We start from the raw sequence: 72,089 nt of genomic DNA, 5'->3' as shown, positions 1-72,089 counted from the left end.
TCAAAAGAAGATTAGTTAAGTCAGGTTATATTTGTTCAAGGGACGCGTTTAGTTGTTTAGCGGTCATATGTACATACACACAATAGGTTATCATACCAACCAATCAAGCAATAGCATAATCATAGCATAACCAAGCAATTTGGTAATTATATTTAATGAGAGCATAGAAAGTAAGCACGTGGCGTTATAATTATAGTACACCCATATAGATCAATAACGTGCTTAACGAAGACATAGCGTCTGAGCTTTCGCTGGTCATTGGCCACAAAGTATTGTCGCCTGTTTTATGATAATTGGGCTCTCATTATTCTCCGACCACAATTGTAGTGTTTTTCAAAATGCATCACATCAAGGGGGAAACAGGGTCACCCTACCCTTGCCCAACAAGTATATAGTGTATCAAAATCACGTAGTCTGAAGTGGTCTTTAAAAGTCTCCACAATCCCGGCTTATCATTAGTGTCTTTACCCAAATGTAATGCAATCCGCAAAATCCAGAAATCAATTATATTGGTGACTGAGGTGGAGTGGGAAAGAAAAGTAAATCGTTAACATGCGTGAACTCCTCCTCGAGCTTGTATATACGTTGAAGTAATTAACCGATCTGCCGCTCGACAGTAAAGAAACGAGCCTTAATAACCAACAAGGTGTAATAGCAGCAGGTGAGTGTGCCAAAGGAGACAGTGATGAATGTGGAGGATCAAAGTATACTGGCATAGACAGGGTGGAGGACGTGGTGTCAGCTCAAGCTCCAACGTTCTGCGACTCATATCCTCAACCTGTAGCTGTGTAGTCTCCATAGTGTGAGGGTCTAAAATTAGCATAGTGTATTATAGGGACCATCGAAATGGCTCTTCCAGCGCTGTAGGGTTGAAAGTAGCAACAGCGCGGCCTGTGAGGTCATAGAAAATGTTGTAGCAGCAATAGGGATCGTTAGGCGGGTGCCGTCCTGGAGTACCTTTCTGTGGTGTGGGTAAGTCCTAAGAGGAAGCGATAGGCATGCTGATGCAATGGACGTCGGTCTCCATAGGAGAGAAGGAGCAATCATCATCGGTTGTGGGTGCAAAAACAAACGTCTCAACCAATAAGGGGATCGTCAGGTGCAGGTACTGGGTTAGATATAAGAGGTGCAATGTCTGGTAAACCAAAAGGAAACAGGGTTATGATCAATCAAGAGTGCAGGATCAGCCGGTGCAACATCAAGTTGTCCCACAAAGGTGCAGAAGCTAGCTCAGGGGCAGTCTCTGGGTCATGTAACGGTGTGGCGCCTCGAGCAAGTGATAGTGCAGCAGTCATGATGGCGTCGTCGTCTATGTCAGTAGTAGAAGGTTGCAATCCGGCCATCTATAAGGCTGTAAATGTCACAGACTCAGAGGAGTCTGAAATCGTGTGTATTCCAGGCGCAGAGGATAGCCTGATAACAGAGGTCTCAAATGTGAAATTTGTAATAACGTTCTCGTCTAACTTTCCATCACCATGGATGTCGTCAGGAGGACCATCAATAGTCATGTCGACGTCATCGGCTATTCTTCGAGTAGCCTACCTTCGGAAGGAATGTCCACAGGGGGCGTATTGTTGAGGTTCGAAACCATGGTGTATTCACCATCGGGGTGACCAGTGATGAAGTGGTCATGGACTGAAACAAGAGTAGTAGGAGGATTTTTGTCGGAGAAGCCTTCGACAAGGATAAATCATCCCAAAATCTGGTAGCGCGGACTGTTGTAAGTCGTCCTTGCCCTTGGTTAGCATATCAGGATCACTCTCAGTGTCTGACGTAAATATCTCTGGCGCAAGTGCAGTCTCATCATTTGTGGTGGTGGCCATAGGGTCATCAATGCTTGACAACCCGCTTTTTGATCAAGGCGACATGTGTATCGGTACATGGTAGTCATAGTATGTATTTCCATAGTAATTACTATCAGTTAGCGTATGCAAACAGTTTCCAGATATGCACGTTTATCAATAATCGGCAATTAAGCATGTATGTGATAACAATGTAAGCAAGTAATCATCCTAGTCTTCCCTAGACTATCCCACCCAGTCTCTTAGACTGAACTCCCTAGTCTCTAAGACCAACTCCCTTGTCTCTAAGACCAACTCCCTGGTCTCTAAGACCAACTCCCTGGTCTCTAAGACCAACTTCCCCGGTCTCTAGGACTAAATCCCTGGTCTCTAAGACCAAACCTCCCAGTCTCTAAGACTAAATCCCTGGTCTCTAAGACCAAACCTCCCAGTCTCTAAGACTAAGTCCCTGGTCTCTAAGACCAAACCTCCCAGTCTCTAAGACTAAATCCCTGGTCTCTAAGACCAAACCTCCAAGTCTCTAAGACTAAACCTCCCCAGCCTCTAAGGCTGAACCTCCCTCAATCTCTCAGATTGAATCCCTCAGTCTCTAAGACTGAACCTCCCCAGCCTCTAAGGCTGGACCTCCCTTAATCTCTCAGATTGAATCCCTCATTCTCTAAGACTGAACCTCCCTCAGCCTCTAAGGCTGAATTATAAACATATATTTTGGAATGTGTATTTGTGCCTTTTGTTTGTAAAAATGTTTGTTCCCTGGATCTGGGCGTTTTGTGTATGCAATGAAAAACATGTTTGTAAAAGCGTTTTCGTTAGAGCCCTATTGATCGTAGTCTAGACTCGAGAGTGAATCCTAGTTCGCTACGATCGAAGCTCTGATACCAAGCTGTCACACCCTGACTTTTGCGAAAGCGTGGGTTATTGGTGTGACTTCTTAATACCATTACATACGATCATAACAACACTATATGATAAAATCAGTAGATGTACATCCATTAATTTAAGTTTAAAAGTAGTACAACATAATTGTCTGAAATGACGAGACCAAATTCAAGTTACAAACCATAACATGTTTTAAGGAGTTCAAAAAGACTCAACAAAAGATTTTAAAGCAACCCCGAGTTTAGGACCACGTATCTCGTCCAGGATTAAGATACGCCTCCTAAGCCCTAATGACTTGGATGACATCTTTATTCACAACGCAGCTTAAAAACTCCAACGCCCGCCAGATCCATTTACTAATTCCCTGAAATACATGTAGTTTGAAAAATTAACAATAGTTGAGCGAGTTCATGTGTAAGTGAGTAGGTATAAACCTTTGTAAAAATGTCTGTATGTATGAAAATCCCTGGTATGTAGCAATTAAGGAAAAAGAGACCACCATTGGGTTGCAAAGCCAATGATAAGTGTGAAGTGATGCAGGAAGACTCAAACCTAGCGGATTTGTGCGTCGGGCACTTAGTCATCTCATGGTCCACTCAGCGGACTCTGGAGTGGGGCTCGCTACACCCAAATAGATCTATCACTAATGTCCCTCGGTCCTACAACGAGGATTAATGGCCTTAAGTGTCATGCCCACCACTCACATGTTCGCGTAATAAAAACCCTCCTTAAGCTAACCATACCATGTAAATAAATGTCTGTAACGTCTGTAAATGTCTGTTAATATCTGTAAATGTCTGTAAATGTCTGTAACATGTATTTCACCCCCGAGGTGTAAAACTGAAATTAGTTAAGAGAAAAGGGGGATATGAACTCACAATATTGCGTCTTCGGTACTCGTAACCCAAATCTCCTCAGCGAACACGACTACCTACAATGGTCTAACGTCTATTAGACGAACGGGTCGTGCCTTGTCTTAGTATTGATTAGTTCCTTTGAGTTACGTTTTAAAGTGTCTTTAATATTTTAGTAATAATACTTCTCATGCTTGTGTATTCGTATTTCCTTCCCAAGGATGGGATATTTTACATGTGTCTGTTCATATTGGGATTATATTTTTGAGTCCCATTTTAGAGAATACATATATTTAACCATGTTCGTGTATGAAACCAACCCCCAATATTTTGTTATAAAAATTATGGCGAGTTTTATGCTTGAAAAACTTAGTCTAGAATATACTAGTAACGCTTGTCCCGAAAATATTTACTAAGTGTTAGGATTTTCGGAAAATTTCGCCATAGTCTCCTTTGTAAATAGGGGTGTCCATGCTTAAATAGCATATCATTTTCTTTTACATATATTCAATAGTTCATTTTTCAATAACCAAACCGACATATCGACAAACGAAACGTTACATACTTTATTTCAGCTTCATTACTCAAAACCGGACTGTTTTCGAGGATTTTTATAGAATAGTTAACCTTTTCTAAAAATTACCAAATTTTTACAGAATGTCACATATGTTCCAAATTTTATTGTGTGAAAATATCAAAGTCCAATTCGTTACCCATATTTTATAGAAAATTATTTTCTCGACTGCAATCAGATTTGTTACCTTCTGATTGTAGTTTACGGAAATATTCACTAAAAATTAACCGTAAGTCCGTTTGACGAAATTCCAGTTGGAGGGTCGTCCTGACAATGGTGTCTATCTAATGTAAAAATTTCATGATTTGATTTTACTCAGATTTCAAGTTATGACTCCGAAAATAACACACTTTTTCTGCAGTAAAAATGCAGCTTGAGCTGCTGTCCAAAAATAATCTTTTAAAAATAGTAAACTGTCTCGAAAAATTTATGATTCCAGTGCCATTTGTTTAGTTATTCTAAAATACTCATTTTAGCCTTCAGAGAACCCGTTTTTCGATTTAAAATGATCCCGTTACAGCCTGTTGAAGTTGGCTGGAAATCCAACTCAGCAAGCTGTTTACATTGTACAAGTGACTAAAAGTGCATAAACGAAGATCCTAACCATGGTTTATTGATAAACAAATGTTAAATCTTCAATCATGCTTTAACCCACCCTAAACCATTCAGATTTCAACCTCACACAACCTTTTTATATATGGTTTAGGCAGAAATTTAGGTTCATATTTTAGTGTTTAAGCTTTTGTGTGTGATGAACATTCAACAATTCATAACAAGAATCAAGGTGGAACAAGAGTGTGAAGAGACTTACTACTAGCGCAAGGCTAGGGTAGTAATCTTAGGATGAGATGATGGTGAAATGTTGGTGACAACACTTGAATCAAGCTTCCTTGAACACCTTCAATCTTCCACTTCTAGGGATGAATCCTCAATCTTTGAATGAGAGCTTTTGGAGAAGAAAATGGAGATGGTGAAGTGTGGTGGTGGTGAATTCGGTTATGGAGAGAGAGGGGGGGGTGTATATGAGCCGAAATTTTAGAGAGAGGAAGGAGGAGATTGGTTGAAATTCTTGTAATGATGCACATCTCTTTGGAAACATGCAAATCTAGACTTAGGGTAATCATACCCAATCTCTTGGCCAATAGAACAAGGATTTTCTTTTTACATAATCTAAACAAAATATTCTACTAATCATGGCAGAAAAATCGGTTGGGGGGGGGGGGTAAAGTTTATATTTTTGGTAATTAGTAGGTAATTATTAGAAGGTTAAGGGTATTTACATAGTGGGTGTATGTCATGTTTACATGGTGCATGGGGATTTTTGTGACCATAATTAATTTAAAATGATAAAATAATATTTCTAACAATATTTTCATGTCTCGGGTAATGTCTGGTTGTTCAGTTTCGCATCGTTTCGTTAAAGCGTTTAGTTGTCACGTAAAGCGTCTTTTGTGCATCTTTTTGTAATGAAATTTATTCCAACACTTAGGAAAGTGTCCAGGACCATTTAGTCAATACTCCGTATAATATGAGTGTGTCAAGAGCTGAATTGTTACTAAAAATGCGGAATTCTGTAATTAAATTGCGTTTTAGGCACTTTCCGGCACTCAAACTATCACCTAGTGACATAGTCTTATGGTCCTCGCTTCCCTACACTCCATACTGGTGTAGTGTTTTATCCTTGGCCCATACTGGCCTAAAAATAGTATCTGTCTAAGTGCTGGCATTGTCAGCATGTATCTGAGTTATTCGCTCACTGTACTAACTGTGCTTTGTGCATCAGGTTTGTTACTAAGAGTCTGTATGAAATGAATGGAGTGACTGCATGTAAAGTGACGCACATGTATGTATGTAACATAAATTAGTATGCAGTTTAAAATGTCAGTTGTAATCAAGCACATTCATTAAGCACATAATTAGAGTTAATTAATTTGTACAGTACCTGTAATTGTGAGGGTTGTCACACATCCATTCATTTTCGCTTCTGAAGAATATCCGTTGAAGGAAATGAATATGCGTTTGATTATCCTTTTCATTTCCGATTCTGAGGAAGCATCTGTTGAAAATGACTCCGTTTGTTCATTTTCGTTTCTGAAGAATATCCGTTGAAGGAAATGAATATCCGTTTTATTATCCTTTTCGTTTCCGATTCTGAGGAAGCATCTGTTGAAAATGACTCCGTTTGTTCATTTTCGTTTCTAAAGAATATCCGTTGAAGGAAATGAATATCCGTTTGATTATCCTTTTCATTTCCGTTTATGAGGAAGCATCTATTGAAAATGACTCCGTCCATTCATTTTCGTTTCTAAAGAATGTATGTTAAGGAAATGATAGGATTATGCTTTGCATATCTCTAGGGGTTATTTTACACAAAGTCACAGACAGACTCCTACGAATAAATTTCGGGACGAAATTTCCTAAAGTAGGGGAGACTGTGACACCTGTGTCACTGTGACCGTCAAACAAATGCCAAACCAATGAAATTTTGTGTTCCATACTTGGGATTTGTGAAAATATGTGTATCATTTGCACATATCAATTCTTGTTCGATTTCGGGCTTTAAATCGCTTTCTGTAAGGTTATACGCGATCTTATGCGTAAATATAGCCAGTTTAATGCAACGAACACTCCGGAACAGTGACATAAGCTTAACATACCTTAAATAACCTTTACATAACTTAGAAATAAGTTTTGGATGGTTTGGTATGCCGAAATCAAGTTTATTCGCTTACAGGGACTAAATTCGACAAACTAAGAAAGTATGCCAATTTTACTGTAACGAACAATCCAGAACTTGACCATATGTTAAACACACCTTAAATATCCTTTCCATAGCTTAGAAATAGGCTTTGAGGGGTTCGGTGTGCTAAAATAAACTTTATGCTCATTCAGGGACTAAAAGCGTCAAAAAATGCACAAGTTTGCATTTTCGCGCATATCTTACGTTCTGAATATATCCGGACACCCAAAAATTTATGTTACCATTAAAATATTATATTTTAGTGATTGGCATGATAAAATTCCATTCGTCGCTCAATTTGGATCGTTTTTGCGTTCGTTACGACTTCCGTCGTAATTAACCAAACAACGCAACCGTACGACCAAACGAACCGACATCCGAGATATTTTTGAGCATGTTTTGAGTTCCCAATATTTTAACTTCATTTTAGAGCCTTGAAATGAGGTTAACGGGGCTTAAACGTGTCATAAATGGACCAAAATGCAAGTTTCTAAGCTGCAGGGACAGAAATTATCAATCTGCCAAAGTTGGCCAGGCGGCCCGCATAAACCCAAGCCTTATTCTTACGCGGGGCGCGTGAGCCTATCAGACAGAAACATTGAATCTGGTCATTCAGTTCGATTTTGATGGTTTTGATCAATGGTTTTTCATGCTATGGGCTGGTTTGTGTGGGGAACAAGTCCCCCAATCAGTCCTTAACACTTGTATGGCTTGGATCATGCCCTCTTCTCCAAGAAATGATCCTAACGGTTTTACGAAAACTATATAAAGCCATGTCCTCATTCCATTTTCTGCACATTTGGTCTGAGATTTCTCTAAGTGGTTGTGATATTTCACTTCCTACCTGAGAATACTTGGAACCAAATCTTTTGGGACCCTTTGTAAGTCCTCTTTCGTTCTTTTATTGCTTTCCTAGCTCGAAAGTCAAACTTTGTTTGACTTTCAGCTTTGACCACGAGATGGTCAACGAGAAGTTAGTTTGAACTTCGCAACGTGAGCGTAATCACGATGGTTATAGTCCCTTGTGACTATACCTACTGATTACCACGTTGACTAGGTGTAGTGACGAGTCGTAGTTTCGGTCAAAATGCGCATTTAAGCGTATTTTGCAACCAAACTACGCTTGGTATCAAAACACTTTGTTTTGATATCAAAACCCGTTTTCTAACTTAGTTAAGCATGTTTCAACATGCTTGCTCGTCACTTTTAGTTTAGTGCTTGTATAGAGTCGTAAGTCAAGCGGTCTAAACCACCGCTTAAACTTTCGAACTCGACCCGTTTGGTCGATCATTAGGATCCGACCAAGCATGTTTAGTGACCATAGTTGTATAGGGAATAACCTTCCGAGGTTATACCTTATGGTCACCTAGTTTAAGTAGTTGTATGATAGGTAGATTATATGCCTTAGGTAAATGACCAAAATGCCCTTTTCATGCATAATTGGATTTTAAGCATATGTAACCTAAACATTTGTCACCTAAGTGATTATGCAACATAATTAAACATGTTTAGGCATATAATACTTGTCATAGGACTAGTTAGACGTCTCGAACGCGTTTTACGCGAACGACGCGATAAAGTAGCGTAAGCTACCTAAACGGGCCGTAACGGGTCGAAAGCACTTAGGTTTGGTTTATTTTTAGGATGTAGACTTTGTTACACCATATCACATGAGTTCCAACACACATTTGGTTTACAAGACCTCATTCTATCCGATCTCCCGATTTAGGTCCGGTTATTTACATAGTTACCTATATAGGGTACCGTTTGATTCCGTGATCCCTCTAGCCTTGCTTGGTTGTTGTCCAAGACTTCTAAGCACCCTCAAGTGAGTACATAGTCCCCTGTTTTACTGTTTTCAAACTGTTTTGGGGTGGAACACATGTGCCTACTTGATACTTTCATGTTTCCCATGTTTTTATATCATATACTTTCTATGTTCAATAGTACACTATTAGTACATGATTTCATTATGTTTTGCTATGTATGTTCACTTAACATGCTAGCATATTGAATTCCGTATATTACATTTTGTCGCATATGCTCATCCAGCATATGGACACATTATTTTACATTTTGAACCGTTGTAACCGTTTGATCCTGTGAACCGTTGTAACCGTTTGATCCTGTGAACCGCTTGTGATCTCTTGACTATGTGAATCGTTTGTAACCGTTTGATTATGTGAACCGTTTGTGATCTCTTGACTATGTGAACCATTTGTAACCATTTGATTATGTGAACCGTTTGTGACTACTTGACTATGTCAACCGTTTGTAACCGCTGATTGACATGAACCGTTTGAAATCTGTTTGAACCGTTGGGTTAGGGAAGTGATTAGGTAACGGGGTAGGTGTAATGTGTTAAAAGCATGGTGGATACGCCGCTGGTACTTCCTATATATAAGTGCTTTTAATACATTATATGTTGTTGCGTTAACTAGATCACCTGGGCAAGGTTATTGAAACAAAGATATATTACAAGGTTTTTTCCCAATGATATATATATACTATTCAAAATTTTATTCCAAAAACGATTTACAATCTGGATTTAATTAAACAAATGTTTTGGAGTTAAGATTCATGGCTACGAGATTTTATAAACTGTAACCAATTTGATTTGAGTTGGTTAATTATGTCGCAATACTATACTTTTCAAAACAAGGTTTTTAAATAAGTATTGCAACATGCAAACTAGCCATGAATCTGAAACTCATACAAAACCTATGTACTCGCCGGCATTTTTATGCTGACGTACCTATTTTCACATGTGTTTCAGGTACTATAGTTGATGATGCTTGATGATGATATTGGTGCACTCTCACATAGGAATGAACAAGGCCTTAGTGACTTTAAAACTTGAAAGATAATAGTTGTATTTATCTAATTTGTATCAAAACATTTAGTTCAATAATGCAATAAAACAAAACTGTTTAAATCCATGGTTGTGAAACAATGATTCTGTTACAACACTCCCCGACGTTTCCGCCACGTTTTGTTGTTTTACGTGGTCGGGGTGTGACAATAGGGGAATTGTAGGATCGAGATTCGACCTAAACGAGTCGTTCAGAAGAGATCTAGATCAATACGAGAGGCGGAAACAGACGTATTGATGGTGAATCAGCTTGATATACACTAGGAATCACTTTTACTGTCTTGTATATTGATTTGAAAGCTTTACAGACCACTTGACACTTCGGCAGCACCTCTTCTCCGGAATCAGCAACGTTACAAATGACAACCCAAGCTCAGCTATTTATAGTGATTGCCAGTTCGCATGAAACATCATGAACCAGTTCATGCGAAGTGGTCACTTCGTACGAACTGGCTCTGCCAGTTCGTGTGAACTGAACTGTTTACTCTAAAACCCTATTTTCTTGACTGCTAAGCTTCGGTTTATCCTTTCTAGACACAAGACTCGATACAAGACGAAGTCGACAGACATATGCACCAACAGACTCCCCCTTGGATGTTGACGAAGTCTTCGGTGTCGAGTCTTCAGTATGACAAGTCTTCAGTCTTGATCAGTCTTCTCGCTTTCTTCAAAGTGTCTGACACTGTAAGCATCCTTCAATCTCTATCTTTCTTCTATCTCTTCAGCATCAGCAGCTTCTATCTTGAACACAGTTCCAGAATCAGAAACTGGCTCTTACGTCTTCAGACTCCCCTTTGCTAGCAAACTCCCCCTTAAGTTGTTCCGGGATCGCAGTCAAACATAGCACTATCACAGGTTCAAGAACGATCCCTGGCTCTCCATATCACAGGATCAGACATGGGGATCTACACAAATCTCTACCCAAAACATAAGTTTCACAATTATTAAGATTTAACAAATTTAGAATCTCTGCTTACCAATTGTATTCAAAACATTCAAATTTGGTTTCAATTTAATGAACCATTTAATCATTTCAAAATTAATTTCACATTTCAAACAAACTCTCCCAACCCAGTTGTTCATCATGTTTAGCACTCGAAATTTTGAAAATCAGCTTTCCAACATCAGTTGTCGAAAATAAGATGAAATAAAATCTTTTTGATTTTTCAAAATTTTATGCTAAAACACATTCTTTTTTGTTTTTGTTTTTAATGAAAAGCAGTAAAGAAATATTTACAGACAATATTTTTGTGAGTTTGTGTAAGAGGATCATATCAGTTTATGAGACAAATCACTAACACCGTTAAGCTTTAAACATTTTAAGTTCTAAACGATTCACTTAGATTGTCAGCATACTTATCCACTTAAATTTTCACACAAACTTCAATTGATTCGAGATACGGATTAATGTTTTAAGAACTTAAACTTATTCGCGTGTACCACCTCAGAATATACTCCCGTATCCAGACTTCTATATTCAGTCTTACAGGTGAGTGTACACTAATGATATATATAAATGGGTAATGCGAGACCATGAGAGCTCAGGTTAGAACTTCCGTTCAGACAAAGAGATGATGGCTTGTTTTTAGGTGTGTCCCGTTTGGGGATTTTTTCTTCAACAGCACATGATTAGCATTTTTCAATGTCTCATCATTTTTTATGCTTAGGGTGGACTTTATGATTTAAAGCTGTGCAGAGTATTATACGAGGACTAGGCTATTGCTTCCGCAAAATCAGAAGTCCTGGTATAATGCCCCAGATATCATCACGCACAAAGACCTAGTATGTTAGAAATAGAAAGCCCTTCAAACAAGATTTCAGGGGTTACCTATATATCCGAGAGATGTTCCCAATGAGATAAGTAAGTATTGATATTTAGGTTTATATCTCGAAAACAATCTACTAAGTGTGTAAAAACCTACTAGCATATCATCAGTGAGATCGTTTATCTCATTTGATTTTTCAATTCTTTAGATGCTGTGATTGTTCACTGATGTACTATCATTTCCTCTTTTTCACAACAAAACTCATTTTGAATTTTTCGATGTTTTTGGCTTTTTCAAATTTTCTAATGTTTTTGGATTTTTCAAATTTTCTAATATTTTTGGATTTTTCAAATTTTCTAATGTTTTTGGATTTTTTGAAAATTCTTACTCCCCCTAAAATTCAAAACCATTTAAAGAAAATTTGACAAACTAATGTGAATTGCTTCAATTCTCCATTCACTTGCCATAAACAATCCGAACTCCCCCTGACAACAAACTATTTTCCCATTATGATTTCCAAACACTGAAGTTTGTTTTAATCAAAATGGTTTTTCCGGAAAATAAGTTCTTTTTATTTCACAAACACTTGTTAGGATCAGGGATTAATTGATCACATTGTTTTTCAAACACTTGAATGAAACTTAAATCAAGTTCAACTTAATGACATTGATCAACCACTTGTAGGTACTTATCAACAACACCACTTGTAAATCGAAATATGAAAATTTTGAATTTTTCAAGAAATATGCCGATTCATGCTCCACGATTTCCAACTTGGGAACTCCGGCAAGTCAGGATTTTTAAGCATGGAATACAGACACCTAAGCCTGACCAGCTTTGGGTGTAACCTTTTCAATTTCACTTGGGGTTTGAATATTTCTTTTTGCTTCATAAAATTCTTTTACCCCTTTTTCCTTCCCACCGACCATTCTTCCAAAAATATGTTTCACTTTGCCATTGAAAGCTTTTCGACATCAAAATCTTTCTTTTCAGAATAGAATTGATTCGAAATCTCTACTTTACCAACTTTTGATTTTAAATTTTCAGCCCGCAATGGTGGAAAGTTGACATCATCCATTGGCGGTACTGAGTTTTCTCCTTTTAGATCAACTTGTGGCTCCTCTGACTTTGACGAGTCAGATTCATCGACAGATTTAACATCTGATTTCTTAACAACCCATGTTTGGTTGTTAAGCTTTACTCTTCTTTTTTAAAACCATTTAGAACTCTCACCAACTTCATATGTTGAATTTTTAAACACTCTGAATTTGACTGTTGGCGGTTCAATTTTATCAACAACTTTTTCTTTCAGTTTAAAAGAGACTCCCTGTTTTGTTTGTGTTGCCTTTGGACAGTTCCATGCAATGTGACCAACTTCATTGCATCTGTAATAGGTTCTTGTCTCCTTTTTCTGATTAGCTTCATTCTTCTCATGTTTCTGTTTTTCTGCAAGTAACGCTTTGTTTGATTGCTTCCAGAATGAGCTCTTTTTCTCTTCTTCAGAACTTGACCCTGAAACAAATACAGTTTTTGATTTAAAATCTTTAATATTTTGATTATTTTCAACATCAAAACCCAATCCCTTCTTTTTGAAATTACTTTTATGATTCGGTTTCTTCTGATGACCTGGACCGAAACCTTTCTTTTTGTTTAAACGTTGTTGAACTCTAGAAGTATATTTAGGTTTTGAAAATCCCATTTTATCTTTTATTTCTAAAAAAATTATTTCTATCAATTTAAAAACTGTTTTAATATTTTCAATTTTCACATTTTTAATTGGAAATTCCTCATCATAATATAATTTGTCTGAATCATTCAAAGTATATGCCACTTTGAATGTTTCATCATTCAAATTATTTTTTGATAACGAAAATTCTTTATTGTAAACTCTTTTGACCGATGGTTTCGAACTGTTGACTGATGAACTCGAACTTTCAGTTTCAGACTTTGACTCTGACTCCTCATCCTTATCCAACACCTGATCGACCACTTTCTTTATTAACTCAGACTCATGATCAGTGTCAGATGATGTGAATGTGACGTCAATGTTTTCAGGTAACTCATTAGTTGTTTTGGACTTTAACTTTATATTAACTGCCTTTTCGAGTTGTTTCGAATTTGGTTTTCTGGGAGAATAACCTTCCCAGATCGGATGCGGACACTTGTTATAATTTGCACTTTGTTTCTTTCCAGTATCCATATCTTTCGGCTTCTTATCTTTGAAAGGCTTCAAAACCTGCAATTGTTGGATAAATTCTGTTAATCAAGTAATTAGAACTTGAGTAACTTAGCAACAATCGTCTGATTCTTTCATTTTCAATCTTTTCAATCTCCAATTCCTTCTTCAACTCTGCATACTCTTCAATATAGTGATTGATGGTCTTCTGTTTAGTCATCATTGTTGCATTCATCATAGTCAAAGCATCTTCCCTTTCTGAATTTGTCTTTTCCAAACTGTTAACCGTTCTGTTCAACACGTCATACGACTCTTTCACGTACTTAACATCGAACAATAGTTTTTCTTTCATCTCATCGAGCTCACTATACTTCTTGTCTTTTTCTTCACAATGTTTACACGGTTCCAAACATTGTAGACAAGCTTCAGTAACCTCTACAATCTTCTCAACAACTTTAACCTCTTCACTCTGTCCATTTTTCTCTTCCTGAGCAACATTCTTACATTTTACCTCTTTCTTTTCTCTTGCTGCTCGTCTCTCCTTTAGCTTCTCCAATTTATCTGCAAAATAAAATTTGAAACTCTCAGGAGATAGATGAGTTTTGCCAATGTTTATTTGATTAATTTCTTCATCATCATCACTACTATCAGTTGATGATTGATCAAAGACTGGTGTCTTTTCTGAACTTTCTTCTGAAGAAACAGACTCTTCATCTTGACTTTTCTCATCATCTGCAAACATATCCATCCATTCTTTCATTAACTCTAGTTCTTGAATGATTTGTGCAGCAAACGCTCTAAACTTTGAATCAGCCGGAATGTATTTTTCCCAGCTAAATCCCTCTGGCAATCTTTCATCTTCTTGATCTGGAATAGTAATACAAGCCTTCTTCTTTCCATCTTCAACTGCACGGGATGCTGAAGGTTGTTGAGCAACCTGATGATATATTGCTTTCCGATAATAATCATTATTCCCGAACGGATTTTGAGCTCCTCCTGCTTCTCGATTGGTACATTCCCTCTTGAAATGTCCTTTTTCCCTGCATCGAAAACAAGTAACTTTTTGATTTATCAGAACCTAAAGTAGAAACATTAGCATCTCGGAAGTCATCTCTTCCTGTAATCTGCTTAAATTTCTCAGCTCTTCTCAACACGCTCGCTAAACACCACTTAATATCCATAAGCTCCATCTCCTCAGCATCAATCTGATCGTAATCCTCTTTTGTTAGCATATGTTTTCCGATTCTTCCTGCAACCAAACTCTCATTTGATTCTAACACAGTAACCAGTAATGCCATATGACCTTTAGCAACTTCTTCAGAGAAATTCTGACCGTTCTGAAGATGCAACGCGATGTTGCATTGTAGCACATGACCATTACCTTTGTTTGAGCTTTGAACACTTGGATTAACACTCGGATATGAAGAAAATCCACTATTATTGATTGAACTTTGATTGAGTGATCTGGATGAGTTTTTTGCGCTGAAAGCGATTTGGATCTTCGGACTTGCTTCAACATTTTGAACATTACCTTTGAAATACAAATTGATATCTTGTTGACCACTTGGATTGTTCATTCTAGCAATCTTCTGTTGTTCATGATCTTGTCCTTCAAGTTTTTCAATGAACTGGGCAATTGTCAAACCATCATACTCTCTGGTATTCTTCAAGATCATAAGATATGTACCCCATTCTTTTTGAGGTAAAGCATCGGTTAATTTTTCAACCCATTCCTCACGATCCTTTTTGATATCCAACCGGGTCATTGAACGGACTAAATGACAATATCTCTCAATAAGAGTCTTTGTAGTTTCGCCTGGCAAACTTGAGAACACATCGAATTCTTTCTTTAATAAAGACTTCTTATTCTTGATCATTTCCGTACTTCCTTCGTATTTGTTACGAAGTGATATCCAAATCGAATATGCACTATCATCATGTTGAAGTAGTATGAAAATGTCTTCTTTCACAGCTTGTTGAAGTAAACTGATCATCATTTTTTCTGCCTTGTACATGTCTCTCTTTGTCCGTAAATTCAGAAGTAGTCTTTACAACTCCCACGTTATTTCAAGGACGAATATACTTTTTTTCAATACACTCCCAAGACCTTAGATGATTTGCTTGCACCCAGTTTTTGAAAACGCTCTCCCAAACTATAATACTCTTCAATGCTTATCAGTTTCGGAGGTTTCTGCAATGTTCCAGTTTCATTTTCCATGGTTACACTCTGAGCAACGGTAACAGGAGTACCCGGAGCCATAGCAAACGCATTGTAGAATTCAGAATCCATGTTTCGATACGAATTGTCAAACAAACTGATTAATTTTCAAACAATCTAGATCAGGTTCAATCCGTGTGACTTGATTCGAATTCCAAATGTCCTGAACTTAAATTTCAAGTGACTTGATCACCTTGTGTGACTTAGACAACTTTTCGTGCAAACTGAGATCTATTAAACAACCTGGTTCAGATCTCAAACGAACTAGGACTATTTGGTGCGAACTGGAACTACTTGATGCGATCTGGGACAACTTGGTGCGAAGTGGACAACCTTTCAAGCGACCTTAAACCCACTCCAAACGATCTGGTTCACAATGACACGACCTGGACCACTTCTAACTCACCTCGTGCGAAGTGAAGGTTCAATCCATGTGAACTAGGTTCACTCCATGCGAACTGGGTAAAATATCAAACAAACTTATCTTTCAACACGACCTAGGGTTCAATCCGTACGACCTGGAGTTCAAATTGAATCAATTCGTGTTGTTAGTGCATATGTCTGTTGACTTCGTCTTATATCGAGTCTTGGATTCGTTGCGGTTTTGAACAAGAATGATGTCATCATCTTTGATGATGACATCATAAAGATGACATCACATCTTATGTCATGAGATCAGATGCACATGAATTAGTCACAAGAAACAGATTTCGATTTTCACGAAATAGGATTTTTTATGTTTGTTTATTATGATTTCGCTTGAATGAAATTTTGTGTGATTCCGCTTGAAGCGGACATGTATGTTTCAAGCGAAATTAGTAGTATATAAATAGGGTGTTCTAGTTTCTCATTTGGCACGGAATCAGAAAGTTGTAACCGAACTGCTGCCGGATTTTTAAGTGAATATTAATGAGAAACAAGTGTTAAAAGTGATATTATGTCTACTTCTACTCATTTCTCTCTGATTCAAACTGTTTGTTTGTTTCCGCCACTCAAATAGTGGTATTTTGACTCTGATTGACTCACTAGATCGTCAATATCGATCCTACAATTGGTATCAGGGCCAGTTATGAGCCTATATACCTGAATCAGAGCATTTTTCTTACAATTTTTGGATTTCTGGACATTTGGACAGACAAAATGGAATGAGTTTTTGATATACTGTGTAAAAGTGACTTTTAACAAACCCTTGAAAGTATCAGCTTAAAATTCGTCTAAAAAGTGATAAAAAATGGTATGAAACTTGATTCCGCTTGAACGAGCAGGTTGTGATTCCGTTTGAATTTCGAGTGAAATCAAGTATTATGCTTGAAAAGTTGTAATTCCGCTTGAACAGTTAAAGCGAAATCAGTGATTTCGCTTGAGTTATCTGATTCCGCTTGTGTTTGTTATTTCGCTTGAAAATCAACTTGATTCCGCTTGAAATTGAAAGAACTAATTCCGCTTGAATCTGCCTTGGTATTTCAAACAGAATCAGATCCCGCTCCAAAGTGGTGATTTTGGTTGAAAGTCTCGCTTGAAAAGGTTATTCAGTAGTCGGCCCAATTAAAGTGTCTTGTGAGATCCAACATCGGGCATATAAATAGTTACATGTGATTAAAGTTAGGCGGCCCAATCATATCATCTTGATACTAGTAGTTGTCGACCAGTTATTCATTGTTTTATTCCAAAATTGTGTCGGTCCAATAGAGTGGTGTTGTGTGATTCAAAGTTCACGGCCCAATCAGAATTAAGTAAAAATTGTAGTTGTCGGCTTTAGTAGGTTTTGTTTGGTCTAATCACATATTTGTGTTGACAGTAGGTTATTGAATCAAAGTTGCATGTGAAGTCAGTTGGGTATTAAAATCGATGGTAGTTGTGTGGTATAAAATCAAACAGTATTGAGGTCTAATCATACTTTTTTTATCATTTGAAAAATTCGGATTTTTTTTTTAAATTGAGGTCATCATATCATTAAAGTCTTTAATTCAAGTCATGAATTAAAGTTGATTGCTATTGGGATTGAACCCTACCAAAGGAACAGATAATGAAAGCCAAAACTGGATCAGAGCAGTGGATCCAGAATAAGCAGATGTTTGGTTGCAAGTCTCTCCCTTTGAAAGTGGTTTCAACATCTGCTGACCTCCTATCTGCTGATCATGCAAACTGCTAACATACAACTGCTAATCAAGACAAAGTCTGTTGAAGAACTAAAGCTCTGCTGCTCAATCTACTGCCTTGGTTCAAGCACTGCTGATCATGACAAGTACTGCTGGGTTCACAACAGTGGAAGGATGCAGCAGCAATTTATGTTTACTTTATGTATTGAATTGTAACACAGTAGTTAGCATAGCAGTGTTTGTATAGGTCAGTTGTTAAGAGTTTGTTAGGAGGTTAGATGTCACTTTCATGGTGACGTCAGCTTAGATGCTCAGTAGTTTGCTAGTGCCTATAAATAGAACAGTACTCTGTACTGTTTGTACTGTTCTGTTTAGCTCATTCACCATCTTCTTCCTGCACGAACAAACACTGAGCTTGGGCTGAGGGGGAGTTTGCGAATCATACATGCATTGTAATCAAAGTTTGAAATAAATTTAATCATTTGATTCTGTGTTTAAAATGTATGATTGAAAGCATTTCTTCTGTTTATTTGTGAAAAGTTTGCTTCCATTTAATTCCGCTGCACAACTCACTCATATTTCCATTTTAATTCAAACACAAATCACAATTAATCCAAACTCAGATCCTAACAATTGGTATCAGAGCTTGGACAGTCAAATTTGATTTAACAATCATTTTGACGTAAATAATTCAGCTCAAAATAGTTGATACTGATCGTTTGTTCGTATTGTCGAAAAACAGAGCAAGGTTTAATCACCGATAAAGTTGATTAATCAGTGCCTGTAAAACAACCAGGATGTCGTCACAGTCTCAAGATGATAAAAATAACATTGGCTCGCTTTTTAAACCTCCTATGATTAAAAGAAATGAATACAACATCTGGGAGCGAAGGATGTGTCACATCCTTGCTCAACAAAACACTGGATGTTGGAGGTCTGTTGTTTTCGGTCCTCATGTTCCTATGGTGCCAAGTGCTGAGGACACCAAGAAGTTCGTTCCTAAACCAATGGAAAATTACACTGAATCTGATTTTTAGAAGTTCGAACTTGATGCCAAAGCGTTTAGCATCATAGTCTCTACACTACCCAACGAAATCTATGCTGGGCTGTTACATTGTAACAGTGCCAAAGAATTGTGGGATGCATTGAAGGAACAATTCGGGGGAACGGAAGAGTCACTAACCCAACAATTTTGTCAGTTTGAAACATTTTGTCACATCAAAGGGGAGTCACTAACCCAACAATTTGAACGTTTCAGTTGTCTCATCAGTGAACTAAGGCTTGTTAAAGTTACATTTCCAAATGCAACTCAAAATAGCAGGTTCCTTAGATCACTGCCCGAAAAATGGGACACAATTGCTTTTGTCACCAGAAATTCAGCTGAGTTCAAAGATCTGACCCTGACCCAACTCCATGGTAGACTCCTGACCTATGAAAGAGAGTTAAACCAGAAAAGGAAGTTGCAAGAGTCTGGAAAAGTTGCTGATGACTATTCATTTGGCAGCACAGCTCTATTTGGTCAGGAAGAATCTGGTAGCAGCAGTAAGGATCAGAGTTATGATCATTTTATTGACATAACTGCTGGTGGTAATTTTAGCAACTCTGATTCTCACTCTGCAAATTATGCTTTCACTGCAAATACTGAAAACCAGATGTCAGATAACTTGTGTTTTGAAATGAATGATTTGCAACATTTTGATCCCACTGACTTAGAAGAAATGGACATTTTGCATCAATTGGCTTTGCTTAGTGTTAGAACAAGCAAATTTAACAAAAGAACAGGGAGAAAATTCCCAGGGCTTCATGGGAATTTAAGGGTGGGGTTGGATAAGTCAAAAATCAAGTGTTACAAGTGTAATAGGCTAGGTCATTTTGCTAGGAAATGTAGGAGTCAAACCACTGGTCCCATAATCACTCACCCTGGCTCAAACCCTAGACCACAACAACAAAACATTGGGCACTATACCTAATATGCCCCTGCAGTACATGTTAACACTGCTCATTATGCTGCAACCCCTGTGCCTGTGCATTATGTTCAAACCACTGTTCCACAAATTCAGTATGTTTAGGCCCCTGTTCCTCAGGCACAAGTGCAACCTGTTGCACCTCAACAAGCTGCTCCAACAGTGACACAACCAGATCAGCAAAGCTTTTTCACACAAGGCTTTGTTGATTGAAGCAACATGCCTGATGAACTTGGTGATGAAAATTTTGCTCTCTATGCTTCTAATGATGCTTTTGATGATGAATTTTGTTTGATGGCATTAGAGTCAATACCAGAAGGGGTTGAAACTGAAGGTGAACAGCTAAGTGATGAAACAGTGGAAGAAGTTGCTGAAGCAGTGGTTACTGCAGTTGCTGGTGAACTACTGCTGGGAGAAAATTCAGAAACCCTGCTTGAACCACTGTCTGACCCCTGGTCCAAAGAAGACAAAAAGGAAGAAGAAAAGAAGAAAGCTAGTGAGGAAGAAGTTAGAGCTGATGAAGAAGGTGATCATCAATGTGACTGTGCCATGATGGCTGCTGCTAAGGTATCACCTCAAGTTCTTGAAAAACTGTGTTCAGACAAATGTATTATTGCATTTGCTAACATCAAAGAGGTAAATGAAAACCTTAGGAATAAGATCTTATCTGATGAAGTCAAATTTGAAAAGTCATTAAAAGAACTTAGAAACAAATTGGCTGAAAAAGATAAAGAGATCAGCAGTTTAAAAGAAGAGTAGAGCATAATCAAAACTCAACTCCAAACTATGGTAGAAAAATACCAAGTTTGCAAAAAGGAGTTGAAGTCTACCCAGATCACCTGTGAAAGATGGGTGGAGTCTTGTAAAGGGTATGAGGTTATGCTCGTAAAACAGCTTGAAAGCAATGTCAAGTTTGGAATAGGACATAGAAAATATGATGAACTTGTAAACACTGCTGAAAAACAAGCTGGTTTAACTGAGATAATACCAACCAACAAAAATGGCCAAGAGGTTAAAATAACCGACAAACTTGGTAACAAAATTACTCTGGAAAGATCTGTGGGATTCTTAACTTTTGAGGAAATTGAGAAATACCAATTTAAACCCACATGGTCTGATGAGTGTGATATCCTGGAAAACTTCAAACCAATGGATTTCACAACCACTGATGGTGTAAAAGCTCCAAAAGCAAGAATCATTCCCATCAAAGATATCCCAACAGAGGTTCAAAACTCTGTTGCAAAGGAATCTGAGAAAAGGAAGAAAAGAGAAAAGATTAAAAACTTGTTTTGTGATTTTTGTGAAAAGAAGAATCATCTAACAAAAGACTGTTTTCATCTTAAAGCACATGATCTAAACAAAACAAATGTTATTGTTTCTGCTGAAAGCTGCACCATCTGTGGTAAAAATAACCACAAAACTAAGGAATGTGTGTATCTCAAAAACTTTGATGAAAAGAAGAAAGAGTACACTGCAAAAACATTCTTAAGTTCATCAGCATCATCTGTTAAGTTCACCAAGAAACAACCATTGTTCATCCCAGTCCAAACAACTGTCACAAAACAGTTGAACCAAACATCTGTTCAAAGAGATGTTCAGGTGACTGATGCACCCCTTGCCAATCAATTCAAAAGAGGTAAGGGACAGCCATCATATCATAGGATCCCACATGTTTATGAGTCTTACAAAAAGCCCTCTAAACCCAAAGTGAACAGGTATCCTTTTGGTTATCAACAAATTATTGGTTAAGACCCCCAACAGTGGTTAGAGAAAAACATTCTCAAAAATGTTCAAACCCCTGAGCTAACCACTGTCCATGCATCTGTCATCAGCTCAGACACTGTTGAGACCCCATCCAAAGCCTTATTGGCTTTGGAAACCTTAATGAACTAATCCTTTTACTTCATGTGCAGGGAGCTTCTACATGCTTAGATAGTCTTTGGTATGTAGACAGTGGAGGCTCCAGGCACATGACAGGATGTAAAGCCCTAATCAAAGATTTCAAAATCCATGGAGGGGGTGATATATCCTTTGGGAATAATAGTAAAGGGAAAGTTCTGGGGTCTGGTACAGTTCACTCTAGAAATGTAAAATTTGAAAATGTCAATCTGATAGACAATCTGAAATTCAACCTCCTGAGTGTCTCACAAATGAGTGACAAGGGGTATGGGACATTCTTCACAAAGGAGTGTGGTAAGATTGTTGGACCAGAGATGGTTGAAAATATTGAAGCAATAATAAAATCAGGAAAAACAAAACTTGTTGCTCAAAGAAGTGGCAATGTTTATGTTGTTGATATGTCAAGAGAGTGTCCCAGAGTTGATGCCTGTCTATTCTCAACTGCCTCTAACAAAGAGACAGAGCTATGGCACAAAAGACTGGGATACACAAATCTCAAGACAATCAATGAAATTTCAAAAATGGCTTAGTGAGAGGCTTACCACAAAAAATGTTTTCATGTCCTGAACACTGTGTTTCCTGTTTAAAAGGAAAACATCATAAAAGCTCTTTCAAGCCCATTGAAGAGTCCAAAACAACCTAGTGTTTGCAAATGCTGCACATGGATTTGTTTGGCCCAGTGCAAGTCATGAGTCTAAAAAAGAAGAGATATTGCTTGGTTATTGTTGATGACTTCTCTAGGTTTACATGGACCTTCTTTTTACACTCAAAAGATGAGACTGCAGGCATTTTGCAAGACTTTGTGACACAGGTTGAAAAGCAATTTGACCTTCCAGTGAAAGTCTTCAGGAGTGACAATGGCACAGAATTCAAAAATAAGGAGTTGGATGCCTTCTGTCATACCCCGAAAAATCAGAGCTGGCGTGACCGGACTGGTAACTTCATTGCACAGCGGAAGCAAATAAGCTAAGACTTCTAAACAGTGAACGCCCGCTAAGTACTCAAATCACCATGGGTTCTCCTATTCCAACCGTTCCATATTTTTGAAAATGCAACCTGAGAAAGAACATGCGAAAAATCAACATAAAGTTGAGCGAGTTCATAGTTTGTTTTGAAAAGATTTAAAACAAATCTTTTTGATAACCGGTTTAAAAGTTGTTGAGAAAATATAGAAAAATCATTTTCTCGGCATGATATATAAAAGTTATGAGTCTAGCCCACGAGAGTCTTTGTAAGCAGGACTAACACGTCCTCTTAGTTGTACATAAGTTGAAAGCGTTGTCAAGGTTTGTAAATACATGTATTATGAGTTTGCGTCAAATGAATATTAAAAACATTTGAAAGTTCAGTTTATAAGTAGGTATGTAATGCGTCTAAGAACATGTTGATCATTAATGTGTAGCTAAGACATTAATATGTGTGCAGACATAGGAAGCACTCAACCCGGTAGACGATTTAAGTGTCGATTCACTTCGACAGGGACACAAAAGCACTCTAAGTGGCCGCACAAGGACCGTGAGTGGGGCTCGCCCATACCCGATAGATCTACCCCCTGTTCCGTGGTCCTTAAAAGGATTAATGGTGCCTAAGTTAGCGCCTATTCGCACGTGATCCAAGAATTCATTCCATAGCTTAGTCATACCCTGGTTAATATGTATTTCAAAAGAAAAAGGGGGACATAAACCCATTGGGTTGTCTCGTTGTTCGTACGCAGAACAACCCAGTCCCGTTGTAGTAACTAGGACATTCATGTCACTAGTCATGAGAATCATGCACGTTTGTGAAAATACACGTTTGTTTTGTAAAACCGGTATGTTTAGTATAAACCGTTCGTAAACCATTTGAGTTCCTTGAAATCCATTCCCAATATGGTTTAGAAATGTGAGTTTTCGTTCAACGAAAAGTTGTTTATTTTTGCAAAACTTGCATGTCTTTTCACCCCCGAAAACATTTATAAAAATGTAAAACAGTAAAAAGTGGGGGTTATGAACTCACCTTGTCGGCAAAGCATAATACTCCATATATCAAACAATGACAAACAAATCCCAAAGCTTGAAATAACCTTGTCGTAACCTACTACAAGTAAAGACCACCTTAAAGTCTAATGGAAATACCCTAACATACAAGTTGGTCATGTATAATATTCACCCAACTAGTGAGACTCGATGGACATCCTCGTTGTTTTGAAATACTTTGACTCAACGACCCGTTGGTGATATATATCTTTTAAATCCCAAAACACTATCACATAAATATATAAGAGAGTTAATCCCAATGATAATCTTAAGTTTATGGGCAACTTGTTCGGGTTTTCAATATATTTATAAAAACATAATCTTGTGTTAAATATACATTTATCCGAAATGTATACATTTGTGATCTAGTTTACTATATTGTATGGTGATTTCATAAAGTATTTATTTTATGTAACAACATATAATTTCACCATACTACACCCTACGGTGTTCAACCCATCATTTATACTTAATGAAATTAAGGAAATGTTACAACATAATATTTTTAGATGTTATTTTAAATATACATGTCTACACTTCTTAAATGCATATTTATGAGCTTTAAAGACCAAGTAACTTAACTACGTGATTTTTCACGAGACTTTTGTAGTAAAGTTTAGACAATAAAGTCTATCAATAATTATTTTAATACCTTTTAAAACACCATTTATTTCAAGAGACCAAGTTACTTATATGCTAAATTCCAATACTGATGAGCTTTAAATAAACATTCAACTATTTGGGTGACAGTTTTTATACACAACCAAGATTGCATCCTAAAAAAAAAATATATATTTTTTTTTAGAAGGTTAACACTCACTTTAAGCAAGCAAGGAGAAGGAAGTGAAGATAAAATGATTGAGCTTGAACTTGAAAACCACTTGAACCTTGAGCACATGAAGTAATTCTTGAATTCTTGAAGATTCGTGTGTGAATTTTGGGCTTTGTGATGTAAACAAAAAGGGATGTGAGTGTGCGTGAGTTTTGGCTATATATTAAAAAAATGAAAGGCATGCTAGGATGAGTACATAAGTGGCTTTCAGCAAATAAGATATTGTGTTCCATGTCTTTCATTCACTATCTAAACAAAAAAAGTGAAATAATTAGGTGAGTTGGTAATAGGATGTAGAGTGGTCATTGACTTATTTCGAGTGTTTCCCATGTGGTGCAGTATGGATCTTACAATAAAACATTACTATAAAGTACAAGGATGGGTGATGGATGATGCATGTAGGCTACCAAAAAGAGCCGAAATTTAAGGAGAAGAGATAGGAGTTTGGTAAGTTTGATGGGACTTGACCTTACTTGTCTCTACCTTGAAAGTAACCATGTTTAACAATGTTTTTAATTCACTAATGGTGAATTGACAGAGGGGCTCGAGATTTTATAAAAAGATATAGTAAAGTTGGGTGTTGCAATTTTAATGTCATTTATTGGATGGAGTGACTAAATGGGTACGGTTACTGGTAGTAATTAAGTCAAAAGAAATTTGTTGGTAAATATAGATATCTATATGGTATGAAAATAATAAATTAAAAGTGACTAAAAATACTAGCAGGTGCTCACTAGTGTCAAGAGTTACATATAAATACATGACTTTATATATATATATATATATATATATATATTTATATTTATATCGTATATCATAAATGTTCATTACAAGTTTTGCCTACACGTACAGGAGTTTACTAAATTAAATAACTTGGTTTTTGTGGGTTTGGACCCAAGACCCACAAGCCCGTTTCTAGTATTCTGAGTGGTCCGATTACGTTTCCAAAGCCTGTTTTTGCTCCCGATCTTCATGGAACGTCGTATAATATTGTTTTAAGATTGAAAATTTGTAAAATAGGGTCAGTAATCGACGTTTGACGCTTCGTCGGCTACGTTAAAAATCGCCTAAATTGTGTTGATCATCGTTTCTAATCCGTTTTTCGATGTGATTTCGACTGCAGATATCAAAGTTTGATTACAAAGCTAAACATAACATAACATTTCAGTTTTGAAGGTAATAAACGAGTCCAATGCTCCCGTTTCGTTGTCGGTGCGTTCCTGCAGTCGCGTTCTCGTTCACGTTTGCGTTTTGTGTCGTTCGAAAGGATAATATTTTGCAAACCCACATTCATAACTATAAGTTATACGTATAAACTTCGTATTTGTCGGCGTTGTTAGTAGTTTGTACGGTGTCAGTTCGTTTTCATTTATCATTCCGCAGATTTCTCTAGAAATCACCATACACGCACTGTAACGTCTGATGAGTGTTCCTAGGCATTCCAATAGCCTAATTAAGCTAATTCGTGTCTTAAACACTATTTTTTTATCGCCTAAACGTTTGTTAATCACGTAATTAAGAGGCGTTAATTACCGGTTGTCACATTCTCCTCCTGTTGTAGAAATTTCGTCCTCGAAATTTAGTCTATGTTATCTCCTTAGAGGTGTGTTGTTCGCAGGTAAGTCCGGTTAATACCAAAGTGAATGACCACGTAATTGAATCAAGACTTATTCAAATTACGTGAGTGTAAGGACATTTTGCATCAATAAGAACCCAACAGTTCAACTGAGTTTGTTCCAGAAATCGATGTCGAGTGAACGAAGCGTAGTGATACTGTCACCATTGCGACCAAATTTACGGGGTTCAACAAAAGAGGAATTTCGACCAGTAGAATTCCAAATGAACGTTCACAGTATGCAAATCAATTTTTGAAACAACAGAATTCTCTACCAACGGAAACTTGTGTTGGTTGTTGTATAAATGAAACACAGAATCAACAAATTCGTTTGAAATAGAAACATGAAAATAATTCGTCAACTATCAAACCAATAAATGAATAAATTCAGTGTGTTGACATCACTGAATTGCTAGGATACACCGAAATGAAATGCAATCGAACCGAGTGTATCATCGCCTTAATACATAGTTGCATTAAGACTATTTGAGTGATTAGTCAAACAAAGAGCATACGTAGTTTCGCATGAAGCGATTGATCGTAATTAGCACAAGCTACAAGTTTATACCAACACTACAAGGTGTCGTAGTGAATGAAGTAATTCAACAATAGCGGTGACCGAACAAGCATCACCGTGTTTTGCATGAACACTCGATCATGATTAGCCCAAGCTACAAGTTCGTTCCGACACCACAAGGTGTCGTAGTGATTGAAATAATTCAATAATAGCAGTGATCAAACAAGTATCACTGTGTTTTGAAATCAAGCGAGGGGTTCACGAAGTAAATCTGAATATTTGTTTCAAATAATTTTTCATAGGATCTACAACTGAAAATGGAACAAATAAATAATGTTTTCGAGCGAAGATGAAAAACAATGAATATCACAAATGTTTGCTCGATGGCGAAAGAACCGTTAAGAGGTACACCGAAATATGACATGAACTTGTGTACCATTATCTTAACACACGATTGTATTAAGATTTCTTTAATATGATAAACCAACAAAATGGATTTAATATCAATAAACAAATAAATAAATAATTAAATCCGTACATGATGTGAGCAACGAGATTAGCGCAAGCTTCAAATTTGTGAGAACGTCACCACAAGGTGTTCGTGATCAAGGAAACGATTCAATGAAGTCGAAGACCAAACAAGCATGTTATGGTTAAAAGCAAATGAAGTGTTTGTTGGGATTATTTCGAATATGATGGCCTCAATCCATCATATGGAATCTTTAATCGAATATATATTACGAGCAAGTTCAAACAATTGAACTTGGTTTAAGTACCATCCAACAATGGATGCATGTATCAACAAGAAAATTTCGACATGGTTACAACGAAAAAAAAACCATGTATGTAGCTTGAAAGGAAATGAGTTTCAACGAGTTCGTTGACCCGATATCAAAGAGTCAACGTTTTGCAATAATACGGTCATCCAAATCACAATGTAAAATTCGACATAGCGAAACAATATTGAACGTTGATAAAGCAACAATTTCGAGCGAAGCCACATGCGTAACGAACAACGCATGTGTAACATATGAATTTGTCAAGAATGAAGCAATTAAGTGTTCGTTATCATGAAATAAAATTTTCGTGATGCAATGGCCATTAGGGGGAGTAGAAATGCAAAAATCTACTCACTATATGCAAGAAGTCGAAATTTCAACAAAAGAAATTTAAGGACTTTACCTGGAAGTTCACGTGATGATTGGTTGTTATGTGACATTACCATAGAATGTCGTAGGTAGCATAATCGCCATGAATGAAGTAGGGGGAATGCGGAGACATGTGACTTCTTTTGTAGCGCCAACAACTGTGAGTCTCTTTAGACTAAGTACCAGCTGTTGTGAAATCTTGTTCTAGCGTACCTCAGCGAGATTCGGGTCGTTTGCCGGATCACGTGGCAAAGTGCCGCATTGCAGTCGATAGTTCTCCCGCTGCCGGGATTAGCGTCGTTGCTATCGTGCCCAATCATGTTTTCTCAAGGCCTTGTCTCGAAAGTCGTGTGTGATATACTTCGACGTCCGCTGACGTATAGTTTAAGTTTCATGTATACTTGTGCACTAGCGTTTCGTTCCACGTAGAATGTGATGTGCTCCGACATCCTTTGACGTATAATTTGAGTTTCCTGTATTCCTGTGCACTAGTGTTTCGTTCCGCGTAGGTTACCTGCTCGGGTAAGTAAAATAGCATAGACGGCAAAATATAATGGTGTTTACTCGAGTTAATAGTCGCAGTTCCTACGTAATGACCTTTAATGGATTTTGACATAAATTCTCCAAAGGTCCTAGATGCATGTTATCAAAACTCTCAAGGTTTTGCTTACCGTATGTAATCGTTTTGTGTATCGTGTATCAAACATAACTCTTGTGCATGTTTAAAATCAAAATAGTTGACTCATTGTTCTTGGAAACGGTTGGAACCCATATTCGAGTCCTTGGCGTTTTGTATGAGTTCAAGTCTTGATATCTAAGTCCCCAGATGATACTGAGGTTAAAGCCTAGGTATCTCTACAGAAACCTAATTCGCTGAAACCTATAGCTCTGATACCAATCTGTCACACCCCGAAAAATCAAAGCTGGCGTGACCGGACTGGTAACTTCATTGCACAGCGGAAGCAAATAAGCTAAGACTTCTAAACAGTGAACGCCCGCTATGTACTCAAATCACCATGGGTTCTCCTATTCCAACCGTTCCATATTTTTGAAAATGCAACCTGAGAAAGAACATGCGAAAAATCAACATAAAGTTGAGCGAGTTCATAGTTTGTTTTGAAAAGATTTAAAACAAATCTTTTTGATAACCGGTTTAAAAGTTGTTGAGAAAATATAGAAAAATCATTTTCTCGGCATGATATATAAAAGTTGTGAGTCTAGCCCACGAGAGTCTTTGTAAGCAGGACTAACACGTCCTCTTAGTTGTACATAAGTTGAAAGCGTTGTCAAGGTTTGTAAATACATGTATTATGAGTTTGCGTCAAATGAATATTAAAAACATTTGAAAGTTCAGTTTGTAAGTAGGTATGTAATGCGTCTATGAACATGTTGATCATTAATGTGTAGCTAAGACATTAATATGTGTGCCGACATAGGAAGCACTCAACCCGGTAGACGATTTAAGTGTCGATTCACTTCGACAGGGACACAAAAGCACTCTAAGTGGCCGCACAAGGACCGTGAGTGGGGCTCGCCCGTACCCGATAGATCTACCCCCTGTTCCGTGGTCCTTAAAAGGATTAATGGTGCCTAAGTTAGCGCCTATTCGCACGTGATCCAAGAGTTCATTCCATAGCTTAATCATACCCTGGTTAATATGTATTTCAAAAGAAAAAGGGGGACATAAACCCATTGGGTTGTCTCGTTGTTCGTACGCAGAACAACCCAGTCCCGTTGTAGTAACTAGGACATTCATGTCACTAGTCATGAAAATCATGCACGTTTGTGAAAATACACGTTTGTTTTGTAAAACCGGTATGTTTAGTATAAACCGTTCGTAAACCATTTGAGTTCCTTGAAATCCATTCGCAATATGGTTTAGAAATGTGAGTTTTCGTTCAACGAAAAGTTGTTTATTTTTGCAAAACTTGCATGTCTTTCCACCCCCGAAAACATTTATAAAAATGTAAAACAGTAAAAAGTGGGGGTTATGAACTCACCTTGTCGGCAAAGCATAATACTCCATATATCAAACAATGACAAACAAATCCCAAAGCTTGAAATAACCTTGTCGTAACCTACTACAAGTAAAGACCACCTTAAAGTCTAATGGAAATACCCTAACATACAAGTTGGTCATGTATAATATTCACCCAACTAGTGAGACTCGATGGACATCCTCGTTGTTTTGAAATACTTTGACTCAACGACCCGTTGGTGATATATATCTTTTAAATCCCAAAACACTATCACATAAATATATAAGAGAGTTAATCCCAATGATGATCTTAAGTTTATGGGCAACTTGTTCGGGTTTTCAATATATTTATAAAAACATAATCTTGTGTTAAATATACATTTATCCGAAATGTATACATTTGTGATCTAGTTTACTATATTGTATGGCGATTTCATAAAGTATTTATTTTATGTAACAACATATAATTTCACCATACTACACCCTACGGTGTTCAACCCATCATTTATACTTAATGAAATTAAGGAAATGTTACAACATAATATTTTTTGATGTTATTTTAAATATACATGTCTACACTTCTTAAATGCATATTTATGAGCTTTAAAGACCAAGTAACTTAACTACATGATTTTTCACGAAACTTTTGTAGTAAAGTTTAGACAATAAAGTCTATCAATAATTATTTTAATACCTTTTAAAACACCATTTATTTCAAGAGACCAAGTTACTTATATGCTAACTTCCAATACTGATGAGCTTTAAATAAACATTCAACTATTTGGGTGACAGTTTTTATACACAACCAAGATTGCATCCTAAAAAAAAAAATATAATTTTTTTTTAGAAGGTTAACACTCACTTTAAGCAAGCAAGGAGAAGGAAGTGAAGATAAAATGATTGAGCTTGAACTTGAAAACCACTTGAACCTTGAGCACATGAAGTAATTCTTGAATTCTTGAAGACTTATGTGTGAATTTTGGGCTTTGTGATGTAAACAAAAAGGGATGTGAGTGTGCGTGAGTTTTGGCTATATATTAAAAAAATGAAAGGCATGCTAGGATGAGTACATAAGTGGCTTTCAGCAAATAAGATTTTGTGTTCCATGTCTTTCATTCACTATCTAAACAAAAAAAGTGAAATAATTAGGTGAGTTGGTAATAGGATGTAGAGTGGTCATTGACTTATTTTGAGTGTTTCCCATGTGGTGCAGTATGGATCTTACAATAAAACATTACTATAAAGTACAAGGATGGGTGATGGATGATGCATGTAGGTTGCCAAAAAGAGCCGAAATTTAAGGAGAAGAGATAGGAGTTTGGTAAGTTTGATGGGACTTGACCTTACTTGTCTCTACCTTGAAAGTAACCATGTTTAACAATGTTTTTAATTCACTAATGGTGAATTGACAGAGGGGCTCGAGATTTTATAAAAAGATATAGTAAAGTTGGGTGTTGCAATTTTAATGTCATTTATTGGATGGAGTGACTAAATGGGTACGGTTAGTGGTAGTAATTAAGTCAAAAGAAATTTGTTGGTAAATATAGATATTTATATGGTATGAAAATAATAAATTAAAAGTGACTAAAAATACTAGCAGGTGCTCACTAGTGTCAAGAGCTACATATAAATACATGACTTTATATATATATATATATATATTTATATCGTATATCATAAATGTTCATTACAAGTTTTGCCTAAACGTACAGGAGTTTACTAAATTAAATAACTTGGTTTTTGTGGGTTTGGACCCAAGACCCACAAGCCCGTTTCTAGTATTCTGAGTGGTCCGATTACGTTTCCAAAGCCCGTTTTTGCTCCCGATCTTCATGGAACGTCGTATAATATTGTTTTAAGATTGAAAATGTGTAAAATAGGGTCGGTAATCGACGTTTGACGCTTCGTCGGCTACGTTAAAAATCGCGTAAATTGTGTTGATCATCGTTTCTAATCTGTTTTTCGATGTGATTTCGACTGCAGATATCAAAGTTTGATTACAAAGCTAAACATAACATAACATTTCAGTTTTGAAGGTAATAAACGAGTCCAATGCTCCCGTTTCGTTGTCGGTGCGTTCCTGCAGTCGCGTTCTCGTTCACGTTTGCGTTTTGTGTCGTTCGAAAGGATAATATTTTGCAAACCCACATTCATAACTATAAGTTATACGTATAAACTTCGTATTTGTCGGCGTTGTTAGTAGTTTGTACGGTGTCAGTTCGTTTTCATTTATCGTTCCGCAGATTTCTCTAGAAATCACCATACACGCACTGTAACGTCTGATGAGTGTTCCTAGGCATTCCAATAGCCTAATTAAGCTAATTCGTGTCTTAAACACTATTTTTTTATCGCCTAAACGTTTGTTAATCACGTAATTAAGAGGCGTTATTTACCGGTTGTCACACCTTCTGTGTGAAGAAAGGGATTGTAAGGCAGTACAGCATCCCTAGAACACCAGAGCAAAATGGGGTTGTTGAAAGGAAGAACATAACATTGACTGAGGCTGCCAGAACCATGCTTGCAGATTCAGGTTTGCCATTAACTTTTTGGGTAGAGGCAGTAAACACTGCTTGCTATGTCCAAAACAGAGTTTTGATCAACCCTAGGCACAAAAAGACTGCTTATGAAATTTTGTATAAATTAAAGCCATTAATCTCATATTTCAAAGTTTTTGGTTGCCCATGTTTCATTCTAAACTTAAAAGATTCTATCTCAAAGTTTGCAGCCAAAATTGATATGGGATACCACCTGGGATACTCAACCACTGCTAAGGCCTACAAAATGTTCAATACAAGGACCAAAGCAGTGGAAGAGACTTTAAATGTAAAGTTCAATGAACTTTCATCAATGAAAATCCCTGCAAATCCTGTAGAATTGTTTGATCTTGAAAAATTTACTTTTGAAAATACTGCTGTCAAGACTAACAGTGCAGGTCCATCAGAAGATTCATCACCAGACTATGGATATGAGATCATCATTCCTCAAAAGTCTGCTTGAATAGGGAGAGCATCGGTTGTTCAAAACAATTATCAAAGCTCAAACACTGCTACCTCAACAGTTGTTGACCAAAGTAGCCCTTTAACCACTGCTTCCACCTCATCAAACACTGCTGACAAAAGTCCTCAAACAGTGGATCAAAGTCAGCATGTGTCCACACCTTTACCCCCTATGCCACCACCTTTTGAAGCCACTGCTGGGTCATCAAAGTCACCAGCAGTGGTTAGCTCAGATGATACACATCTGCAGCCCTCACCACACAATGCCATTGTTCCATACCAAGGAGAGCTCATCTTCTTGAAATCTCATCCACCAGATCAAATCATTGGCAACATCAATGAAGGGGTGCTCACAAGAAAGAAATCCCAAAACATTTGTCTTTTTGCAGGATTTCTATCACATCATCAGCTAGTCAAGTACCAAGAGGCACTGAAAGATAACAGCTTGGTAGAAGCAATGCAAGAGGAGCTCCGACAGTTTAGAAGACAACAAGTATGGGAGCTTGTTCCATTGCCAGAGGGTGTGAGTCCTATTGGCACAAAATGGGTCTTCAAAAATAAAACTGATGAAAGGGGTATTGTTGTCAAGAATAAAGCCAGGCTTGTGGTTCAAGGTTACAGACAAGAAGAGGGCATTGACTATGATGAAACATTTGCCCCTGTAGCAAGACTTGAAGCTATCAGACTCTTTCTTGCCTTTGTTGTCAACCACAACATCAAGGTGTATCAAATGGATATCAAATGTGCATTCCTCTATGGTAAGATTCAAGAAGAGGTTTATGTTTGTCAACCTCCAGGTTTTGAGGATCCATTTAGTCCAGATCATGTCTACAAGCTAAATAAAGCTTTGTATGGCTTGAAACAAGCACCAAGGGCCTGGTATGAAACTCTGTCCACCTTTTTACTTTCCATTGGTTTCACCAGAGGCAGGATTGATAAAACCTATTTTTAAAATGGGGAGGGAAGGATTTGATGATTGTCCAAATTTATGTGGATGACATCATTTTTGGAAGCACATGTAATAAAATGTGTGAAGAGTTCAGACAACTCATGACAGCTGAGTTTGAAATGAGTGCAATGGGTGAACTCCAGTGCTTTCTTGGTCTCCAAGTAAGGTAGCTGCAAAATGGTACTTTCATCCATCAAGGCAAATATGCCAAAGAACTTTTAGAGAAATTTGATATGGATGATTGTAAGCCATGTAGTACACCCACTGCAACCAATAAATTGGTCATGTCTGAAGAAAAGGATGATTTGGTTGATCAGACCTTATATAGAAGCATGATTGGGTCTTTAATGTACCTAACTGCATCTAGACCAGATATCATGTTTGCAACATGTGTCTGTGCAAGATCCCAATCAGCCCCTAGAAAGTCAAACCTTATTGCTGTAAAAAGGATATTCAGATATCTCAAAGGTGATCCTACACTTGGTATCTGGTATCCAGCTGATGGTAAAATTGAGCTTTCAGGTTTTTCAGATAGTGACTTTGCTAGATGTGATAAAACAAGGAAGTCCACTTCAGGAGGGTGCCAATTCCTAGGCAATTGCCTAGTGTCTTGGCAAAGCAAAAAGCAAGCAGCTGTTTTCACATCCACTGCTGAGGCAGAATATATTGCTGCTGCAAGCTGTATAGCCCAACTGCTCTGGCTTCAAAATCAGTTACTGGATTTTGGTATCACTGCCTTGAAGACACCACTCATGTTGGACAGCCAGGCAGCAGAAAATATCATCAAAAATCCAGTTTCCCACTCAACCACCAAACACATCGACATCAGACATCACTTTGTGAGGGATTGCTATGACAAAGGTTTGATTTCTCTGCATCATGTCCCAACTAAAGATCAGCTGGCAGATGTGCTAACCAAAGCATTAGACACATCCACCTTTGAAAGCTTGATCTCTAGGATTGGCATGCTTAACATGGAATTGTGACATTCTGTGTCTCTTCAACCATCAAACAAATACTAAACCAGTGAAATATTGTATTTCATATTTGGGATTTATAAAAATATGTGTATCTTTTGCACATATCAATTATTGTTCGATTTCGGGCTTTAGATCGCTTTCTAGAGGGTTATAAGCGCACTGATGCGTAAATATAACCAGTTTAATGCAAAAAACACTCCGGAATAGTGACATAGGCTTAACATACCTTAAATAACCTTTACATAACTTAGAAATAAGTTTTGGATAGTTTGGTATGCCGAAATCAAGTCTATTCGCTTACAGGGACTAAATTCGACAAACTGCGAAAGTATGTCAATTTGTACTGTAACGGACATTCCGGAACTTGACCGTAAGTTAAACATACCCAAAATATCCTTTACATAGCTTAGAAATAGGCTTTGAGGTGTTCGGTGTGCTAAAATAAACTTTTTGGTCATTCAGGGACTAAAAGCGTCAAAAAGTGCATAAGTTTGCATTTTCGCGCATAACTTAGGTTCTGAAAACTTCCGGACATCCAAAAATTTATGTAAGCATTAAAATATTTTATTTTAGTGTTTGGCATAAGAAAAATCCATTCGTCGCGCAATTTGGATCGTTTTTCACGCTTATGCGGATTCCGTCGTAATTAAGCAAACATCGCGATCGTACGACCAAACGAACCGACATCCGAGATATTTTTAAGCATGTTTTGAGTTCCCTATACCTTAACTTCATTTTAGAGCCTTGAAATGAGGTTAACGGGGCTTAAATGCATCAAAAAAGGGCTTAAACACGTGTAGGGACCATTTCTGCCATTTTTGAAACTTTGCTGTATCTGGCACATGCTAGCGTAGGGCGAGCACCAAATGCCTACCCCGTGGCGCTACGCGAGCAACTGATTGGGCAGAAACTCCATTTTTGCAATTGCAGGTCCATTTTCAGCATGAAACTTGAAGATTAGGGGCTATTTTGTAACATTTTCAATACCATTTGATGGTTTTGAGGCACCCCTAGTTTTCCAAAACCTTGTGCCCACTTGGACGGTCCAGATTAATGCTCATTTATCGAGGAACGATCCTAACGGTCTTGGTTTTCCTATAAATACCCACCTCCATCTTCACTCTCAAACCCACACTTTGAATCTGAATTGGTTCTCTAAGTTGATGTGTTTATCACTTCATACCTGAGAATATTCGGATCAAAGCTTTCGTTCTTGGACCCGTTGTAAGTATTCTTTCGTTCTATTGTTCGTTTTAGCGTTAAAGTTAAACTTTGTTTGACTTTCTGCATTGACCAGTTTATGATCAACGCGAAGTTCGTTTGAACTTCATAACGTGAGCGTAATCACGATGGTCATAGTCCCTAGTGACTAAATGTAACACCCCAAAACCCGAATGGTTATAATTGCCATGTGTTCTTATACGACTTAGCATGAAATAAACAACTAGGTTATTTGACCTAGTTAAGTAACGCCCCAAAAACTCGAACTACTAAATTTGCTAGTGAGACCCCATGTTTAATAAAATAGAATGTAGTAACTAGGTTATTATACCTAGTCAAAAGTTTAGCAAAGCAAACAAGGGAACAAACTTGAGGGACCATATATGAACAAGGGGGAAAGTTATGTTTTAATAAACAAAATCATAACACACAACACACATACATCTTGTGTGTGTGTGCGTGGAATGCTCTGGAGAAGAACAAAGGGGTGTAAACCCTAGTTCTTAAAGAAGCTCCAAATTGAAGGTTGAATCGAGGCTCAAATCTATTAAGGAACATGAATTAGTGATCACCTAGACAAGGGGATCGTGAGGTATGTCTTGAAACTTAGATTGATGAACTTGTATGAAGTGGGTTATGTTCCAATCCGCGAATTGGTATGAAATTGATCATTTATATGTGTTAGATTCACCATATAGGACATGGATTATGCATGGTTTAGGTTAATTTGATGTTTAGGGGTGAAACCCGTTTGTTATTGTGAGTATGATGACTTGAGTCACCACCTATGTCCAATTCTTGTTGAAAGATTGATGTAATATGCGGGTATGATGAATTGTTGTTAGGTGATTGAATGAAATGCGATGATAATATGTTTGATGTTTAATTTTAAATACTACTTGTTGATGAGTAGAAGGATTTGATGAACTATGTATGAATTTAGAAGATTATGCATGAATTAGTTGTACGTTATGCTTAAAAGGTGGTACGCACGCCAAGTGTATGATGAAATGCTTAAGTGAAGTTAGGATGCAAAATGTTATGAAAAAGCTTGGTGTATATAGGAATGAAATACGAAAATGATGGTATGATCATGTTAAATTACTAATTTGAATATGGTTGTAAGCACATTTGCATCGATAGTAGGTAATGTATATGGTGCCTTTTTGTATAGTCTACTTTGATATTACGAGTAGATGAGAATAAGTCGAAAGTTCACATAATGAATTGTTGACTTCTGAAAGTCAACTATGTATAGGAAGCATGATATGATTCGTTGCCATAAAAATAAGACTATAGGAAGTCGTAAGTTACATGTTATGCCGATACGTGATATTGGTGATGGCATGACGAATTTCATGAGTTTGATAAAGATATGAATTTGATTATATGTCTTATGCTTGTTGATTGTGACTAAAGTAAGTCAAACGTGAAATATGAGATTGATATGATTGTTAACATGTACAAACGAGTATGCTAATAAGAGTGTGATTTCGACGAAATGGAAGTATAGGAATCAAGTCGAGACGGGCTCAAGCACGAGGTGTTAACGGCCAAGAGGAAGCAAGGGATCGGATATGAACACGGATGCATGAGGTAAGTGATTCCGTAATCACTTCTTAGTTGTTTATGTAATGTTATATGCAATTTAATTATATGTGATAATTGAGGTCAAATAGGAATGAATTGTATGATGTCAATGAAGTATTAAACGGATCTTAGTTTTGATCCGAGCAAGGTAGGTGTGATTAAGAAATTGTAGCTAAGTAGTGGAATTGGTTACTTATGTAAGAAATTCCTTTGTTATTAAGGATAGAGCATAGTTGACTAAAATGTCCTTGATAGGTATATCAGGCAAACGACCTTAGAAGTCGTTTGGAAATGAGCTATTCAATTAGAGTAATGTCTTGGACAAGTATGAAAGCGAAGTATAGGGTTTTGTATGTCATAGTCCACTTAGTGCGCAAATACCCATAACGGGTCAAAAATAAGCCTTTGAGCGAAAATGGGTTAAGAGGATGCAAGACGTCCAAGAATTTAATCTTTTATGGTAGGTGCCAATGAAATTATTAAAGTTCATATGGGATTGAGGTCAAATAAACAGATTATGTTGATAAATGCACGAACAGGTCAAATAGTTAGAAAATGATAATATGTCGAATGCACGTAAGTTAAGAATTTCCTTAATCCGGAGGTAGGATTTTAAGTTAATATGATAGAATGTGAATTTACAAGCATGTAGGAAGAAACGGGAGGTTAAACGGGTAAACGGTTCAAAAGTTATGCGCGTTTTAGTGCGTACGGACGACGAAACGGAACTGCAGAAAACTGCAAATTCTAGAGGGCGTCGCCGACGGGTATGGGGCCGTCGCCGACGGGCTCCAGAAAGTGAATTTTTGGCTGACGGGTTATTTGACTGTCTACGGGGATTTTTGGCTACGGGTAATTGCAAGGGCCGTCGCCGACGACCCTAGGGCCGTCGCCGACGCCCTCCCCAAGTTCAAAAACCTAAAAATTTGTTATTTAAGTTGATTTATGTATCGTAGGCTTCGGTTTGTTATCCGTGGACTACGGTGAACTTTCCAAACATGATTTTGATGGTTCCTTAGATGTCTATGGGCTATAAATCTAAGTCTAAGTCCCATGTAAATATTGTATGATTATATAAGAATGTAGGAAAGATATGTACGTATGTGGTTGTGTATGTATGTATGTGTAAAGACATGTATGAGTGTATGCATGTATGTAAAGTTGTAAGAAAGGTATGTATGTATGTAGAGGAGTATGTATGTATGCAAGATGGTACGTGTGCATGATTTAAATACGTAGAGTTTTAACGTTACTAATTATGTGTTTGAGGTTGGTATGTAATGCAGGAACGAGTACATCGGATTCTTACGAAATTTAAGCCCAACCCGGAATAAGAGGATGAGTAAGGATAGTTGGATGAACTAATGTTAAATTGTCAAACGTTATTCAATCCTTATTATATGAGATTAATGTTATATGATGTTGTCGTTGACTAACGGCTAAGTTGTATGTGATGCCCACAGGCGATACACGGACTTCTTCTGCTACTTAGGAAGTGAAGCGGACGTAGATCGAGTCAAGAGCAAGGATTGCATGGATAGATCGATCATATAGTTGAAATATATAACGTCTAGAAATGTAAATTTTAGTATGAATGTTGTGAATTCTTTTATAGAACGTTTAACATTTTAGCTTTTGGAACCTTCTCGAAAGTAATGTCGTTAATAAGGAAAGAAATTTTAAAGCTCTTTTCCGCTGCGTCATTTTTTTTAAGGTAAAACGTGTTAGGGCGTAACAAGTTGGTATCAGAGCCCTGGTTTGAGAGAATCAAGTAACAGGAGGTAAATACTTGAACTCAAACCGGTGTGCTCTCGTGACCAAGAACCCGTGCAATCCAAGACTCGATCGAGGCCTAAACGCAAAAGCGAATGCAAGTATGTATTAGATTATGTATTTGAAGGAAACTAATAGTATGTTTTGTGAAGAGTAAGCACAATTGTTGGAAGAGATGATCCGTGAATGTGGTCTAGGACTGGCATCGAGGCAAGTAATGAAACGAATTGACCCCAGGTACGTAAACCTAACGTATGGGCGTATGAAATGGTATGGTTAAGCAAGTGAAAGAAAAATTTTGAACAAATTATGATAACGACATGGTAAATAAGTTTTGAAAATGTTACACGAGCCGAAACTAAATTCTTCAGACATAAGGTGGCGATTACGCGAAGACACGAAACTAGTACGTGGAATGTGTACCTGGCCAGTACACAAGAAACGTATGACGTTCGTGAGACCGTGATAATTATTACAGGTATGTCCGATAGAGTTTGGTAGCAGCTAGGCGTGTGGGTGAAATGGGTAGTAAGACTCTCGGGGGATTGAGAGTACTTTGTAGGAATGAAAGATGTGAATGCAATGCTTGAATCCGCGAGACGGATTCAAGGAATGAAATATGCGAATGCAATGCTTGAATCCGCGAGACGGATTCAAGGAATGAAATATGCGAATGCAATGCTTGAATCCACGAGACGGATTCAAGGACTGAAATATGCGAATGCAATGCTTGAATCCGCTAGACGGATTCAAGGAATGAAATATGCGAATGCAATGCTTGAATCCATGAGACGGATTCAAGGAATGAAATATGCGAATGAAATGATTGAATCCGCAAGACGAATTCAAGGAATGAAAGGCATGAACGAAATGACTGAATCCGCGAGACGGCTTCAAAGAATGAAAGAGATGAATGCAATATTTGAATTCGTGAGACGGATTCAAAACATGAAAGGTACGAAAGGTATGAGTAAGGTGTTCGAATCCGCGAAACGGATTTAAGGTATAAACGACTAAAGCTAGTCTACTTGAGAAGAAGTCAATAGTTTGACCATAATTGTGTCACACAAGTCATATAAGTAAACGTAAAGCAAATGAACAAAAGTATGATAGGAGTGAAAATATTCGAAGGTGTAAGTAATTACGAACCAAACAAGTAAATGTTTCTTAAGTGATATGATTCAAACTATGCTTAAATTTTCATATATATTTATATATATATGAATGTATTTATGCGAATGCGTTGCATGCGAGAAGGTCGAAAGGATAAACGGGTCATGCGGGTCAGATGGCGATTGCCATTTGGGCTCGTTAGTTAATGTTTTGATATTTTAAGTTTTGTACTCATAGGTGAGCTTGATGAATGGACACGCAATGTCACTAATCGGAAAGGAATGATCTTCGTAAGGTATGGATAACAAATCAACGGAATCTACTTCCGAGAGGTATGTATAAAAAGGGGTGTAACTTTAATAGGAGGTTAGTACTCGACTAGAGATGGATGTGTCAGAATAGAATGTATATATATATATATATATATATATATATATATATATATATATATATATATATATACAAACCGAAATGCAAAATGCAAAGTAAATTTCAAAATGTTCGTAATGAACGTCGGGTAGTATTGAACTTGAATGCTCGTAACTGTGGAAATTCTGATAAAATATAAGAGACGACAAATATTGTCAAGAAATGCTAACTTTGATGCTCGGCTTGTTGGCCATGTTCATCTGAACAAGACATTATAGAAAAGATATGCATGGCATAAATAACGATAGTAACCATGGACATAATGCTTAGTCTCCATGGTAAGTACGGATAAGTAGGTTTGAGAAGGGTGATTTTGGTTGTAATAATAAGTCTTTGAATGATTATAGTATGCGTATAATAATATATCGACCCCTCCTAGGAGCTTAAAGGTAATCAGAAGTAATGATAGTAAGGGAATGTTGAAGATGGCTCATAGTGAACAAAATGCAAAGATAGTATATGAGGTATGAGTGGTGTAAAATAAATCGATTTATTTCGATTAACAAAGTAATATGCTTATATAGGAAGTTAGAAATAAGCCGCAGACTTAGGTCTGTATGATTAATAATTGTATACAATTGGAATAAACCCGATGAATGAAACGCTAGTGGTGATATGTGCTAATAGCTAGTATAATAAGGTAAAAGACACTAATAAGAGCTCTGGAGCAGAATCTAACATAAGTATTGTAGATGAACAACTTGAAAAGTAAGAGTAGTATTGAACTACTATGAATGAGAAAGGTTTCGGGGACGAAACCTTCTTTAAGGGGGGTAGACTTGTAACACCCCAAAACCCGAATGGTTATGATTGCCATGTGTTCTTATACGACTTAGCATGAAATAAACAACTAGGTTATTTAACCTAGTTAAGTAACGCCCCAAAAACTCGAACTACTAAATTTGCTAGTGAGACCCCATGTTTAATAAAATAGAATGTAGTAACTAGGTTATTATACCTAGTCAAAAGTTTAGCAAAGCAAACAAGGGAACAAACTTGAGGGACCATATATGAACAAGGGGGAAAGTTATGTTTTAATAAACAAAATCATAACACACAACACACATACATCGTGTGTGTGTGTGCGTGGAATGCTCTGGAGAAGAACAAAGGGGTGTAAACCCTAGTTCTTAAAGAAGCTCCAAATTGAAGGTTGAATCGAGGCTCAAATCTATTAAGGAACATGAATTAGTGATCACCTAGACAAGGGGATCGTGAGGTATGTCTTGAAACTTAGATTGATGAACTTGTATGAAGTGGGTTATGTTCCAATCCGCGAATTGGTATGAAATTGATCATTTATATGTGTTAGATTCACCATATAGGACATGGATTATGCATGGTTTAGGTTAATTTGATGTTTAGGGGTGAAACCCGTTTGTTATTGTGAGTATGATGACTTGAGTCACCACCTATGTCCAATTCTTGTTGAAAGATTGATGTAATATGCGGGTATGATGAATTGTTGTTAGGTGATTGAATGAAATGCGATGATAATATGTTTGATGTTTAATTTTAAATACTACTTGTTGATGAGTAGAAGGATTTGATGAACTATGTATGAATTTAGAAGATTATGCATGAATTAGTTGTACGTTATGCTTAAAAGGTGGTATGCACGCCAAGTGTATGATGAAATGCTTAAGTGAAGTTAGGATGCAAAATGTTATGAAAAAGCTTGGTGTATATAGGAATGAAATACGAAAATGATGGTATGATCTTGTTAAATTACTAATTTGAATATGGTTGTAAGCACATTTGCATCGAGAGTAGGTAATGTATATGGTGCCTTTTTGTATAGCCTACTTTGATATTACGAGTAGATGAGAATAAGTCGAAAGTTCACATAATGAATTGTTGACTTCTGAAAGTCAACTATGTATAGGAAGCATGATATGATTCGTTGCCATAAAAATAAGACTATAGGAAGTCGTAAGTTACATGTTATGCCGATACGTGATATTGGTGATGGCATGACGAATTTCATGAGTTTGAAAAAGATATGAATTTGATTATATGTCTTATGCTTGTTGATTGTGACTAAAGTAAGTCAAACGTGAAATATGAGATTGATATGATTGTTAACATGTACAAACGAGTATGCTAATAAGAGTGTGATTTCGATGAAATGGAAGTATAGGAATCAAGTCGAGACGGGCTCAAGCACGAGGTGTTAACGGGCCAAGAGGAAACAAGGGATCAGATATGAACACGGATGCATGAGGTAAGTGATTCCGTAATCACTTCTTAGTTGTTTATGTAATGTTATATGCAATTTAATTATATGTGATAATTGAGGTTAAATAGGAATGAATTGTATGATGTCAATGAAGTATTAAACGGATCTTAGTTTTGATCCGAGCAAGGTAGGTGTGATTAAGAAATTGTAGCTAAGTAGTGGAATTGGTTACTTATGTAAGAAATTCCTTTGTTATTAAGGATAGAGCATAGTTGACTAAAATGCCTTTCATAGGTATATCAGGCAAACGACCTTAGAAGTCGTTTGGAAACGAGCTATTCAATTAGAGTAATGTCTTGGACAAGTATGAAAGCGAAGTATCTGGTTTTGTATGTCATAGTCCACTTAGTGCGCAAATACCCATAACGGGTCAAAAATAAGCCTTTGAGCGAAAATGGGTTAAGAGGATGCAAGACGTCCGAGAATTTAATCTTTTATGGTAGGTGCCAATGAAATTATTAAAGTTCATATGGGATTGAGGTCAAATAAACAGATTATGTTGATAAATGCACGAACGGGTCTAATAGTTAGAAAATGATAATATGTCGAATGCATGTAAGTTAATAATTTCCTTAATCCGGAGGTAGGATTTTAAGTTAATATGATAGAATGTGAATTTACAAGCATGTAGGAAGAAACGGGAGGTTAAACGGGTAAACGGTTCAAAAGTTATGCGCGTTTTAGTGCGTACGGACGACGAAACGGAACTGCAGAAAACTGCAAATTCTAGAGGGCGTCGCCGACGGGCTCCAGAAAGTGAATTTTTGGCTGACGGGTTATTTGACTGTCTACGGGGATTTTTGGCTACGGGTAATTGCAAGGGCCGTCGCCGACGACCCTAGGGCCGTCGCCGACGCCCTCCCCAAGTTCAAAAACCTAAAAATTTGTTATTTAAGTTGATTTATGTATCGTAGGCTTCGGTTTGTTATCCGTGGACTACGGTGAACTTTCCAAACATGATTTTGATGGTTCCTTAGATGTCTATGGGCTATAAATCTAAGTCTAAGTCCCATGTAAATATTGTATGATTATATAAGAATGTAGGAAAGATATGTACGTATGTGGTTGTGTATGTATGTATGTGTAAAGACATGTATGAGTGTATGCACGTATGTAAAGTTGTAAGAAAGGTATGTATGTATGTAGAGGAGTATGTATGTATGCAAGATGGTACGTGTGCATGATTTAAATACGTAGAGTTTTAATGTTACTAATTATGCGTTTGAGGTTGGTATGTAATGCAGGAACGAGTACATCGGATTCTTACGAAATTTAAGCCCAACCCGGAATAAGAGGATGAGTAAGGATAGTTGGATGAACTAATGTTAAATTGTCAAACGTTATTCAATCCTTAATTATATGAGATTAATGTTATATGATGTTGTCGTTGACTAACGGCTAAGTTGTATGTGATGCCCACAGGTGATACACGGACTTCTTCTGCTACTTAGGAAGTGAAGCGGACGTAGATCGAGTCAAGAGCAAGGATTGCACGGATAGATCGATCATATAGTTGAAATATATAACGTCTAGAAATGTAAATTTTAGTACGAATGTTGTGAATTCTTTTATAGAACGTTTAACATTTTAGCTTTTGGAACCTTCTCAAAAGTAATGTCGTTAATAAGGAAAGAAATTTTAAAGCTCTTTTCCGCTGCGTCATTTTTTTAAGGTAAAACGTGTTAGGGCGTAACACTAAACCTACTGATTACCACGTTATCTAGGCTCAGTGACGAGTCGTAGTTTCGGCCAAAATGCGGTTTCTCACGTATTTTGTAACCAAACTACTCTAGGTTATTAAAACCGTTTGTTTTAATACCAAACCTGTTTTCTAACTTTGTTAAACATGTTTCGACATGTTTAGCTCGTCACTTTTAGTATTGTGCTTGTCTAGGGTCGTAAAGGTAAGCGATCTAAACAATCGCTTATACTTTCGAACCCGACCCATTTGGTCGATCATTAGGATCCAACCAAACACATTAGGTGACCATAGTTGTATAGGGAATAACCTTCCGAGGTTATACCTTATGGTCATGTCGTTTAAGTAGTTGTATGATAAGTAATGTATGTGCCTTAGGTAAATTACTAAAATACCCTTTTTACGCTAAAATTCATTTTAAACCTATGCAACATAATTTTTGGTATCTAAACTGATTTAGCAACAATATTAAGCATATTAAGGCATATCTTGCTTGTCATAGGAGTAGTTAGGCATTCCGAACGCGTTTTACGCGAACGACGCGTTAAAGTAGCATAAGCTACCTAAACGGGTCATAACAGGTCAAAAGCACTTAGGTTTGGTTTCATTTTAGTATGAGGGCTTGTTTAACCATATCATATGAGTTCCAATACTCATTTGGTTTACGAAACCTCATACTATCCAATCCCCCAATTTAGGTCCGGTTATTTATGTAGTTATCTATATAGGGTGCCGTTTGATTCTGTGATCCATCTAGCTTTGCTTGGTTGTTGTTCAAGACTTCTAAGCACCCTCAAGTGAGTACATAGTCCCCTCTTTTACTGTTTTTCAAACATTTTGGGGTGAAACACATGTGCCTACTTGTTACTTTCATGCTTTTCATGTTTTCATATCATATACTTGCTATGTTCATTAGTACACTGTTAGTACATGATTTCATTTTGTTTTGCTATGTATGTTCACTTGACATGCTAGCATATTGTTTTACATTACATTTCTTTTGCTATGTATGTTCATTTAACATGCTAGCACATTGATTTACATGACTTTTCTGCTTTGTATGTTTACTTAGCATACTTAGTACATTGTTTTCACATAACTTGTTTACATTTGGTATAACATTTGGTTTGTTTAACGGTTCTTTATTACATTCATTAACACCGATCATGCCGCTCGGTAGTAGGTAGTGGTACCATAGGACTTGACAAATCCCGTTCCTAAAATACTAGGTTTGTTTGGATGGATGGAATGACCGAATCCGAAAACATTTCTTTTTGATAACCTTTACTCTAAGGTTATCCTGCTGTCTCAAGGCTTGGATGTGTGCGTTAACTTATCACATAAATGTTTGTATCATTAAAACATGTTTTTACTTTGCAAAACATAACTTTTTGATTTATTCAAAATACTTTGTTTTGGTTCATTTTTACTTATGGTTTAAGTAGTCTCATTTTTACTTACCATACATAACTTTTGTTTACACATACATAACTACATGACTACATTTTGGACTTTTAAACATTGACAATGATTCATACAAGAGCATTTGATGGTCGGTTTAAACATGAACTTTATACTTTGGTGGTTTGTTTAAAGTGATTTAAGTGACGAGGCGTGTGTAATATGATACAAGCATGGTGGATACGCCGCTGGTACTTCCTATATATAACTGTTTGTATGATATTACATATCGCAGCGTTGTTTAAATCATTTCAGTTTAGACATATCTTTCACAAGACATTGTTTTACAAACAACTTATTTTATACAAACTCATTTTTACTTGGTTATTCAATTAACCTTACATTACTCTTTTACATATCATCTACCTTATTATCGCTTTTCAAACGTTTTATAAAAGCAAACACTTAAACTGGATTCATGGCAAGTTTTCATTAAACATTGTTTTTTTAAACCTAAGTCATGAATCTTATTTTTCACAAAACCTATGTACTCACCGGCATTTTTATGCTGATGTACTTTCACATGTGTTTCAGGTACTATAGTTGATGACATTTGATGATGATATTGATGCATACTCACATAGGATTGGACGAGGCCTTAGTGACAATAAAAGATGCAAGACTAGTTGTTGATGCATAGGATGTCTGTTGACTATGTCTACGTGAAGTCTTAGGTCAAGATAGGTTAATAGAGGGTCTAAATAGTTAATATATGTGTTTTATGTTGAAGGTTCGCTTATATGTACATTTTAGATACAGGTTCGCTCACAGGGATCTTAATCAGGTTCGCTTATATGGTAGTGTGACTGGTTCGCTTATTTGTCAAGTCAGTTGGAGCGAACCAGGCAACCCTATATATACCTGATCATTTGAGCGGATCTAAGTAGTTTTGATTGTGCTTTTGGAACGGAACTCTGTCAAAATTATCTCAGAAAGCAATAAAAAGCAGTGGAATTGAAAGGACAAGCTGTGTTACTTCTTATATACTGATTCCGCCTTTATATACGAAGATGAACTACCTTGACTGACTTTTCAGGGTCGCAAAACGGTCCAATAAGTTGGTATCAGAGCTCAGGACGAGGAGTTCATACTACTACAGCTTGAATCTACAGAAATCTCTCTTTTCTACTCACTTTCTCTCATACTTTTTCGGTTTACAGTGGTTCCTACGTTTGAAATTGTCTGAAAATTGAGTATAACATGTAAAACATACTAATAACAAACCCTAGAAAGTTTTAGATTAAAACTCGGATTAGAAATGGTTAAAATTGGGTAAAATCATAGGTTCGCCTTTTCGAACATCGAGAGGTTCGCTTTTTGGACAACAATTGTTTAGGTTCGCTCAAAATTCTAAACAGGTTCGCTTGAAATAACCAATCAGGTTCGCTCATTCAGACAGTTTTACTAATAGTTTCGCTCGAACGGACACATATAGGTCCGCTCGAACATACATTGCTGGTCCGCTTATCTGTTCAAGTACAAATTCGCTCATACGGTCCAATTATTCAAACAATTTCTGGTTCGCTCGAACGGACATTTGCTGGTTCGCTCGAACGTACATTACCTGGTCCGCTCGAACTAATATTGTCTGGTTCGCTTATTTGGTTCGCTCGAACAGATTCGCTAATCTGATTGTTTATTTGATTCGCTTATCTGTCACCTATACAGATAGATCCACTTTTGTGTCTTGTTGTTCAAAATTTTTGAAATTTTTCTAAGTGTTGTTGATTTTGCAGGTACAGTTAAAATGGATGATATTTTCTTGAATCCTTTCAGCGACATGTATGCATTCACAGGAAGTTCTAGAAACAATGATACGTCTTCGAGCAATACGAACGAGGATCCACCGAAAGAGAAAAAGAAAGAAGCTTGGGAGTCTGAGACTGCATTTGGTACATTCAACAAACCTCCGAAGCTGATGGCTATAGAAGACTATAGTAGGTGGTCTACAAAATTCGAAGACTGGCTGATGGCATTCGCATTTGCAAGCTGGAAAAGCATGAAAAATGGATATGCAAATGGAAAGAAGAATGGTGAAGCATTGAGATCAGCTGAAGAAATTGAAGGATTTGTAGCCGAGCAAAAGTGTATGGCTTTACTGTTTCAGTCGGTGCGGGAAGACATCATTTCGTTGATAGACTACTCCAATGCAAAAGATTTATGGGAAAAACTCAAGAAGAAGTGTCTAGGAAGTAAAGAGATTGTAAAAAGTAAAACAAAACTTCTTAGAAAAGAGTTTGACATGTTTGGTTGTCTTAAAAATGAATCGGTTTGCAAAATGATTGAAAGGTTTGGTCATCTGAAGCTGGAGCTTGCACGACGTAAGATCACGTATTCTGATGAAGAACTTGTTGACAAACTGTTCAATTCATTACCAGATGAAGTGGATTGGAGATATTACGCACTGATGTTGAAGAACACTATTGCTCCTGAAGATTTGACTCCAGATTTGGTGATTGAGAGACTTGAAAGTCATGAGCTAGAACTGAAGAAAACATACAAAGTCAATCACTCATCTTATCAGCAAAACCTGGATTTGTACTATCCGAAAAGCTTGATGCCGAAAGCTACTTCTCCAAAAACTGCATTTTCTGCTGAGAATGTTTCTTCAGCAAGCAAAGAAAGTCAAAGCAGTCCAAGCAGCGGAAGTCACAGTGGTTATCACAGTGGATCTTTGTCTTCTGCAAATCGTTCTGATGCGAAGTTTTCATGCAACATTGCAATAGATTTGAAGAACGCACAGAATTTTGATGAGGAGTCAGCTAAGCAACAGATGGTTTTCTTGGCATCTGTGTTGGAATCATATGAAGGGTTGGTGGCTGGTAAGATCGGGAATACAAATCTGATGAAAGAAGATTACGATCAGATAGACCCCGAAGAAATGGAGCTGATCGACATTCGTTGGGCGATGGAAAGTGCAGTTCGACGTGCACAACGTTTCATGGAAATTACCGGGAGGAAGACGATCGGTGGTCCGTCTACAAAGTTGGGGTTCGACAAATCCAAGGTGACGTGCTTTAAGTGTAAGCAGAAGGGTCACTTCAAGCATGAATGTAGAAACGCGTACGCTGATGAGTCAGAGAATCCGTTTAGAGACGATTACTACAAAAAGGCAATCTATCATCAGAATAAATCCGAGCCGCCTAGATTAAAGCAGACTGAAGACAACAAAGACAAATCGAGGGCTCTCGCTGTGATTTACGATGATGAGGGGTACGATTGGAGTAAGGAAGTTCTACCGGAAGAAGATGCGGTGGGTTACGCATTCATGGCAAGCAACGATGATCCGATTCCGTGGAAAGATGATCGTACTGACGAGCAGAAGTACTGTTATCGAAAAATGATTGCTGAAAACAGAATCTTAAGGATCTTTCGCATTCATCTGGAAGCAAGAAGAGCAAATAGATGGGATCCAGACAGAGAATGCTACCTTGATCAGTATGGAAACATTGCGATTGATGACAGCACACTCGATATGGAAGCCATCATCAAGGAGATAAAAGAGGATGATGAGTACTGGTAGAACAAGTGGTGGGGAACGCCAACAGAGAAGATGATTGAAGAAGAAAAAGAAAAAGAGAGAAAGGAGAAAGAGGAGAAAGAGAAGAAAGAAAAAGAAGAGTTCGAGAAAGCAAAGCAGGTTGATACTGGTATTATCGGTACTACGCAGGAGTTGACAGCAGAGAACCTGGGAAAGATGGCTGACAAAGTGCTGGCCGCGAAAGCACTTGAGGTAGACTCTAATTCTGTGACTGAGTCAAAGGGCCAGGTCAGTCCAAATGCGTCGACTAATGTGTCAGGTAAAAAGACCGAAGGTAATGCTGATTGCAAAAATTGCAACAAACAATGCAATTTTTGTAGCACTGTCACGTACCTAAACAGTGAGAAAATTAAGAATTTGACAACGGAAGTCAAAAATGTTGAGGATCAGATTCTCGGTCGTGACAAAACCGTAAAAGCTTCAACTGAACGGATTAAAGAATTAACGGCTCAAATTGAAACTGATAAAATTAAACATGAGAAAGTTAAACGTGAAAATGAAATGTTAATTCTTGAAAATCGTCAGATTTCTGAAAAGTTTGAAAACCTTAAAAGCATTGTAAAAGATAGTGATGATCGAAATGGCAAAACATATAAAGAAAATGAACATCTAAGAGCTGTGGTAAGAATAAAAGAAGAATCAATTAACAAACAACTGGATGAAATTGCTAAACAGAAACTCAAAGTTCAAGAAGCTAAAATTGAAAACGAACGAATTCAGTTGAAGTTAAACAGCTATAGCTCAGCAAGCTTTGTTTTGCAGCATATTGTTCCCAAACCTATTGGGAAAAACAAAGCTGGCGAGGATGTGTTTTCTGATGGAATGGGTGTAGGTTTTCATAAAGTTCCACCGCCAGTTTTGGATAACTACACAAAAAAGCAATCTAGTTTGGTTGAAATTGAGGAAGAAAGTGAAGTTAAACTTCCTGAGAACATTGATGTCACGTTCACGTCTTCCAATGACGAGGGTGTCCAAAATGATGTGGTAAAAAGTGTGGTTGACAAAGTGCTAAAACCGGATTGTGACACTTCTGAGGAGGATGGGTGTTTCTTGGACAAATACATTCCGAAACAAAAGTCCAAGAACAACTTAAATGATGAACCTGATCTTGTCATGTACAAGATGTCGGGATCGGATAAGTTGTTTTCGGATTCAGAGTTTCCGATTGAGAATGTAAACGTGAACAAATTAACAAATGTTTTCAAACTGGTCGAAGTGGAACTGTCAGAAGTGAACAAGTTGAGTCAAACAAAGAGAAAAGTGGGTTTTGAGAAACAAAAGGTTTACAACAAGAAATCTGTTAATCCACCACGTTTTTACAATAACAACAGGAACAACTGGTCGGGTGGTTATCAGGGGGGTAAACAGTATCAGAAAAGAAATATTCCAAACAAGAGGTTTCTCGAGAAGAAAACGTTTGTGAATAGTTCGAGTTCACTAGCTGATGAAGAGAAACAATTTTTTTTCGAAATCTAATAAAGAGTTCTTTGAGAAGAGAGCTTCACAGGCTCAGTCTGAAGGCACGAGTCGAGTAGCTGATAATCGTACTTGTTTTAGATGTGATCAGGTTGGTCACATTGCACGAAAGTGTACATTTGTGAAGCCTAAGACTGAAGCTGTGAAAGTTCAACAGAAGAAGGTTGATGTGAAGGGTAAAGCACCGATGATTGTTGAGAAAAGGGTTGTTGAAAAGAAGAATGTTAAAATTGATAACATCAAAGTGAAAAATGAACCCGTAAAGAAGTTGGTAACTCAAAATGATAAATTTTACAAAAGGGTTGCAGTAACTCAACAGGTGTGGAAACCTAAAATTTGAATCAAAAGTTAAGAAGAAAGTTTCAACTTCTGAGGTGAAAAAGGCTGAAGAATCAATTACGGTTGATTATGATGCAAATTTTCCACCTCTCAAGGCTGAAAATTTCAAAATTCAAATTGCAAGAGTCAAGGTTACACCTAAGGCTGATGAAGCCTGGGTGGACACCATGTTTGATTAAATAGTTTGAATTGCCGGAGCTTCCTGGTTAGCGAAGCATGAATCGGCATCTTTCTTGAAGTTGTTTAAGTGATGATTTGTTATGTGCAGGATCTTCCAAAACTTGTATCTAGATGGATAATGGATAGTGGAGCGTCAAGACATATGACAGGGAAGACCGCATTGTTGTACGATGTGAAAAACATTAACGGTGGTTACGTGGGTTTTGCGGGTAATCAAGGAGGAAAGATCATAGGTGAAGGAACGTTATCAAATGGCATCGTAACGTTTGAGAGAGTTAACTACATCGCTGAGCTGGAGAACAACTTGCTGAGTATCTCCCAGATCTGTGACAGGATGTATACTACTCATTTCACCGACAAAGAATGTTTGATCTTGAAACCGGGATTTGTGATACCTGAGGAATGGATCATCATGAGAGCACCAAGAGTCAATGATCTGTACGTGTTGGACATGAGCGTCGCTACTACAACCACGGGTCAGGCTCATTGTTTTGTGTCCAGAGCAACGGAGAAAGAATCAAGATTATGGCACCGAAAGATGGGGCATATTCACCTAAGGAAGATGAATCACTTGGTGCATAACGATTTGGTTACAGGAGTGCATGTCAAAGGTTTTCATCTGGAAGGGGAGTGCATAAGTTGTGTCAAAGGCAAACAGAAGAAAAAGTCACACCCTACAAAGCAAGTCAATTCAGTTTCGAGACCTTTGGAAAGACTTCACATGGATTTGTTTGGTCCGGTGAATGTCAAGAGTATAACGGGAGATTATTACTGTTTGGTCGTAACTGATGATTATTCCAGATTTTCGTGGGTTTCATTTTTGAAATCAAAAGACGAAACGTTTGACAGCTTGATGGCGTTGTTTAAAAGAATTGAGAATCTGTACCAGAGGCCTATTTGTAGAATTCGCAGTGATAATGGTACTGAATTCAAAAAGAGTAAGATGGAAGAATTTTGTGATCAAAGAGGTATACTGCATGAGTTTAGTGCTCCGTACACTCCGCAGCAGAATGGAGTAGCAGAACACAAAAACCGGACGCTAATCGAGACAGCCAGAACGATGCTTGCAGATTCTAAGTTGCCAATTAATTTCTGGGCTGAAGCTGTTTTTGCTGCATGCTATACTCTCAACAGAGTTCTTACTGTCAAGAAATTCAACAAGACGTGTTTTGAGCTAATCAATAACCGCAAGCCGAATTTGAAGTATCTAGAACCGTTCGGATCTCCTTGTACGGTTATAGAGCCTGAAGGAAAATTTGGTCCGAAGAGCATTGAGGGTATCTTTGTTAGTTATTCAAGTCCTACACGACGTGTCTTCGTTCCAAGTGAAAAGCGGATTATTGAAGCAGCGAATGTTGAATGTCAAGGTCACACTATGCCGCCACAGAATCCTGGTGATTCATGGCGATATCATTATGACAAACTTTGGGATTCGTTTGACATGAGAGAAGAATCAGAGGAAGAAGAAGATTTCTTTGATGAGCTGGATATTTTGCGAGAGTATGAGTCGCAGCTCAGGTTCCCAGCAGAGTATTCTAGAAGACCTCAGGAAACTTCGAATGATGATGAAGCATGTCCTAGCAATGCTGGTGAACATGATGATGAAGTTGCTCCTGGTAATCAGTTGGAGGTGAATGATGATCAAGAAGCTGATAACATGCCAGTATTTGACCATGGTGATTCAGATCTTGAGGGGGAGCAGATCCAGTTGTCAAGTCAAATAAACCAAGTTGGTGAACAAGATGCAGAGAAGAATGTTACTAATCTGGAGGGAAATGTAGATGTTCCAAGCGAAGTGATGCCGCGAACTCTTTCTTATCATCCAGAGGAGTTGATCATAGGAGAATTGCAATCGGGCGTTCGCACGAGACGTCAAATTGACCAGGGCTTAACATGTTTTTATTCTACAGTAGCACCTTTACAAACTGAATTTTCATTAAGTTGTTTTATCTCGCAGGTCGAACCGAGAACTTACCAAGAGGCGCTTACTGAAGACTCTTGGGTCATAGCGATGCAAGAAGAGTTAAGTCAGTTTGAAAAGTTGGGAGTGTGGATGTTAGTGGATTTGTCGGATGGTCAAAGGAAAATCAATACAAAATGGGTTTTCAAATGTAAGAGGGACGATAGAGGAGTGGTTGTAAGGAACAAAGCTCGACTCGTTGTTCAGGGCTTTAGTCAACAGGAGGGGATCGATTTTACAGAAGTCTATGCTCCTGTTGCACGACTAGAGGCTATCAGAATTTTCCTAGCATTTGCATCTTGGAAGAATTTCAAAGTATATCAGTTGGATGTAAAGTCAGCGTTTCTTTATGGGAAGGTCAAAGAGGAGGTTTATGTTGGTCAGTCGCCGGGCTTTACTGACCCAATCCACAAGAACAAAGTTTATTTGCTGGACAAAGCGTTGTATGGTCTACATCAGGCGCCGAGAGCCTGGTACGAGACTTTGTCTCAACACCTACTCGCTAACTAGTTCATACGTGGAAAAGTGGATGCCACTCTCTTCACTAAAGTCGTTGATGGTCATCTTCTGATAGTACAAATTTATGTGGATGATATAATTTTTGGGTCAACGAATGAGAAATTGTGCAATGATTTCGAACAGGTGATGAAGCAGAAATTCGAAATGTCATCAATGGGGGAGATGAAATTCTTTCTGGGTCTACAAGTTGAACAACTACCTGAGGGAATTTTCATTCATCAAACGAAGTACGTGCATGATATTCTAGAGAAATTTGGAATGTCAAGTTCTACTCCAGCTGCTACCCCACTTGCGACTAATCATGGGATTCACCCAGATCTCACCGGAGACAGGGCTGATGAAACGTTCTACCGTTCCATGATAGGTTCGTTGATGTATCTAACTGCTTCACGTCCTGATATCATGTACCCAACGTGCCTCGCAGAAAGATTTCAGTCTAACCCGAGAGCATCGCACATGATTATTGTCAAGAGGATATTACGTTACCTGAAAGGTACTCCGTCATTGGGGTTATGGTATCCTAGGAAAGGCGATTTTACGCTCGAAGGGTATTCCGATTCGGATTTCGGATGCTGCAAAGTCAACGCGAAATCAACAACTGCAGGATGCCAGTTCTTTGGTCCTAGATTGGTTACCTGGCAGTGTAAGAAACAAACATCTATGGCGCTATCTACATGTGAAGCGGAGTATGTTTCTGCTAGCAGTTGCTGCTCTCAGATCCTGTGGATACAGCAACAGATGCGCGACTACGGTTTGCAGTTTTTTAACACACCACTGTTTGTTGATAATGAGGCCGAGATTAATATAACTAAAAATCCAGTACATCACGCTAAAACTAAACATATAGAGATTCGTCATCACTTTATTCGCGATTGCTTTGAGAAAAAGTTGATACGAATTGAGAAAATCCACACTGACGAACAAAAAGCTGATTTGCATACCAAAGCTTTTGATAAAAATCAGTTTCAATATTTGTTAAAACTTAATGGTATGAAATTGCTTTCGGTGTCGGATGGAATTGTGAGCGTTGATGAGAGTACTGTTGCGAATGAAGACGAGAAACAATCTGCAATGGTTTGTCGCTTTTTTACGTGTTTTGGTATTTAGGGGGAGATAGTTAGTTGTACATAGTTTATTTTCAGAAAATTCAAAAACAGTAAAAAATGAAAAATACAAAAACATGATAAAATTAAAAAAGAGCTTGTGTATATAGGGAAAATGATAGTACATCGGCTAGACAATTACAGTATGCTAAAGATTTGGAAAGGCAAAATGAGTTAAACAGTCTCACTAACGATGTGTCGATAGGTTTTCGTACATTTAGTAAATTTATTCGGGATATAAACCTAAAATTTCAAACTTGTGAAATTCGTGGGGAACACTACTTGGATATATAGGTAACCCCTGAAATCTCGTTTGAAAGGTCCCATATTCTAAGATACTAGGTCTTTATACTCAGGGATATCTGGGGTATTATTCCGGGACTTCTGCTGTATGGAAGTACTGACCTAGTCCCCGAATAATACTTTCTGCAAAATGCTTGAAACATAGCATCACCCTCAGCAAGCTGATGAAACAATAAAATTGATAGTCGCTGCTGTTGTAACAAAAAGATCCTCTAAAGGGGACACACCAAAAGTCGAGCCGTCATCTCTCTGCTGAACGGAAGTTCTGACCTAAGCTCTCACGGTTTCGCACCTAACCCCTTACAAATATCATCTGTGGTATACTCACCTGTAAGACTGAATATCTGGGATTCTGGATACGGGAGTATATTCAAGAGGTGGAACACATGATTTGAACTAAGTTTTTAAGACACTTAAACTGTATCCTGAATAGATTGAAGTTTGTGTGAGAATTTAAGATGGATCAGTATATCGACAATCGAGGTGAATTGTTTAAGTCTGAGTATGTAATGTAGCTTAACGGTACTAGTAATTTGTCTGAAAAGATGATATGATTCCCTGACACGCTCGCCAAAAATAAATTTGTAAATAGTTTACTTTCTGCAATTTAAGTTTTCTGTTATTTCAATTCTTTGCAGCCGAAGCCAATTCCGAACGGAGCTTCAGATAGAGAAAGCGCTTCGTTCGGACCCTTAGTTTAGATCACATTAAAAATCCAAAAAGATTTTATTTCTTCTTTATTTTAGACAAACCAGAGTGGAAAGTTGATTGTCGGATTCTAGAAAGATGAAGCAGATGCAGGAGATTCTGAGCTGAAGAATGAGGAGAGCTTACTGTGTTAGAAGTTTGTTTGTTTTCTAAGTCACAAACAAGTTCATTAAGTTGATACGTGTTATTTTCAGAAAAAGTTGAAAATGATTTTACTAAATCAGTTTGATTCGTCAAAAGATCAACCAGGGTCATTAAATTGAACTTGGTAGATTAATCAAGTGATCAGGGTCATTAATTTGAACTTGAAGACTTGAGTGGATTTCTAAAACTGATTGAATTTGTGTTTATTGTTAGAAAAGATAGATCGTAACGTTATTGGTTGAGTAACAGGTTTGGAGACTTCATTATTCCCAATGGAGGCAAATTGTCAAAGCTTGAACCAGATACCTCAGATCCCAGCATGCTGAGAGGGGGAGTCTGTGAAAGGGGGAGTCTGGATCAACTGATAAAGGGAAGTTGGAAGTTAGATCCAGGTGTAAATTCTGAAACCTGTGAAGAATGCTTACGAGGAGAAGACAGAGTTAGAGAAAAGACCAAGACCAAAGACTCAGGAACTGAAGACTACGTCAACATCCAAGGGGGAGTCTGTTGATGCATAGGATGTCTGTTGACTATGTCTATGTGAAGTCTTAGGCCAAGATAGGTCAATAGAGGGTCTAAATAGTTAATATATGTGTTTTATGTTGAAGGTTCGCTTATATGTACATTTTAGATACAGGTTCGCTCATAGGGATCTTAATCAGGTTCGCTTATATGGTAGTGTGACTGGTTCGCTTATTTGTCAAGTCAGTTGGAGCGAACCAGGCAACCCTATATATACCTGATCATTTGAGTGGATCTAAGTATTTGTGATTGTGCTTTTGGAACGGAACTCTGTCAAAATTATCTCAGAAAGCAATAAAAAACAGTGGAATTGAAAGGACAAGTTGTGTTACTTCTTATATACTGATTCCGCCTTTATATACGAAGATGAACTACCTTGACTGACTTTTCAGGGTCGCAAAACGGTCCAACACTAGTTAATTTTGTTATACATCTTTTGTTAAGACATTGTAACTCTTTTTATCAATAAAACAACAATTTAATTTTTTTCCATGTGTTATGAAACAATGATTCTGTTACAACACTCCCCGACAATTCCGCCACGTTTTGTTGTTTTACGTGGTCGGGGTGTGAATAAAAGCATTAAAATGTTTTCAGAAAATCAAAAATCCATCCTTAAAATAGCTAAAAATGAATTTTTCATTAGAAATCCTAAAAGTCTGCCATAACCACTGATGGGTTCAAAAGTCTGCTCTACTTCAAACGTCTGTCCACTGCTGAAAGTCATCCCCTGTTCTCATTTTCCTTTGATAAGCACTGATGTTCAAAATTAGTGTTATATCCACTGCTGTGCTATCCACTGAAAGTTAAAAGCATCCACAGTTCTCCATTCACGTTACAACTACTGTCTTCACCAGTTGTTTTCACAGAAAGTACTGTTCAAAAGTACTGTCCTTCACTTCACCAGGGGATGGCATGCGGACAGTACATAGTGGTCAGACCTTTTGTAACCGCTGCCACGTTAGCATTTCACTTTTCCTCAATAAAACCCCCTTTTCAAAACCCAAACAGGGTTTCACTGTCGAATTGAATTCTTAAAAGTTCTCTTCTCAAAGCAGTTTCCATCACATTTCATCAAGTTTCTTCACAATCTCATTTTCGATTCTCATCGTCAAAATGACAAAATCGAAATCATCCGCAAAATCGTCTAAAGGGGCCTCTCAAAAGGCTACCTCCACAGAAATCCCACACAAACCATCTCATAATCTTCTGGGTCTTCTCACAAAACCCGATACCATCGATACATTTGATTCCATCCTCGATATGCTCAACGCATCAAAGTACAAAACTTTGTTAACCGCTGATGCACCCATTTACCTGCAAACTCAGAGAGAGTTTTGGAAAAATTGTACCCTTGAAACACAAGGAGAAGATGTCATAGCCATTAACTCTACTCTGCAGAAGAAAGCAGTCCGAATCACACCGCAATCCATATCAGAGGTCTTTTAGCTCGATGATAAGGAAGGTAAACTTTCTTTCCCTAAAAACGAGTTAAAAATTGACTTCATTGAGGGAGGGTATGCAGACACGATGATGAAGAGGGATACCTTACAAAAAGGTTTCTTCCCTTCTGCAACACGATTTTTATTCCATGCCCTCCTCATGTGTGTTTCAAATAAAACCACTTCTTTTAATGAAATCCCAATGAGGATTCAAAACCTGGGATATGCTATACTTCAAGAAGAAAATTTCAATTATTCCCAGGTAATCTTCAATGATTTGGTTAAAAATGTTGAAACAAAATCATTTTTACTCTTTCCAAGATTTTTGAGTTATTATTTTGAGAAAAAATTTAGTAAAGATGATATTGCGGTAATAAACCAAGGTGACTCTTTTCAGATAAGCAGCTTAACTGCTGAAACATTTACAAGAATGTCAACACCTTGCAAAACACAAGCAGAGGTGCCTGAGCAGACTTTAGCAGCAAACACTGCTCCTCAGGTATCTCCTGCTGAGCCCACTGCTCAAGGTGATCAAGGTAGCCAACCAACTGCTTTGAAACCCACACCTAAAATCACCAAAAAGCCACAGAAAAAGAAAAATCAAAAAACCCCCAAACCCACCAAAAAGGCAACTCTAGAGGATGAGATACCAGAGCAACTGCCTGTGACAGCACAAAAGTCACAACAAACCACTGCTGCTACTTCCTCACAGCAGTTGGCAAAAATATCTCAAACCCTAGCCGAAACTCCTCCTGTCTCTTCACAAAAAGAACAGGTTGTACAACAAGGGTCACCACATCATGATGCTCTGGAAGCACTCGTTTCCATCATCCACAGCCCAATACCCGGGGTAATTTTGCTTTTTAAACCTACCTTCACATCCCCAATTCCACCAAATACCAAACTACTGTTGGATGCAATTGATCTGAACCTGGCACAAACCAGTCCTTCTCAATCACCTGTCCATGAGAATATACCTCAACAACAGACAGGGCCTGATGTATCAATCTTTGCTAACCCACCAACACAACCTGAGGAGGTTACACCCCTTGAGTTACAAGTAACTCTTGGTGGTAATCCAAGTGAAGCAGCCACTACAAGTGTTGAACCTACAGGTCTACACTTGGACAGTGGTTACATCAATAAGACTTCCTTGGAGGCAATTCCTTCCATAACACCTCTATTATCTGCTAGTGAGTTTGTATTAACCACTGGTGCCATTAAAAGATTATCAAGTGTTGAAGGAAGAAGACCCTAGTACCAAGAAAAAGGGGCATCAGTTGTTGATGTTTGGAGTACACTCCCTACCTCAACATTTGATTAAACCACTGCTAGTGGGAAATCAGATGATCCCATTAAATTGGGTGATGGTTTAAAGTACCAGGAATTGACGGCAAGAGTTGAAAAGCTGGATACATCTGTTGTAGAAATCAAAGACATGCTGCAACAGTTGTTAACAGTTCAAATGCTACCATCCACTATTGTTCCACCTCAAGCACCTGCTCCACCACCAGCAGATGTTACAAATGAGCTCTGGAATCTTTTTCAACCATTTCTCCACCAAGAACAACAGATGGCTGAGTAGCAGCATGAAAAACATGTTCAAGAGCTCAGAGAAGCAATGGAGTCCAGTTTCAAAACCACACAAGTAGACATCAAGGCTCTAAAAACACATCTGTTGGCAACCACTGGCACTGCTCTTCCAACAGTTCTTTATATTGATGAAATCCCCTCAGATAATGCCAAAAAGGGGGAGAAAATTAAGGAGTGGATAAAGAAAGGGATTGATAATGGGGTATATCTTGATCCGGAAAAGGATGCAATGCTCAGAAACATTCCTTTGCCAGATGGTAGCAAAAAGGTTGATGTTACCCAGAATGCACTTGATGATGGTGTCATAAGTGTAAAAAGGGATAGAGCGGCAAAGGATTTATCAAGGTGGAATGAGGAGAAGAGAGCTTTCATGGAGCTGAATGAGCAGGGTTGTTCTGGTGAAAAGGATGATCAAAATCCTGTTCCAAAAAGAAATCTTACTAGAAAAGTAAGGAAACCCAAGTCCACACCATCCAGTCTTCCAAAGCATACTTCAAAACCATTGTCCAAAAGCCACCAACATCAAACCTCCACCCAAACAGCTGTTGCAACTTCTGTTGTACCAACATCTGCTGGTACTTCAGTTGTTACAACAATTGCTCTCACTACAACACACACCACTTCAACACACACCACTACCACTGCCCTATCACCATCAAAAACAACATCTCCACCATCATTTCCTGCCATAAAGCAGAAGACAGCAGATGTTAAAACATCTGTTGTAATGACAACAGTAGTTGAAACACCAGTTGTTTCAACAGCTGTCTGTCAGTCATAAACCACTGCCACTCAAATCACCTCCATTGCTCCATCCAAAACATCATCTGCCTCTCGTAAAATAAAAAGGAGAAGGATCATCATATCAGATGATGATTCTCCATCACCACCACCAACAGCTTCAAAATCCCAAGCACTTGTCACAATTCCAAAACCCATTCCTCTCTCTTCAGCTCAAATCCAAAAGCCATTACCTCATGCAGGTGTTTTATTTCCTTTAGAACTCATAGCAGTTAGGGAAGAGATCAAATCTTTCTATTATGAGGATGACCCTGCCAAAAGGAGTTTCCATCAATTGAAGGATATCCCAGGCCAAATAATATTGAAGAATATTTGCAAATCAAGGCCAAGCAGGCAGAGGATATCTCAATAAAAAATAAACATGGGAAATCTGATAGAGAATTCCAACAAAACTATCAGTTTCTACTCACACGGGTCAGATCTATGGAGCAGTTTGCCAAAAATGTATGTCAGCGAATCTCTGAAAGGGCAGATGAGTCCTTGAGAAAAGACTACATTGAAAATATCATGACCTACAAGAAATACAAGGGGGAGAAACATATGTACAAAAACTGGACCATTCCTGAGCTTGAAAAAGAAGTAGCCAGGATTCATGAAATGATAAAGAATTAGGTCAAGAAGTTTCCTCCTGAAAAATTCAAACAAGTTGAAGCAGACAAGGCCTTAGAGTTGAAGAGAATGAAAGAGGAGCTGGTAACAGCTGATTATGGGTCAAAGAATTCTGTGTCAATGTGGGGAGAAGCGAGGGTTAGGGCCACCTATAAAAGGTTGGAGGAACTTAGGAAGAAAGATCCAACAGCTCCACAAAAGCCTGACTACTCCAAAGCAGAGGTCTCAAAACGACCACCAAAGCTGCAAGCCAAAAGAACCACTGCTCCTACTAGTGCTGCCATTTACAAAAGAAGGAGTCAAAGCCAGTTGGGTGCTGAAACCGTTCAAGATCTAATTGCTGGAAATGAAATTGTAAAAAAGGGCATTATGTTAATGATGAAAGAAGAATCTAAACTGGAACAATCTGCAAGTACTGCCCAGCCAGTCATGAATAGGCCAGCATCACCAAATACCTCATCAAATAAAAATCTCCCAAGAAACCCACCAGGCTCAAAAGTACTAAAGTGGAAAACTGATAAACAGACCCACGTACTGACAGTGTTCAAGTCTAGTGGCGAAGTGAAGAAACTAACAAGGGAACAAGCTCTGGGCCTGAGTCTTGAAGATTTGCAGGATCTCCTTGATCTTCCACTTAGCAGGGATGATGATGATACAGATGCCTTAACCTTTGAATTACAACTCAAAGGGCAAATAAGGGAACTGCTGATGAGGCAATAAAGATCTACAATAATGGAGAGTTTTGGCATTATCTGTTCCAGGGGGAGATTGTTGGGATTGAACCCTACCAAAGGAACATATAATGAAACCCAAAACTGGATCAGAGCAGTGGATCCAGAATAAGTAGATATTTGGTTGCAAGTCTCTCCCCTTGAAAGTGGTTTCAACATCTGCTGATCATGCAAACTGCTGACTTACAACTGCTGATCAAGACATAGTCTGTTGAAGAACTAAAGCTCTGTTGCTCAATCTACTGCCTTGGTTCAAGCACTGCTGATCATCACAAGTACTGCTGGGTTCACAGCAGTGGAAGGATGCAGCAGCAGTTTATGTTTACTTTATGTATTGAATTGTAACAATCAGTAGTTAGCATAGCAGTGTTTGTATAGGTCAGTTGTTAAGAGTTTGTTAGGAGGTTAGATGTCACTTTCATGGTGACGTCAGCTTAGATGCTCAGTAGTTTGCTAGTGCCTATAAATAGAAAAGTACTCTGTACTGTTCTGTTTAGCTCATTCACCATCTTCTTCCTGCACGAACAAACACTGAGCTCGGGCTGAGGGGGAGTTTGCGAATCATACATGCATTGTAATCAAAGTTTGAAATAAATTTAATCATTTGATTCTGTGTTTAAAATGTTTGATTGAAAGCATTTCTTCTGTTTGATTGTGAAAAGTTTGCTTCCATTTAATTCCGCTGCACAACTCACTCATATTTCTATTTTAATTCAAACACAAATCACAATCAATCCAAACTCAGATCCTAACAATTGCATGTGATAACATCGAGGTCCAGTTTAAACAATTGTATTTTCGGTTGGCCCATGTGTTTTTGTTTGACAGCCTAGTGAGATCCAAGGCCCAATTGATTACCTAGCTTGAGAAGCCCAATTCATTCAGTAATTTCAATTTCACTTGAACAACATTGGATCGAATCCGTGAATCTTCGACAACGAGTCTTAGATTGATTTCATCAAATGTACACTGTTACATATTCAGTCCGTTTGAACTGATCGTTTATTTGTTTGTTTGCATGTGATCCAAGGTATTTGTCAAGAATAGGATACTCGCCCGAGCGAATCCCCACTCGATTCGTTGTCACCGGATTTTTGTCACTCAATCGGTTATTCATCTGATTCACTGATTTGATAAAGTGATTGAATTGATTTTAGATTGTGTGAATTTTCGTATCATTTGAAAATCTGTCTTTGTGAATCTATCAATATCGAAAGATGGATTCTGAGTTTTATATTGCACAGAACAAGTTTGATAGTTTTACAGGTATCAAGGGAGAGTCTACAAAAGAATTGATTAAGAGGTATGTCAAGTTGCATATAGAGATGAGAAATTTGAACATTGACAAAATGGATGAGATGTGGGTTGACAAGTTGGCGAATGCTTTACCAAATGATGTTTGGGGAACGTATTTGTTATCTTGGAAGAAGAGCGGTGAATATTATAGTTTCAATTTGAGCTCGTTCGTCGAGAAGATTCAAGCTCAAGAACTTGAATTCCAAAAGATTAGAAAATTGAAGTCTGATTCAGGAGAAAAGAATCATAAAGCAGCAACTACTGAAGCAAAAGACAAATCTAAGGAAATTGTTCAAGAGGTAGAGGAGCAGGTTAAAGAAATTTCAGCTATCAAGATCGAGAAGAAAGCTGAAACTGAAACGATGACCGAGAAGTGCTTAAACTGTGATAAATCTAAAGCAGACAATGTTATACTCTTAAAAGAGATGGAGAGTTTGACATTGGAAATCAAAATTTTTAAAGAAAATGAAAAAGTTTTTGAAGATAAGATAAAATCTTCAGAAAACAAAGATTTTTAGATAAAATTGGAAAACAAAAATCTGAAACAAAATGAAGCAAAATTTCAAGAACATATAAAAGTTTTAGAAAATGAAAAATTTGTTCTTGAAAAGAATATAGTGGAAAATGAAAATGCAATTACTTCTCAGCTTGAAGAAAATCTCTCAGCTTGAAAATGAAGCTAAGAGTGCAAGAAATCAAATTGATGAGCTTGAGAAGAAATTGAAAGGTTTTGTGACCACTGCAGCAATGATTGATCAATTATGTCCAAAATCGATAAATTCAGATTGTGATGAGAAAACTGATGATGAAAATGGAAAAAATGAGAAAAATAAAATATTTTTGAATTTAAAAGAAAAATTTCAAGAAACTGTTCCGCAATCGACTGAAAAGGGTGAATGTTCTACGCAAAAACCTTTGAAGAAGAAAGTGGAACAGAAACAAAAAGTTAAAAATTCAGAATATGTTCAAAACAAGATTAAAAACTCATCAGTTCAATCATCCAATCGTGATAAGATACCACAAAAAATGAAAAATCAAAACTCAAAAATAGTTGGTAATATGTGGTGCAGGTTTAACCACAGTGCTCAAAAGCCAAATCTAGTTTTTAAAAGGAGTGCTGATTACCACAAAGCCAGACAATGCTATGATCTAAGCGTTTGGTGTGAAAGTGGTGGATGGTACGATAACAGAGTTTGTTATACTTGTGGTGTTCAAGGACACATTGCTGTTAACTGCCAGAATCAGTGGTTTGAGACGAGGAGATGCTATAATTGCCAAATCAAATGTCACATTGCCAGAGATTGCCCAATAAGATCAATGGAAAGATCGAGGGCTGAATCTCAGAAAAATATGAAGAAATCAGTCAAGGTCGAAGAAAATCCCAAAGAACAGAAGGTGAAAGAACAGAAAGTGAAGCTTTCACAAGGGAAGAAAGACCGACTGAGAAAGAAAAGAAAGAAAGCTCGAGAGTACCTTGAAAGGATTTTGTCCTCGGATACAACAAGAAAATCAGAAAAGAGTGCTGATAAATCGTCTTGCTCTCGAAAGAATGACAAATCAAGCAAAACGAATTCATCAGATGCAAATCCGAGGATAGAATGGAGTGTGAAGAAAAGAAAAGTTCCTGGTGATGAATTTGTTTCTTCTGAAACAAAAGAGCCAGTTGTTGGCAATGATCTTGACTCATCAAAGTCAAAGGAGCCATGTTCAGGTGATGATTCTGATTCGTCAAAATCAGAGGAGCCACAAGTTGAGCTCAAAAGTGAAAATTCAGTTCCGCCAATGGATGATACCAACTTTCCACCATTGCGGACTGAAAATTTTAAATAAAAGGTTGGTAAGGTGAAAATTTCGAATCAATTCTATTCTGAAAAGAAAGAATTTGATGTCGAAAAGGCTTTTAATGGAAAAGTGAAAAATATTTTTGGAAAGATGATTGAGGGAAAGGTAACAGGGGTTAAAGAATTTTATGAAGCAAAAAGGAATGATCAAACCCCAAGTGAAATTGAAAAGATCACACCCAAGGTTGGTCAGGCTTAGGTGCCTATATTCCATACTTAAAACTCCTGACTTGGCGGAACTCCCAGGTTGGTAATTGGGGAGTAGGAATCGGCATCTTTCTTGAGAAATTCACAGGTTGGTAATTGTGATATTTCGACTTACAAGTAGTTAATCAAGGACATTAAGTTGTACTTGATTTAACTATCTTACAAGTGGTATGATTATTGGAAATTGGTTTTGTGAAAAACCTACAAGTGATTGAAAACAGTGTGATGAATTAAACCCCATGTTTGTGAAATGGCAAACAAGACTAATTTTCCGGAAAAAACATTTTGATTAAAACAAACTTAAGTGTTTTGAAATCATAATGGGAAAATAGTTTGTTGTCAGGGGGAGTTCTGACTGTTTAAGCCAAGTGGATGGCGAATTGAGGCAATTCTCATCAATTTGTCATTTTGTTTGTACAGTTTACTGCTTTATTTTTCAAATTTTCCCAGAAAATCAAAATTTGAAATATAATTTTGATTTTAGGGGGAGAAAAATTTAAAAAAAATTAGAAAATTTGAAAATGCCAAAAACATTGAAAAAATAAAAAATGAGTTTTGTTGAGACAAGAGGAAATGATAGTAAATCAGTGGACTATCACAGCATACTAAAGAAATGAAATGTAAAATGTGATAAACGGTCTCACTAAAGATGTGACGATAGGCTCAGCTAGACTAGTCGATTTGCGATAATGATACAAACTTAAATGAAAAAGCCTAGTTCTAGTGGGAAACATGGTTGAAAGCATAGTACTTGGTTTTGTCCTTCTTGACTGTGTGCCAGCTCAGTAATTGCTGATTGTCGAAAGACATAAAACCGGTTAAGTTTGTGAGCTTTCACAACTTGCTGAAAAGTCGCTGTGATTGTGCATTTCATTTTGCAAAGATTTAAACTTGTTTGATTTCTTTATTTTGTTTAAGCATTGGACATCCTCTGCGTATACGTGAGTATCGACCTGGATGTTAGTGCCTAAACGTTCTGCTTTACTTTCTTTAGTGTTTCGTTTAAGCTTTGGATCACCTCTGCATATACGGGAGTATCGACCTGGTGGTTAAAGCCTAAACAATTTCAACTTGTTTTATTTTCTTATTTTGTTTAAACATTGGACTTTCTCTGCGTATACGGAAGTATCGACCTGACTGTTAATGTTTAAACATTCTGCTTTGTTTTTGCACTAATCACATTTGATGAAAGTTTAAAGGCATTACTTGAGTTAGTGTATTACATGATGAGGGGATATGTTGAGATCGTGGGGTCCATAAGAATTTAGTGCAAAATTAATATATCTTAACGTATCGGTAAGCATTTCGAAAGTTTTTAGATTGAGTTTAGGAGGACAACAATATCGTCAATCTATGTGAATCTTTTAAAACTTAAAATGATTAAAGCTTAACGGTGCTAGTGATGTGTCTCATAAACTGATATGATCCTCTTATACAAACTCACAAAAAATATTGTCTGTAATATTTCTTTATTGCTTTTCATTAAAATCAAAAATCCAAAAAGAATGTGTTTTAGCATAAAATTTTGAAAAATCAAAAAGATTTTACTTTATCTTATTTTCGACAACTGATGTTGATGAGTTGATTTTCAAAATCCCAACTGCTAACATGATGAACGACATTGGATTGGGAAAGTTTATTTGAGTTGAGAAACCTTTTTAAAATGGATAAATGGATCATTAATTTGAAACCAATTTAATCATTTTAAATTCAAGTCGTAAGCATAAAGTCAAATCTTACTGTTGGTTAGAGTATGCAGCTAATGAATTCCAGACTGCGATCCCAGCTTGTTGAAAGGGGGAGTCTGTAGACGTAAAAGCCAGGTTCCTGATCTTGTTGCTACGGAGAGCCAGGAGATGGTCCTGAATCTGTGAAAGCTGCTAATGCTGAGAATATAGAGAGTGCTATATCAGATTGTGATCCCAGAATAACTTAAGTGGGAGTCTGTTAGCAAAGGAGAGTCTGAAGAGTGAAAGAGCCAGACTCAGAGTCTGAAGAATAGTTGATGATGGTGATTGAAGAGAAAGCGTGAAGACTGATTAAGACTGAAGTTTTGACATACTAAAGTCTCGTACTAAAGACTCCGTCAACATCCAAGGGGGAGACTGTTAGTGCATATGTCTGTTGACTTCGTCTTATATCGAGTCTTGGATTCGTTGCGGTTTTGAACAAGAATGATGTCATCATCTTTGATGATGACATCATAAAGATGACATCACATCTTATGTCATGAGATCAGATGCACATGAATTAGCCACTCAAAACAGATTTCGATTTTCACGAAATAGGATTTTATGTTTGTTTATTATGATTTCGCTTGAATGGAATTTTGTGTGATTCCGCTTGAAGCGGACATGTATGTTTCAAGCGAAATCAATAGTATATAAATAGGGTGTTCTAGTTTCTCATTTGGCACGGAATCAGAAAGTTGTAACCGAACTGCTGCCGGATTTTCAAGTGAATATTAATGAGAAACAAGTGTTAAAAGTGATATTCTGTCTACTTCTACTCATTTCTCTCTGATTCAAACTGTTTGTTTGTTTCCGCCACTCAAACAGTGGTATTTTGACTCTGATTGACTCACTAGATCGTCAATATCGATCCTACACGTGTGAATTGGACCCTTTTATGCGAACTGGAAGTCCAAATCCAAACGAACTGAAGCATCTTCGAATGATCTGATTAGTTTTCGGTTGATTTTTGTCAAAATTGATCACGTTTTAGGTAGAATTAAGATCTGATTTTTTCAAGGATTGATTAAAACAATATTTCGCATGTTATATTACAAAATCAGTCCATTTTATCCGTAAACTCTTGGTTAATTTGATGAAAAAGTGTAAAAGAATGAGTAGAAGTGAGAATTTTCGGTGAAAACAAGCTGAAATGGTAAGAACTCTTCCTCCTGGGCTCTAATACCACTTGTAGGATTGAGATTCGACCTAAATGAGTCGTTCAGAAGAGATCTAGATCAATATGAGAGGCGGAAACAGACATGTTGATGGTGAATCAGCTTGATATACACTAGGAATCACTTTAACTGTCTTGTATATTGATTTGAAAGCTTTACAGACCACTTGACACTTCGGCAGCACCTCTGCTCCGGAATTAGCAACGTTACACATGACAACCCAAGCTCATCTATTTATAGTGATTGCCAGTTCGCATGAAACATCATTAACCTGTTCATGCGAAGTGGTCACTTCGTACGAACAGGCTCTGCCAGTTCGTGTGAACTGAACTGTTTACTCTAAAACCCTATTTTCTTGACTGCTAAGCTTTGGTTTATCCTATCTAGACACAAGACTCGATACAAGACAAAGTCGACAGACATATGCACCAACAGGAATAGTGTCGAGGATAGGTGCGACAATATGCTCACCATCGGGGCGACTGATGATGAGGAGATCATGGATAGGAGCAGGGAAATCAAAAAGATCCTCGACAGGAATGTCATCAGTGATAGTTATGTCATCTCCAAAGTCCATGAGAGCGAAAGGCTGAAAGTCATCCTCGTCCTCAGTTAGCATCTCTAGGTCGTTGTCGATGTCTGACGTCAAAACCTCTGGTATGGGTGCCACCTCGTCGTCGGAGATGATCGCCATCGGATCGTGCTCCTCTGATAGACCGCTCTCAGATGGGGACATGTATACCTGTAGCATAACAATCACAACATGTGCACATATGCTAATCTACTAACACTCGGTGTATGTAAACAAAGACATTCATCACTTAATCATATATTCACAGTATCCTTCATGAAACTTTTTCTATCTTAACTAGTCTACCCCATGCAAACCAAACCACCACTGTGACCTTGCTCATGTTTCTTGTCTTTCCTTTTGTAAAATATTTGTTCCATGGATCTTGGCGTTTTGTAAATGCAATGAAAAATATTTTGTAAAAATATTTTCATGAGAGAGCCCTGATGATTGTAATCTAGACTCGAGAAGGAATCCTAGTTCGCTACAATCGAAGCTCTGATACCAAACTATCACACCCTGACTTTTACGGAAGCGTGTTATGTGTGACTTGCTTAATATCATTGCATTCAATTATACCAAACAACAATATGTTAGAAATCATGATGTTCATCCATTACTGAGTTTCAAAATAATACAAACCATATTGTTTAACACCATACAAAGACTTCGAATTCAAAATACAAACCAACCAAATGTTTCAAGTTCCATAATGGACTTTAATAAAATACACTAATAAAACGAGGCTTTGAACCATGTATCCTATCAAAGATAAAATACACGATTCAAACCCTCCATTTATGGATGACATCGTTTATTGTAGACACATCTTGAAAACCTTGAACGCCCGACAGATCCATTATCAATTTCCTGAAATACATGTAGTTTGAAAACATCAACAAAAGTTGAGCGAGTTCATGTGTTTTGTATGTGAGCTCGTAATAAACTTGTAATCATTGTAAGTATGTATTTGTAAACCCGGTAGGAAAGCGTTTATGAACAGATCAATTAATGATTTGCAAGGTCATTAATATGTGTGCAACGGTGTAGGAAGGCTCAATCCTTTGCGTATTTCGTACCAGGTCACTTGGCTGGAACGACATAGTCACCACATGCGGCCAACTCGCGGACCCAAGGGTGGGGCTCGCAACACCCAAATAGATCTATCACTCATGCCCCTTGGTCCTTATAAAAGGCTTAATGGTCTCATGTTAACGCCTACCATTCACATGATCTAACAGTTCAATCCTTAGCTAACCATACCATTTGTAATCATTGTAACATTTGTAACATGTATTTCACCCCCGAATTTATAAAATTGAAAACAGTTAAAAGAAAAGGGGGACATGAACTCACAATCTTGCGTCCTGCAAACTGTTGTAACTTAAAGCTTTTCCTTGGTGGCATGACTACCTACACACGTGCTACGTTCTATTAGACGGATGGGTCGTGCCATGACTTTTAGTCTTAATTGTTATGTTTTAGTATCTTTGAGTTACGTTTCTGATGTAATAAATTGTCACACCCTGACTTTTGTGGAAGCGTAATGACGTGTGACTTGCTTAATATCATTGCATTCAACCATAACAAACAACCATATGATAAAACCACGATGTTCATCCATAATTAAATTCAAAATATTACAACCATCATTGTTTAACCACAAACCAAGACTTCAAGTTTAAAGTACATAACAACCCATGTTTTAAGTTCCATACTGGACCTAACAAAAGACACTATTAAAGGCTAGGCTTTGAACTATGTATCTTATCCAGGATAAGATACACAATCCAAACCCTTCGACACTGGATGACATCCTTTATTTGAAGACAACACTTGAAATTCTTCAACGGCAACCAGATCCATTTCAATTCCCTGAAATACATGTAGTTTGAAAACATCAACAAAAGTTGAGCGAGTTCATGTGTTTTGTATGCGTGCACGAATAAACTTTGTAATAATTGTTTGTATGCATTTGTAAACCCGTTATGAAAGCAACAAGGAAACATATCAATTAATGGTTTGCAAAGCCATTAATATGTGTGACGTGATGCAGGAAGGCTCAAACCTAGCGGATTTTCTACCGGGCTTCCGGCTGGAAGACATAGTCACCTCATGGGCCAAATCCAGGTCCTCATGGGTGGGGGTCGCAACACCCAAATAGATCTATCACTCATGTCCCTCGGTCCTACTACGAGGATTAATGGTCTTAAGCGTTGTACCCACCACTCACATGATCTAATAGTTCATTCCTTAGCTAACCATACCATATGTAAACGTTTGTAAACAATTTGTAAGATTACCTTCACCCCCGAAGTTATAAAACTGAAAACAGTTAAAAGAAAAGGGGGACATGAACTCAAAGTCTTGCGTCTCGAATCCGGTGTAACTCAAAGCTGCTACTAGTTCACACGCCTACCTACAAACATACTATGGTTTATTAGACGGATAGGTAGTGCCTTAACTTTTAGTCTTAATTAGTATCTTTGAGTTACGTTTCTTTGTGTCTTAATATTATCCCAAAGTATATAATTATTTGTTAAAATAATAAATATTTATCTTAAATTATATTTATTAAATTTTGGAATATTAGTTAAAATAATATATTTTAACTTGACACATTATATACTTATACATGTATATCTTCCCCAAGTATGGGTGTATTCATACTCGTATTCATAAACTTGTATATTTTTGCCAAGTATTGGTGGCGTATTCCGGTGTGTATTTATACGTACGAGAATACGTATTTTTATTGTGCTTATTAAGTATTCTTATACTTAATTTTTGTATTTATTTTTCCGGAATATTATTTTCAATAAAAATCACCAATGTACATATATTCTTAAAATGTATAAATATTTTAAGAAACTTGTATAGAAAATTATTTACATTTG

General features: G+C 37.4%; 1 long non-coding RNA gene across 1 annotated transcript; it reads left to right on the top strand.

Annotated features, from left to right (window-relative positions):
* Positions 1–36,547: 36,547 nt before the first annotated feature.
* Positions 36,548–44,780, top strand: LOC118482793. The gene is made up of 4 exons (XR_004868823.1): positions 36,548–36,686; positions 37,608–37,690; positions 38,971–39,026; positions 44,661–44,780. It is a non-coding gene; the product is annotated as an uncharacterized LOC118482793 (long non-coding RNA).
* The last annotated feature ends 27,309 nt before the right edge of the window (positions 44,781–72,089 follow it).

Source organism: Helianthus annuus, chromosome 10, assembly GCF_002127325.2.
Source record: "Helianthus annuus cultivar XRQ/B chromosome 10, HanXRQr2.0-SUNRISE, whole genome shotgun sequence".
In the NCBI taxonomy this organism is placed as follows: domain Eukaryota; kingdom Viridiplantae; phylum Streptophyta; class Magnoliopsida; order Asterales; family Asteraceae; genus Helianthus; species Helianthus annuus.
The sequence above is the reverse complement of the archived record's forward strand: the minus strand, read 5'-3'. Positions and strand labels throughout refer to the sequence as shown.